The sequence below is a fragment of the Cottoperca gobio genome, chromosome 24 (genome assembly GCF_900634415.1).
Source record: "Cottoperca gobio chromosome 24, fCotGob3.1, whole genome shotgun sequence".
NCBI classification, from domain to species: domain Eukaryota; kingdom Metazoa; phylum Chordata; class Actinopteri; order Perciformes; family Bovichtidae; genus Cottoperca; species Cottoperca gobio.
The window spans coordinates 18,209,214-18,269,995 of record NC_041378.1 but is presented as its reverse complement, the minus strand read 5'-3'; the positions used below and the strand labels follow the sequence as shown (position 1 = coordinate 18,269,995).

The following is a 60,782-nucleotide window of genomic DNA, read 5'->3' as shown; positions in this document are numbered from 1 at the left end:
AGGTGGCACTGAAGACTGAATATTGAAGAACGGTATTTGTGTGGTAGAATTAAAAAGAATTGGATGATATTTGAAGTATTAGGATGAAATATACTAATTTACTGCATGGACAAAACACCAGCTCCAGGCCTGTAGATGGCAGTGTTGGTCTGCATCTTTTGCAATGTTCCCAATAAGACAGCCTTGACGTCTTGACGTCACTTCAAGGCTAGAGGCTGTTCCACTAGCTTTCGAAGCTCAATGAACTCTCTTGTTGAGGGTGTCTTTACTTGGCCTTTATGAAAAAGTGAAATACTTTCCTTGGGTTTACTGTCCATATTTTAAGATCGATTAGCGTCTTTATAGTGCCTGCTATTAGCATCTGCAGCCTTGATGATTATAAAAAAGTTGAATGATTGACTTTTTAACATTAAAACTGTAAAAACAATGACATCTTTCTAGCGTGGCCTTGCACATTTCTTTTTTTACATCACTGTAACTGTTTCTTCCTTAGCTAGTATCTGTCAAGCTGTTGATGTTCACCCACAATAGTCTTAGGCTTGTTAATGGTATTCATTAAAGCAGCATTTCTTTGGTCAGGTGGGGGCCTCTGAACATGCTGAAAAACACATCTTGACAAATTATCATCTCAAAAAGTTAGCATGTATTAGCAAGCGATTGCTTATTTACACATCCAGCAGATACGGAGCAACGTCAGCAATCGTTTTGATATTGTGTTTCTGATAGCCTGACAAATGCTAGTCCAATATTCACTCTTCTCCAAGCTCTGTTTTGGTGTCCACCGACTCCCGGCGGACATATGTGGCTCTTTCGGCGCTAAATACTCCACTATATCCACCAACTTTGTCTGTCTGCTTTTTGTTGCTGGGAAGAGAGTTTATTAAAGCTTTTTCACATGAAAAAGCTGCCTGCTGCTGGGAACAAGGTTGACAAGAGTAGTGAGAGTGAACCATACAGTGTGGTTGCGGGCTACAAAATATTGGGTAAAAGACGTTAAAACGCTCTGCGGAGCTGAGGTGAGATGCTGTGTTGGGTAATAATTCTCTGTGAACTTGTCACTATGAACGACTCCTTTGTATACACTTTGTCTTTTGATCCATTGGCAACATAAAAACATTGATTAGTGCAGCTTTAAATGCTGGTAAAAACACAAATATTTAATAAACAATGATTATGTATTTTTGTTTTTAAAACCTACTATCTGTGTCTAGACACATGGAGTGAACAGACATACGAGGATTATGTTGTAGGGCTGGATTTATATTAATTGCTTATTTTACAAATGTCAACTTTTGAATAAGGTTTTCTTACTTCTGGACCAAAACACCTGGAGGTTATGGTTTCACTTCAGCTATCCATCAGTGTTTCACACTATTCAGAGACAGTGTACTTAACAAAGTGCCTCACTGCTTAATTTAAAGCCTGCTTCATAATCTTCCTCACAAATCTGAACATTAAATAGTACATTAAATAGCAATCATTTAAATTAGCTTGAATAATTCATGATTCATGGTTGATCTATATGAACGTTTAAACTTACTGAGACTTTTTTGTTGTTATAGAACTCTGTCAAACTAGAAAATCTGTACACTATTTGGCACCACTGCTAGTTTTGAATAACATTCAGACCTTCCAATTACCAGTGACATGCCAGTAAGCTTTTGTAAGTTGATCACAGAGACATTCATACTCTCAAAGAAACTTTCCATTGTTATCAACCTGCTAGAAAGTTCAATATTTCATGCCTTGAAAATACTCTTCACTTTTGGTTTCACTGGTCTGGTGCAATAGCAGTTTAGGATTAACTTAAGTCATACTCAGGCTTACTGCCTTTTCAAATACTGCTGAACGACACTTATCACTTCCTCTTCATACGCTGCAGCCTTCACAGTTCTATTCAGACGATGCAGTGTGCAAAGTAATTCTTCACAATGTACACAGTGTATGCCATCTGCCCAGTTCAGCTGTTCAGCTATTTTTAATGACACAGAAACGCATGCGGTGTGCTTTCCACAGTTTCTCTCTTTCCACAGAATTTGGTATTGTTTCTTTTCGTTATCAATGTGTGAGGAGTTGGGTGCGTGCACAGTTGTCTCCTGCACGGTTTCATGTGTATGGTTTTGTATGATCACACAAACCACTTTCACCAACTTGTGTGTCCTTGGCTTAACAGACTGCTATGTTCCTCACTCACTTCTTTTGAGATAAGGGCAGCTAGAGATGAACATAGAATTTCTAATAATGAAATGGACTAACATACTGTTTGTTTCCAATTTACTTACCAATTTAGCAAGCATAAGTTCATGGAACCAACTTGTTTATATATACCAAATAGTTGGGAAAGTGCTCTAGAACTATGAGCATGTTGCAGTTTGTGCAAATGAGATACACTGTCCAGACTGAAGGACTGAATGACCAGTGGGGCTGCGCTCTACTCTGGCCAGCTTAGCTGCTATTGTTTGGGAGTGACCAGTTCCCACTCCTTAGGGGATATCTCGAACTACCCTGCACCTCAAGAGGCACCTCACCATTGGAGAACACCTCTAATCCACCAATAACTGACGGATAACCACTGATACTCATTGCTAAAATTACAAACTACTCAGACATTTGTCACATGATCAGGATTTTCCCTGACTTCAATGCACTCTATCTCCTCCCTTTCCCTGTCCCTCTCCCGCTCCCGCTCCCTCTCCCGCTCTTTACGCTTGGCCCTTTTCTTTTTCTTATGTCTCTTTTTGGACGGTGGGAAGAAGGTCAGGAAGACGGGCAGGATGATGAAGCAGTGCAGCACGGTGCAGCCCGCGGTGAGGAGGGAGCACTTGAACAGTGTGTAGGTCAGATTGGAAGGCACAAACACCAAGGGCATGATCCCGATCACAAAGCAGGATGTGTTCTGCAGGATGGCCGCCCCGTGCTCCTCCAGTGCCGACTTGATGCACTGCGTCCTAGTGTGCTCACTGGCTAGCACAAAAGTGTACAGGTGTGGTACACAGTGATCCATGGCGAAGTTAAGGGTATAAATAAGGCACAGGATTGAGATGCTGTCCATGCCAACGTTCCAGAGGGTCATCAAACCCAAAACGCCCAGCTCAACGGACGTTACTGTGAGGATGAGCCAGAAGTTCCCCAAGGGGTTGATGACCAGGAAGAAAGTGAGGATGAGGATTGTGAGTACGCTGAAGCCTGAGGTCAGGATGGGCGAGATGACAGAGGAGCTGTAGCGGTCCATGAACACAAACGTAGGATTGAAGGCAATGAACTTGATGCTATTGATCAGCATCAACGGACGAAGCTTTTCCAGAAGCTCAACCACCTCTTCTCGCTTCTTTTCTGTCGTCCGAGCCACCAAGTACATCCGTGAGGCGATAATGTCGTACTCATCAGTCTCACGGTTCTTGGTGAATATGATGTCCTCAGAGAAGTGCTGGTACTCTGGGCTGCGCAGAAAGGAGCCCTTGAGAATGGTGATGAAGTCGTTCTTGGTTGATGCACTCACGTTCACGACCCGCAGGTAGTGGAAAAAGTTGTCTATCCAAGAGATCTTGTTGAAGCCATGACTCAAGGTCTTCAGGTGCTCCTGCACCGTGGAGTTCCAGTACTCAATGGGCTCGTAAATGTAAAACCCAATCACAGGACTGTAGTTACTGAAGTATTTCTGCTGGGTCAGGGCATACGAAACACTCGGAGAGTTACTAGCCAGCAGGTTCACGATATTTGATCCATCACTGATTTGTAAACATCCCATGAATGAGAAAGAGGCGTATATGAGATATAGAATGACCACAAAGGGTTTGACATAGGTGTTGGTAATCCATTCTGTGTAGTGCTCACGTAGGAAGTGCTGGATGAAGTGATTCTGGTAGGGGACGCTGTCGTGGTGTGTGGACAAGTCATGGCCATCACTCATCATGGTTTTAAACCATGTCGGCTGGCGGTCCAGGTACTCCACTGAGGGGATTTTACAACAGAAAACACTGTGGTAGCGATTCTGCTCCAGCTGTCCAGCAAACACCAGGCAGGAGCCATAGAAAGAGAAAACATAGAAGTAGTTGACCAGGATGGCAACGCACATGCTTTGGCAGAAAATTTTCACTGACTCAATGTTAGTAAAAGGGCTAGCTCCCATGCCAAAGGTGATGATGTAGAGGGAGCTGGTCATGGTGTAGCACACCATTACATCAGCAAAAGCATCCGCCACACGCTCCTTGAAGGGGAGGTTTTCCCTTGTTCTCCTCCAGCCTGCCAGCAGCTCGAACACCCCTTTGGTTCCATGGCCTAAAAGAAAAGAGAGAGAACTCAGTAAGAATTATGTTTGGACTGATGTATTAGCACTGTGTACATAAAAAATGGCATGGTCTGGACAATTGATCTATTTGAATGATATAATAATTTCTAGGTACTGAAATGGTCCATTTCTCAGAAGGATTTAACAAGCAACTTTATTTTGCACCACTTAGTATATCGTTGTTAGAATACTGGATTCCTAAAACAACATATTCTGTGATTGAACTGAACTGCTACACCATATCTGAATTACAAAACATAATTGTATCAAGCAGCATCAACATGGGTTCAAATTAGCACTAAAGGGAAATCTGCATTTCTTTAAATTTGAACCTCATCTTTCCCTTTTGTGCTGCTTTAAAATGAATATCATGTGGCTTCTCCAGTGGCCTTATGGTTCAGGCACATGCCCCGTTTCGATTTTAGCTGGGGACCTTTTCTTGCATGTCATACCCCTTCTCTCTGCCCAAGTTCCCATTTCCCATTTGCCTCTCTACTATCATCTATTCTTCTCTATTCTTCTACAGCTTCTCTGACTCCTTAACTCTATGAGATATGTTATGTCATGAAAATTGTGGTATTAAAGGTTTTTGAAATGTTTTTTTATTTCTATGAAATGAAACCTAAGAAATGTGATCTTAAAGTCTTGTAATCTTTAAGAAACAGATCTTTAAGGTTTAAGATTAAGTGATTTTATAACACTGCGGTTAGTGAGTTGGGGACAGGATAAGGGTCTGTGGGACGAAGCTTTTCCAGAAGCTCCAGAATTAATATAATTAATATCAAATCAGCCAGTGTGTTCACATCAAATTCTTGGAAGTGATTACAAAAAAGGTTTGATTTGATATCATTATTTATAGGAATTTTTGAGGGCTCCATTATTTACTAGCTGATGTCACATTTTGCCTGAATATTCATAAAAGCAGCTGATGTTCAATGTGGCCCCTAGAGACTGCCATGTTCAGTACACCCTTTAATACAAATGTGACAAAGAGTATTAACAATGTACTGATGTTGTTGGCATTTTCACCAGTACCAATAAGGCTGCTAAACAGTTTGTGTAACACCACAATAAAAATGTGGTCCTCTAATAGAGACATGGGCTTTCCTTTTCTCTTCATATCTGAGATAGAGCTGTACACAGTCCAAGCACCAGTAAGCAGCATCCACATCTGTCTGCAGAAGGCCCATATTTATTTGAGTCAAATCTGTGGGATTTTCAACAGTAAGAAATATAGACATGAATACACAACGTTCAAAGGCATATGCTCAATAGTGCAAAATCTCCCACACAGGCACACCCGCCCACTCACGCACAGTGTTCATTTATTTGTAAAATGCCGCAGCTGCATTTCTGATGAGGGGGAAAGTGCTGTGAGGGGAATGTGCTATAAATTTCTTAACACTAGAATCAATTTTAATGTTCCTCCACCATGTAAATATTTCAGTACAAGTGAACACTGGGTTTGACCCGTGCATATCTTCCTCGGCCAACTTCAGCTTTTAAATATTCTATTCAAATCTAGCAGGTGGACAGGGAAGTGAGAGGATTGCTACAATCGACAGCATTGTACATTTCCCCTTGTCTGATGCACAGAAAAAACGTTAATTAACTATAAAGGATTAGGCCTTTGTAATGAGTTGGCTGGATGACATTTCCTGCTTTTAGTTTTATTAAGCTGTGCTGCAAGTCAATTAGTTAGTGTCAGTTGGTTTAAAGGGTGTGGAGAGAAAGGGAATTCATGTCCAGGGTTTTCCCAACATTACACAAGGGGCGTTTTCCATCACCAGCTACCAAATAAGATGTTAAGTAGCGTGTCATTTTCGAGACATGATTCGAAAAATCTCTGAGATTAATTACAGCGATTGATTGAAAATATTCTGTGTTACTACGTGTGCTCATATGAATTATATTGGAAACTGAAGCGTTCCATTGTTTTCAATGGCTTACATATCACATCTAGAATAATGATACACAGATGTTATATACAGTATATGTTGGACATCTGAAACTAGTTAAATTCACAAGCACTGTAATTGTATATTAGTAAAAAAAGGTTTCCCCTTTGTTTCCACTCTTTACGTTAAAGGTTCAATGTGTAAGATATGCCAGAATTTAAACTTAAAACATCATGTGAAGAGGTAACAGTGTTGTGTGTCAGAGAGATCTACTGAGATTAGCATGCTAACTGACAGTTCGGGCCCGTAATGTCTGGATGAATAGTGAGCCACTGTAGCGCCAGGTTCAGGGCTTGTCAACATCACATCACATCCATGATCCCTGCACATTTTGGTTGTTTTGTGGCCGAAATGAGAAAAGTACTCGCAGTATCGTCTCGTCCCCACCGCTGCCAGGGAGGCTGCTCCGAGTGCGAGAGAGACGGACAGATCTTCTGTTAGCAGTTAGCACTGATCCAGCTGACTCCCCGCCGGATCGTCAAACTTTCTGTTGCAGATTAGACCCAGCGCTCCATCAGCCCGCTGTAACTCCCGGTGCTCCAAACCAACATACAAAACTATCAAAAGGTAACGCCACACAGATCGTACAGCCCCCAGTTAGTGCCTCAGTAAACACACAGATATCTGAGCCCCCCATGAAGATTATAAGAAAGCAGTGATACAACTAATACTACTACAACTAAAATGTCAACAGGTTAACATTCTATAGTTGTTATTTAATAACTGATGTTTTGATGAATTTAGATTGTATGGCCCCAGTTTAGAGGTGAAATACTGCCCCCTATGTCTCTGGAGCAGGTGGCTAAGAATTTTTTTAAATGCAATCAATCATATTGATTATCATGTTATTTATAGGTATGTAAGGATATTAAACAGTGGGGTTAGCATAACAATGTTTCCATTATCAAGATATATATATAATATAAAAGTCAATATATCAATTTTAGTAAAAGATGCACACACATAGACACACACTGCTTACTCATGAGAGTAGCTTTACTCCACTCCCATACAACAATGATGTACCTTGTTATATCTTACAGACAGCTGTTGGTCACAGATGATTTCAGAACCGTATGACACTTCCAGAAATGCAAAATTAGCTTGACACAGGTATTCCTTCATTCAAACCCAGTGGTATGACCTGATTTAAGAAGCATTGATACTATGGTGTTGGCACTGTGTTTTGATCAAGTCTGCTTTTTGAGTAAGAACAGAATTATTTTATCACTGACTGACGCTTGGGAGATTTCACACCTGTCTTTCTGTGAAACTACCTTTTTCTTTGAAAGCTCCAAGCTCAAACGTGAGAAAAATCCCAATTAGAAGGGACGAGAGAGAACTGAAAGAGTGCAGGCAAAGATCAAATACAGCAACATGCCAGCTGGGGAGATATATATTCACACCCATGTCAAACTAAGACAGAGGCTCCAGTGGGCAACATGTTTGAACTCTGCAACAAGAACAGCATGCCCTGCATCTCTTGGTACATCCCTAAATCTACCAGGACATATGAAATGAGGACTTTATATAACTCGACAAAGGAGAATAAATAATAATGTTTTGGAAATCAATTGTTCATAAAAAAAACATGACAACACTTCAAATGTTGTCTTCACTTAAATAGTTTATAATTTGTCTGAATAAAATGAAAATGAAAATAAAAATGAGGCTATTGGGTCTAATAATTTAACTACAACAATCTTTGAAACATACAAATGTATGCATATAAACATTCTACAGCTTGTGATGCTACATTGACTTCCTGGCCAGCTTTTCATAAATTCAAACTTAGCTACATATGACTAAAATCTTAACTAAGTGGATATTGTTGCATCACTAAATACACAAACTAATAGCTAGATGAAATATGGAATATGGAATATGGTGGACATATCTGACCAGACACCTGAAATAAATGCAGTTAAATAATAAGATAAGATAAGCTATAAATGCCATAACTTGGAAGATTTTAAAAATATATCTCACAAAAATAACACAATATGCTAATAGCGTCGGACCAAACGACCAGTAGCAGTATCTCCTTAACTTTGCTCAAATACAAGTGAATCTGGAAGACATGTTTCTCACATAAATAAAAGTAAAAAAAACGTCACATTTACAAAGCATTAATAGTTACATTTCATATCTCTATTTGCCCCCAAAACAGTATTATTTTAGCTAATTATGTTATAGCTTTTGATGCTACAGTGATGTCCTGTCTGCATAGTTGACTGCTTTTGACTGGGCAGAGGTTTCATTAATGACCTAGCTAGTCGTTTCTGAAAACTTAGGAAGGACTTTACACACAAACTTAGTAATTTAGGAAACGTTAATGTTTAAGCTTCTATCCGGTGGGCATTTAAAGGGAAAACAAAAAAGCCTTTTCAGTGTGGATAATGCAGTGGCTCTAATCAATGGCAGAGTGAAAGAAGCAGGGGGGAGAGAAGCACATGGCTGGAAGCATGACTGCCACTCAATGTTAATCAGATTTGGAGGAAACCGACAATTCTCTCAATGTCTGAATGCTGATAGATGCAAAACGGAATGTCCAATTCTTTACTTGGGCTTGAATGGATGTTGAAAATGGAGTGGGGGTGAGGTAACACGGCAAAAGAGAGTGCATTTTCTGATTATTGCAGTGATAAAACATCACCAGTGTCACAGTGATGTCCCCTAAACAATGGCACACACCTACACACAGTATGACTACCCTCTTAGAACTTGATAGCCACAACTACGAGTCTGCAGGGAAGACTACGCTTTCATTTTCTGTTGCTCTCGCAATCTTCACCCACACACAGACGCTCTGGAACAAACACCCACATACAGACAGCCTCCTCTCGCCTCCCCTTTCCCTCGATATATGAGACTGCTGTCCGTGAAACACATTTTCTGGCCGCTGCAGTGAAGGCATACAGCACATGGTCCTCAACATCTGTGAACAACTGAGTGCATTGACTGGGGATTGTGTATAGATAATAACAACCTCTTATCAGCAATGTCAACCTGCAAAAACAATCAAAATGTGCTTTACAAGCTGCATGGTTTAGCTGTCTCTCAAGTGCAGCTTCTATTGAGGACAATGAGATTATGTTGCTCTAGATTGGATTGTTTCTTGTCCAACAGGTCCTCTGAAGTGGTTGGAGATGCCCTCTCCTCAAATATGTCTGTCTTTTGTGGGTCCCTCTGTGTCAATCCTGGGTCCCCTGTTATTCTCTATTTATGTCCCTCTGCGGCAGGGGTGGGGAATATTTTTCCTATCAAGGGCCATTACATTTTTTACAAAATCCTTCGAGGGCCGTACTAATTATTGAACTCATAACCTCTGCTAAAAAATGTAAGACACAGCCCATTCATTTCACCTTTATTTCCTGCTGTGCAAAATCCATGTATCTTTGTGTTTTATCTTTCCATGTTTTTATGTCACGCTCTGGAGAGAGCTGCTTGTTGGGCCAAACTCCACCGAAGAGCGTTAACTTTATCCAAACGCTCTCGTCCTTTCAGCTCGGGCTGTAATGACGCTCAAGATACTTTTTCATCACCGCAAGCGCGTCCGCACAAACTAGGCACACTGGTCTTTTACTTCCACAAATAAATAATCGTTCGTCCATTTCTCCTGGAAAGTGCCCATTCTACATCCACCTTTATCTTGTTTACACTCGCTATGCTGCGTTCGCTGATGTCAATGACCGTCTCGTTGAAGTTTTTTGACATGATGTGACCACGTGATGACACGTTCAGCTCGTGTTGTGTTCATGGACCCTGAACTTGGCCAGGAAAAACAGTCGCCCGTTTTATTTTATTGCTGACTAGATTTGGATTTATTTTTGTGGATTTTATTTTTTGCGTGTGTTTATGAATTACCTCGAGGGCCAGATCAAACGGTCTCGCAAGGCCGTACACAGCCCGGAGGCCGGAGGTTCCCCACCCCTGTTCTGCGGACACAATGTAGTCATTGTAATGTGGATGCTGCATACTTGCAGTACTCAATTAGAAAGCTTGATATACTTAACAGCATGGACAACAATAACTAAGATAAGTGGGGTTTACCGTGGGTCAATTGTCTTACCCAATAAAAAATGTTTTCTGTATGTAGCACTTCAATTTGTTGGCTTATTTGAAGCTATTGTTCTGCACTTAAAGGATTGTACCTATTTGAAGCTAATGCACTTGCAAGATTCTTGCTGTTCAGAGTTGTATCCTCATGATTGTTTGCACTTATTGTAAGTCGCTTGGACAAAAGCGTCAGCTAAATGAACTGTAATGTAATATGATGTGATGTAATTACCCAATGAAGCATCCCTGTGCTATGGATTTGTCGTTCATTAACTCTCACATTTCTGATATCAAGTGCAAAAATCTTTATAATTCCCCTGGTCCAAGTACCTGCATATTTAGTCTAATGGCTATTCCGGGTGCATCTACATGAGAAGCATGTAATTGGTGTCATTGTTTCACTCTGAGCTGTATTGTGATGCTCAGGTCACTAAAATACTGCAGTCTTGTTATATTTGATGATATAACCAACATCAGGTCATAATCCTCTCATTTGCACACCCGGAAAAGGTCCTGCATGCTCCTCCGGGCTTACGCACAGTATTCGAGTCTCAGCATGCACTTATACTCGTGACCTCAGAATTTCTAAAATTCCTCTGCGACCTTTGAGTCACTTCCCCCTCCCTCTAATGATACACAGCCTGTGCTGTCTGCCAGCCACGATATCAGTGTATCAGGAAGAAAGATGGGAAACTGTAGTTAAGAATGATAGGATGAAGAAGCAAGAGGCGTTGTATTTCAAGTCTCTCCCTGATGCAGGTACATCCCTGAATGCATTGTAAGAGGGCATTTTGTCACTGGCTGACCTGCAGAAGAGAGGTGGGGGAGGAAAACAAAGCTCACAGCCTGACCACGTCACTTCTATAATGGAGGCCCGTCCTGCATTTCCCTTCTCTCCTCTCCTCCCCTGTCCCACACCAAAAATCCAGAGTCATTAAACTACATTACTGTCTGTGGCATGCAGACCCTCTAAACACATCCATCACATGGCGAGAGATTGTGTCAGTTGCACCCACCCACTGTGGATTCTTCCAATCAGGATGACTGGTAACCATTCTGGCTTGACACACAGATGGACATGACAGAGGAGCCAATATCGCAAGGAGGAGGTCCCGCTGCAGAAGAGTGATCCGAACAATAAAAATAGACGAGGGGAGTGAAAGTGAGGACGAGCACAGGGGAGCCCAAAACAAACAAATTTAACTCTTATTTTTACATACACACTTCCACAGTGCTACCTACATTTGTTGGCCTGGCTAATTGCGGCTCATGGACTGTTTTAGCTGGAGGTGAGTTTGACCTGCTGCAGTGGGTTTCATACAGAAGTAATGACTGCTGAAAGTCATTACCCAGTCTGGGTAGGCAAAGCATCAGACTACAATTAACGGAAACTAACAAGTTCAGGGACTCATTCCTATGTGGCTCGAAATCTCACTTAAATCTCCTGAAAACCTATTATCTCGTTCAGATTCTTACTGTGAGCAAATTTTCTGCAAAGGTTTTCTCATGACAGATATCTCATCATACATGATTAAAAACCTTACCTTTGAATATTAAGTCATACATATTTCATATTATTAGAGAAATACTTGCGTAATCAAGTTTGCAGGGACCGAAGAATGTTTATCATGAAACATGTAAAAAATCCAGTATCTGTGTCATGATAAATATGTGAGGTAAAATGATTGGTTGTTCCAGAAGATTCACTTCACTGTCAACAGAATGATGCAAACCATATACAATGAATGTTCCACCAAAAATAAATAATTCTATACTACAATTTCTTTATTTTATTATTTTTCCCTTCTTCTATCTATATGATATGGGACACATTCACACACTTACACACACACTCAGCTCAGCAGAAGCGCCATCCTAGATTTTGAGCAGTCTTTGCCCCCGGCCAATTTGGTCATTTACATTTTAAAGTTCTCTCCTTCTGGAAGAAAAGTATGTTGCTATACTTTTTTTCTGGAGAATTGACATCCGTGTGTTTCTTTCTTTGTCTCTCTCCAGTATCAGGTTTTGTTGGAAAAATCATATAATGTGCACTAGATGTAACCATGTACAGTCAACAATAATATAGAAATGTATAGATTATCATCATTATTATCATCATCATTATCATTATCATTTTTCTCGTGAGTGAGCTCCTGCATTCGTGTATGCATGTCTACATGTATAGGCTTGTTTCTGCTTGTGTCTGTCTGCAAATACTGTACATAACTCACTGAAGTGGTCTCCATCAGGCATGTGACACCACACTAAAACTATTCAAATAACAACCTGTTTGTATCCTAACTGCTGATGCCACATTTTCAAACTCACAGACATTGAGTGCAGATCTCTGCCAGGTGTGTCTCCCTCTCCCCTCCTTAAAATTGTTCAATATCTCTCAATTTTTCCTTACAGTCAATATGGGGGTGAAGATAACATAAACGGGGATTTAATCATCTCATATTGTGGTTAACTTTAGTGGATCATAACATCTCGTGTATACCCCCTCATTGGTGGAAAATGGGGGAGAACTGTGTCCTTCCCCCTTTTCTTGCAAAACATTATTGTCAGCACTTCTATAAAAGGTATGACATGTGTGATGATCTCACCCCTTTGCCCAGGCTTTTTGCTGACACCAATTGTTCTGGGACTTTTGGGGATTTTCCACATTACGCTCATTTGAGCTCATCCAGGATTCGCTTATTTCTGAGGTACCTCCTTTTTAAACATCCTGGTTACACACACAATGTCTACTTTTAACATTATATATAGATACAATTAATATTCTGAATACATTTATTACCCTTTACTATGTTGTATTATATTATATTATGTCACAAGGTACAGCATTCACTAAAATAAATGTACTACAACTCAATGCAGAATCTGATGTATGCTTCCTCTTGACTCTGTCAGAAAAGTTCTATTTCATGAGATCCTGAGTTAAATCATTCACCGGAGATGCTGTTCTTTAATAATACAGTACGTGTCTGCTTTTGCTGTCTAGCTCTTTTTTTGAAGAAAATAAGGATGAAGAAAAGGGCTTTGGGATGAATAAATGAAAGCCTCAAGTTTCACTCTGTACGATGAGAACAGTGCTGGAAGCCCTTAAAGTCGCATCCAGCCATCCAACCCATCAAAAGTGTTTTTGGATGTTTCCCAAGCAATTAATATTTCACATACCTGTCAATTAAACCCACATCTATCAACATGACCAAAATACACAGTCAAATGAAGTGTGATGCACATAAGGTAGACCTTCTTTCTGTTGATCCATTAAATATACATGAGCTCACCACTCTTTGATGCTATATTTAGCATTGTTAAGAGGGGTCCTTTCGACACCCCACTTCCTGCTGAATGTTCCATTAAAAATAGATTAGCCCCCCAACACCTGCTCAACGACTCTTATCTGTAAAAGTGGTTCTCATCCCGGCCAATATTCACACACTCACACAAATGGCCAATCACTTTGCCAAATTGGGTTACTTCTTATTTGACAGGGTGGGAAAAAATGTTTTAGGTGGCTCGTGATAATTTTACCATTTGGGAAGTTTTGCCTAATGAATAATGAGATACATTCTCATGAATTGGAACCTCCTCTCTTCCAACTCTGAAGACTGATTACTGATGGCCAAATGACATTTCAGTTCATTACAACAGAGGTTAAAACTTTGTTTTCCTTTTAAAATAAAAATGCGGTCATAGCTCTCTGGCTTGTAAAGCTGTTACAACTGTTTGTATAGTGGAAAACTTTTTACGTTAATGTAATGTTAACCAAAATTCTTGTGGAGGTAATTTGCCAGATAAACAAAAAAAACAAGAACTCATTTTGGGAAGGTTTGAGGCTCTGATTAGTCGGAGAAATTAAGCTTCTATGTATATTAATTGTAGTTATTTTTAGATTCGAAAATATTCACATCTAACAACATCTTAAAGTCTGCGTAAAATTTGTAAAATGAAATGCAAAGTTGGCCATGCCAACTTGTCACACATGGTGACTGACGCGGCGGTATTGGGAGGGGGAGGGAGGGAGGGTCTTTTATTTTTTATGGTGTGTGAAATATAACATGTTCTTCATTTTGTGACTTATTTTTCAACAATTGAATTTACATTTTTGTTATTACAGAGAGTAAAGTACGGAAAAGAAGATACTGTTGGGTACGGATACCAAATTCCAGGTACCGGTACCCAGTGGCACTTTTTTTCAGTATGGATTAAAATGTGAACGGTACCCAACTCGGGTTTGTGCAATTAGGGTTAGGGTTACACTGTCAATTCTAATCCAAATTATGTCTCCTGCAACTTGCCTTTAATCTAAAGACCATTAATTGTTCAGCCATCTCAATGCCAAATTAAAAAGATGTCCTTAATCATTGTGCATCTTTATCTCGAACACGAGAGTGCTGTTCTAGCATGATAAAGAACTAAAGCCATTGGCCAAAGCAGTGGCCTCAAATCTCCATTAGTCCCGGACACATACATCAATGAAGAATTATACAGCTTCCCAACGGCATGTGATGTTACACTTGAAGGGATCTGTAATAAGAAACTCGGTAAGGATAGCTCTAGTGTTGATTAGAATTCTGCCACATGTTACTGCATACTTGTAAATCAGTAGAACTATATAATACTTAATGCTATGCTCTGAATCTACTGTATGTTAGCATTAGCAGCACTTTTACAACATAAGCATTTACCCATTTACACACACATTTACACAGAGGCTTCTATACAAGGTGCCACTTCATCGGGAGCAACATTCACATGCACACTCACACATCGTTGGCTATGCCATCGGGAGCAATTTGGGGTTCTTACCCAAGGACACTTTGACATTCTGACCAAATCACCGATCTCCCAACACTAGGGTTGGGAACTGAAGCTCCGTTCCAAATAAGAATCCAAAATGCCAGGTTCTGAGTACCCAAAAAAAAGAGATATTTGGCTCCGTCTATCGGTTCCTAAACACAAACATTGGCGCTCTCTCTGGACTGGATGCTGCTCCGCAAAGCCATACAGTTTGTTTTTGTTTCGCCTCGGCACTATTGGAAGATTAATAAGAGTTGCGAGCACAGGAGGCCGTGCCCCATGGTCCGCAGGTTTTCTTCTCTGCTCCGCAACAGCTGATTGGCGCAGTAGAGTCTCTTCCTCTCTCTGTCTCTTGCTCCACAGCAACTCATATAACTACTCGTAGGCTATAACACCAGACATTATTCTCAACCAAATCGTATGTTTTTCTCCAATGTTCTTAAGCGTTTCAACTCGTATGTTGTTTATATTGACCGCCATTTCCTCTATGACGCAAACAAGCCTGCCTGTCTGTCTTCATGCGGCGCGCTGTACTCACATCCCCGGGACTGTGAGAGAGACACGAACAGAGCAGATCAAAGTCAGTAAAGCAGCTGTGAAGCAAGGTCTGGAATTTGTTTTAAATTAAATTATTACTATTTTTTTTATCCAGTAGTGGAGACCGGGTGGAATTGTAACATCTCCAATTGCACCAATCAGAACTTGTGAATGAAAAAAACAATGAACAAATATTGATTTTAAGATATTATTTAATAACAGCAACAACATTAAACTGTATGCAATTCATTTACAGGTTCCTCATCAAGTGAACTGTGAATCTGAATATACATTTGTGTAAAGGTTTTTTATAAATATGTTTTTTTCTTCTTCTGTGAAATGAGCATGTGATATCTTTTGAGCCTCTCAAAGAATCAAAACCAAGAACCGATAATAACCAAAATCGATAAGAAGAACCAGAATCGTTAAAACCCAAACGATACCAACCCTAATCAACACTTTACCTCCTGAGCCACATCTGCACCTCTCGCCTTTGTGTATCTGAGAACATGCTGCATCCAAATGTACTCACTGCATCCATGCTACACGCATAATGTGGTCAGCTATCTCCTGACCAGGGAACTCTGACAGTATTGTGAAGATCAATACTTTCTGACAAATGAGGAGGAGCCGCTGCCATACTGGACAACATCTCTCCATATGACACGTGTATAAATCACGTTCATACACATTAACATTCACAGGATCACACACTTCGGCCGCTACACATGAACAAAGCCTTTTCATTCAATCCAGCCATTCAGTCACCTCCAAAATTTGAGCAACCAATTTATCACACCACAAAGGAACTAGTCCTTAGAATTATGACTGTATGAAGGTGTGTGCATGAAGGTAAACTAGCACACACACCACCATGGCTGGGTCAGCTGAGTGAAGGTTGGCGGCAGCATGGTAATACGGAATACAAATGACGCTCTTGTAATGCAAAAGGGCTGACAAATGAGGCTGTAAAGCAAGTATTATTGTGTGTCTTCCTGGTTGTGTATAGCTGCTTCCTGAGCACTGCGTCTGCATCCACTGGGAAATCATGTTCATTTTGAGGCTTTTTTAAGAAGCAGAAGTTAGGAATAAAGTGCTGTCAAAGAAAACTCTTGGGAGAGAGAACAGCATTACCTGAGTTCTGTTTCGATTGTAAAAACCTACATCACAATGATGTTATTGTGTGTTACTTAAACCAGACAGGACCCAAATGGATTTGATGATTTTATTGTCATTAAAACTAATGCTGCAAAATAAAATAAGTAGCATTTCGAGGATGAATTCATGCAATTGCTGGGCTCACATAAAAAAGCAAAGAAGTTGTGTTCAGACCGTTTGGACAGTAGTTTGGGGAAGTTGCAGGTTTATGTCAAGAATAATAATGCAAAAATATTTACACTCCCCAAAGGGGTTATGTTGTTGGAAAAATCACATTTTTTACAAGAGCAGAGAATGCTGATTAGATTAGATTTTCTTTTTACTTTACTTATCTCTTCAATACGTAAACTCTGTTTTGGAATAATTCTAAGTGATAACCCATTTTGGAACAGTTCATTTGGTCAGTGCAAAGGAGGAAAACAAGTATTTTAGTTCCGTCTGTTTTGTGTTCACTACAATATTAGTTTAGCTTTTAATTTCCTACTAAAATCACATATCCACAGCTTTCACAACATCACTGAAACCAAAGTGAAGCCATAAAGACACCACGGTGGTGTTCCAGGACAGGAGAGTACTTCCTCTTTTCAGGAAGCATTAAGTGTCCTCCCGGGTTTACCTTGGAGGACAATAGGTCCATGCACCGTGGGGATATGGAGAGATGGTGCAGTCACAAACTGTGTTATACTTGTTGTCTACTTTGATTAAACTGTGACTCTTCCTTACTACCGCTGCAATCAGTTGTACCTGCAAGAACCACGGAGGCTTCTGATGCTAGGAATACAGACACAGCCTTCAATTAAAGATGCTGTGAGGCAGAACACGGATTTTATAATTGTGAGCTGAGATGGGAAGAAATAAGAGAAAAAAAAAAATAGAAGTCCGAGAACATGAAACTGGGATTGGGACCAAGAACAAATCTAGTTCCAGGCATAACATTTTTTCTTCCTGTTGCCAACGGCGACATACAATTATTGTGAAAGCGTTCGGAGGAGTATATTATATAGACTCCAGAAATTGCGTATTTTTCCATCTGGGACCATTTCATCAAAGACCTATATTAATTGATGTATAGACCTGGTTTATAATTCGTCCCTGCAGTCCTTAATAACGACCCTGGAGCTGTCATTCTTCCATCATCCCAGAGCAATAACATTCATAGATCGATCATCAATCATCCAGCCCTACTTATAGAAACAGGCAGAAATTCCCAGAGGGCTTTCCACCAGTGCAGAGATGGCCACGGTGCATGACTAGCTGCGAATGTTGAATGTCACTATTTATCTTGACCTCACAGGATGAAAAAAATAATATATCAGTCTGTAAAAACATCAAGGGCCAGAAAGAGAACACTCCAAGCAGCGTGTAAATCATGCAGCAACACTGACAGGAACATCACAGGCTCAGATAGATCACGCATGAGGGAGAGAACTTTCTATAGAAATATCTATAAGGACTCTGCCTTTGGCAAAGCTTAACTGCTCTAGTTATAAGAGCAGGTCACCACTTAACAGCTATACTGTACTTTTATTTGGGCAACCTGGTACATTACCAAGTACCAAGTAGTATAAAAACTTCTCCAGTCAAACGATACCTTCTTTTCGATCCTTTTTGTACCCAGATCTATAAAAAGGACTATTTTGTAAGGTTTTGCTCGCCACCGATCAGAGCAAAGTGTTCTACGATTTAATGCGAATGTGTTAATGTGATTGAGCCTGCTGTGGAGTGGGGAAGTCGAGCACTGGGCTCTAGTCCAACTGGATGCTTCCATTCATGATGGGTATGGAATGAAGCAGAAACCAAAAAGTTAGCAATGGCAGCGGTATCACTTTAAGGGTACTGGTATTGTAATTTTTTTTAAAGATACCCAGCCCTATAACCTATAGATCCTCTTCACAGCAGACATTTTGACTTGACGTGTTAAAGCGCTCTTGTTTAGTGTCCCAGTAAAAGATGTCAGTGAGGGAACATGTTCAATACCAGAGCCCTGGAACTGAACTGTAAATGGAATGCAGCCATAATCAAAGTTTCTACAGTTTATTTTACAATTTCTAATTCACGATTCTCTATACTGAGTTCACTTTTTCAAAAACCGACCAGAGACTTCTCTTTAACGACATTGGTTCACAGCTCAGCCCAACAGGTAATCTCAAAGCCAAAAATGCACTGACACACACCTCAGGTTCAACCTTGTCTTTTGCCCTTGGCCACAAGAGCTCATCCACATCACACCTTATGTCCTTTCTTGTAAAACACGGGGAATAATTGTTTGCACGCCTGATACAATCCTGGCAATATTCTGCAGATATGTCCAGACATTGAGCATTAATTACACCCACGAGGAACATGTGATCATGTGTTAGAGCACAAAGAGACTTATCGGAGCGCCGCACCCACACACACACTCTCTCACAATTGTGAACATATTCCCTGTTTTGATTGCTTAGTATTAGATATTGTGAGTTTTGACATTTATTATCTTATTAATAAATGTTTTTTGGAATATTCACGAGAGAGTACTGCCAGCCTCTGCTATCAAATAATTACAAAATCCTTCAACCTTTACTAGCTATTGAGGTGGTCATTTTGTTTATAGTTATTAATGTAAATATTGATCAGATTTCCTCATTCATGGTCTAATACATTTTATGAGACTACATTAACTGGCTATTGCTTTCCTTAGGCGGTGCCCCTAGAGGGATGTAAATTAAATATAATAATTATTTGAATGAGTATTAATTCCTTCCCCTATTAACCCTTATTAATGATTTTATGAATATTAATAGTTGTATTAATACTAATTATCATTAATATTGGTTAATAACCAGCAGCCAGTTAGCTTAACTGAGCAGCTATTAGCTATCCTGGCAAGACTGTTCCTTTAACGTTCAAAACTATAACTTTGAAACATTTTCAATATGGTGGATCACATGTGTTGCTTGACTCTCCACCCAGAATGAAACTAAAACTCCTGCACACAGTTCAGCCAAGGCAGCCATTTGAAACAAGTTATGCTCTCGCTGTGAGTCCAATGTGGCTGAGTTTGAAAGAGATTGGATTACGACTCAGAGCCTTGGAGCACTATAATGTCCCAGTGGGATGTACAGTGACTGCATGTTGTGGTAAGTAAATAAAGTACAGTTTGGGGAGATCAATATACTGAGCTAGTTTAGGCCAGTCACTGCCTGCGAGAGAAAGTCGGAGCTGTCACTTCCTCTCTCGCCGCATGTATGTTTCATGAGTGCTGCTCTGCTCTCTTTCCTTCCCTGCTCTCTCTTCCTAGTTTTACACTTCTAACAGCCCTCACATATCCAGAGAGAGAAAGAAGTGACAAGCTCAGCTCAGAAGTAATTGGCCAGCTCGCAGATGACACGGCAGATAGACACACGGGAGAAAAACGGGAGGAGGAGCTGCTCCATATTAAAGAAAAGGTCCACCCGTATGTGTTGGTACCTGCCCTGTGTAGAGTGTCTTCCTCTACATGATTCAAAGGCCTGAGATTGTATTAGCTGGATCGTTCAGAGAGAATAATGGATTAGTTTTACTACGACGTTAAAGGAGGCTTTGATGAAACGATAAAGGGAAACCAAGACACAGCTTTACATTTAAATGTTTAGCTTCTGAGACTTTCTACACAGTGTGTTTGTTCTTTCAGCATCTGTGCAATTCTATGTTTGTGAGCCTGGTGCATAGAAGCTGCAGTATTGGAGTGCAGAGGTTGGCATCAAATGTATGGTCAGATTTTTAATCTTTAGTTTGATTTGGCTTATTATTATTTTCTGATCAGATAGTTCCTGGTTTCACAATGTTGCTAATTTTAAACTTGATTTAATTAAATTAGTATTTTGTTACCGAAACTCTGGTATCGTATTGACAAAGTATAAAAACTTGTGGTACAATCCTCAGCCCTTGTGTTTCTCCTGATCTTGTGCGAAAGAATCTTGTGGGTGCCACGTTTGAGTTTGTGTGTAGGTTTTTTTTTTTCAAGTAACATGGTACTGCCAAAAAACCCACATGGCAGTGATGAGCAGCACCCCACCACACACAGCATTTTGCATTTAGGTCAGAGTTAAAAAAAAATCTTTGCCTCCCCTCATGCTCTCAGAGTTTGTTAAGTGTCTACACATATCCATCAGTTGTGCAGTCATCCTGCCCTAACTCTTCAACCGGCTCCTCTAGCACACCTGATGGAGAGGTATGAGGGGGAAGGACCCCCTCCCCTTCGCAGTGATGGAGCCCCGCGTGGAAAAAAAAATTCAGTGCTAATGCCTTTTCCCAAAAACTCCTTTACATGCCTGTACTTTGTTGGAGGTCTATGCATGAGTTATTTAGACTTGATAGCTGACAGTTTTTCCGAGTGATGCGTACATGTTTGTCTTTCTAAAATACAGCCAGCAATCAAATTTACCTCAGATAAGTTTAAAGGATGAAGAAGGAAGAATGCAAATTTAATACAGAAAGTATTACAAATTACAAAAGTTATCAGAGCATCCAACATAACGTTCACATTTTACAAGACTGTATCTGTAAAATCGCATTCATTTGAGGGCGGCAACTATGAATTATTTTCATGGATTATTCTTTACAAAATGTCAGAAACAAGGGAGAAATGTCCATTCCAAAGTCCAAATGTGATGTTGTCTTGTTTTGTAAGTCCATAACCCAAAAATAATCATGTTTGATACCATTAAAAAAAGCAGAAAATCTCCATGTTTGAGAGGCTGAAAACCATTTCTGGATGAAAATGGCATCAACGATTCATCGATCATCAAATAGGTTGGCACTTATTTGTCTGTACTGACTAATCTGTTAGTCGGCAAAATGTTGACAAATGATCACCATATCTAGGTTATGGTGAACATGTTGCTTTAGTTACACATTAAATATACACAGAACAACATTAGCATTCATTGTGAGTCCCAAAATGCAATATTTGCTTTTATTTTAGCTCTGTTTTGGTCTCCACCATCCTGGGAGAAATATCCATCTCTTCAACCTCTAAATACTGCAGTATGTTGACCTTGTGCTGGGCAGTAAAGTGGTAGTATACACATAGTACCACAATACATGGCTAACTTTAATATTTGAAGGTGATTCAGTTAACATTTAAGTGCCAATATGTAGCATGTGTGTTTAAAAAGACACTGTTGCAGTTATTTTCTTCTGGAAACATTGGCCACTCCAACCACAAGCATTTGAAAGATTCTGTGATAACATAACAATTCTACACATAGGGGCTTTAAATAACCCTCTATCATCCCACGTGTCATTGTAGTCTCCACAGAGGAGATGAAGGGAGCCAGAACAAGCTAAAAAGCCAGGGGGACTATATTCAGATAAGATAATTAGGTCTATAGTGTATATCACCAGCAATAAATAAAAATACATGGGACTATGCAGGATGTCTGTGTACCTCTGTTTCAGCAAAGACATCTTTTAGCATTGTAGCCAACAGATATCAGTAGCTGCAGGCTCACTCATTAGTGCAAGGATAACATAGCAACTGTGAAAAATGAATGTAAAGTCAATGTTCCATCACATACTTTGCTGTATTAATGTTCTACTGTTCCACAAGACAACCAATATAAACTGTGAAAAGTAGAGAGCAACTTTTAGGTCCGTCTACATCGTGAATTAATATCAACACTATACTAAATATCTGCATTTTACAGTGAAATCTGATTTCATGACACATTTTTGATAGGCAGTTTTGATTTCCACCTCGAAAAAACCTTGAGCGGTCAAGCTAAAGGTAAACGTTAGTAACTATGTATCCCTAGTTCTGACACTGAGTTACATCCTATGGACCACTCTAAGGATAAAAATAACGGCAAGCGTAGTTGTGTAATTAAGATGCTTCACAATGTTGCAGTATCAAAACAGTTGGTGATTTCCTTATACTGGCAAGAGTGTTGATACTTACAAGAGAAACTAATGCCCAAGGATCAGTTTGCTATATGTGTCTCACATTGCTAGACATAATGCTACCTCCTCAATGCATTTATGGTGTTCTACCCAAATGTCATCCTCCGGGGCTGAGCAGTGGAGCCTATATGGAAGTGCAAAAAACTGCAGTTCATCGAATGGCCACTTGAAGCTGACTCCAAAAGGGAACAATCTCCATAGACTCCCATGTTAAAATGCAGAGAAATAAACATGTTTACAAACGGTTTTGGTCTCTTTAGCTAATTTCCGTATTCACAACAACTGTACGGAGGTGTGAATTTTTATATAACTCACTAGTTTATTCATATAAAGGCTTAATGTTACACGTTATTGGGGCCATGGACACTGTGAGTGACAGGTGGATGCTGTCTCAGATCAGACAGCCAGTGGTGAGCTACCTGATGCCTCACTAAATCTCAACGTGGATGCCCATTTCTAGATTAGTCGGGATTTAGACGGTGGCATCCCTGCCAAGATGGTGAGCCCACTTGGAGCTTCACAACGGCTCTTCAGAAACCTATGGGTCATGTAATGAAGACTACGTCCATATCACGAGAGAGGAGAGACACGTTTCAGATGTGGCACTCAAGTTCAATCACTTTACATAGCGTAAAACGCACCCAGGGAAAAAAAGCTCCTCCTTTTCTTGTGAGGAAAACCATAAAGTCAACGGGCTTCATGCAGCAACAAAAATACGTGAAGTGAACTCCAGATGCACCAAACGTCTTAACCATCCAAATATGCTGAATGATCCAACTTGATCATGAATTAAGGGGGCGTGGCATATAGTTTATTATTAGCATTGCTTACGCCCCCTAACACTATATAAGGGCAGTAAGTAGAAGAACATCAGCAGATATTTTAGGTAGGCTACTGATAAACAGTGGCAGAAAGTAACTAAGTATATTTACTCAAATACTGTACTTGAGTACAATTTTTAAGTACTTTACTTTAGTAATTCCATGTTATATTACCTTCTGCAGATCAAAAGCAAGTGACTTTTTACTGTACTGTATTTATTTGATACCTTTAGGTACTAGTAGTTACTACAGATGCAGATTATTAATACAAAATATTATCAAGAAATATAATATGATGTATAATTATAGATTAAGCTGCACAGCAGTATATAAAGTTATTCAAATGATCTCCACCTTCTATCTATCTATCTATCTATCTATCTATCTGGATAATGAGTACTTTTACTGTACTTTAACATTGTTTTAATGCTAATAATTGTACAGAGTATTTCTAAACTGTAAGAGTTCTCTCGACCACTTGTAAAATATTCTCTTACCTAAAAGTGGCGTAAAAATAAGAAAATTAATTGTGAATCCATAAACTAATTGGTCCTAACAAAAAAAGAAAGAATCGTGAATGCAATCAAAAATAAGAGGATTTGTTCGTATATCACTTCCTGCATGAGGCCCAATGTCTTGACATGATTAGCCAAGGAAACAGATTATCCACAACATTACAATGCAAACAAAATGTAGAGGAAATAGATCAAGTGACTATATGACACCTAGGGATGTAGATGCTCATGTTTTCCAGCGGTGATGTCACATACTCAATTTCGAGATTGAGTAATCACATCGTCTTTTTCAGATCCTCATCATGTGTGAAATTGGTAATTCCAATCCGGTCTCATTCCTAATTTGTCAAATACTGACACTTGGCCAGTGGCTGCTTGACAGATGATTCAGTCCCTGATGTGTTTCTGCAGTAAAGAATGTATTTCCTACATGGCAGCACAACACATTACATAAGCCTTCAGACACTTCTGTAGGTTAAACTGGGCTAATGAAACACTTTTAGGGCTGATTAAATCTATTAAACACAGTACTTAAAGACTAGCCTAGCAACAGCGTAAACATCCCATAATGCAACACTAGTATTAAAAAAAGAATATCTGATGTTGTGAATAGACGTAATTGTCCACACCTCAAACATAATATAACCTAGACTTGTCATGCAAACATATTTTATTAAGTATGCTTAAATACAATCCATAGATATTAAGAAAAACATGTTAGAATTATTTATTTATTTAACTAAAAAAGCTTTAGTTAGTGATTAAACTAATACTTGTAATCATTTCTACTGAAAGCTTCCCAGAATCACTACCACCTACCACCCCAAAGTGTGCCGTGGGTATCAGTTTCTCTTTCGGTTGTCAGTGTCTGCCCTGATGTGGCGTTGATACAGTGATAGGGGGGTGTCTCAGTCAAGACCTCCCAAGAGGAGGGTGGACATCTGCTGCCTCTGAGGTCCTGTCACATGAAATTACAGACTTAATCAAGCCCTCTCCATCTCTTTTGCCCTTCTCCACCTCCTCCCTCTCGGTGTGACTCTCTCTCTCTCTCTTCCCCCTCTCCTCTGCCTCTTCCCTCTGTCTCTGTCTGTTCCCTCTTCCTCTACAGTACACCCTCCTCTTGTTCATTCCTATACATCACCTACGTTTTTCTCCTCGCTCTTTTCTCCTTGACTTTTCTTTTCGAGCCTCCCCCCCCCCCCCCACACCTCCCCCTCTCCTCTCCTCCTCTGCCTCTAGGTCACAAGGACCTGATCCAGCCTCCTGTTCCCGAGTCTTACTTAAACTTCAGTTATGTCAGACAGGCCTGCAGTCGAGCTGTACCAAAGCCCCAGGGATCCAGTGACCTTAGAAGCGCATGAGGAGGAAATGCACGATACAGTGTAGTGTACAGGTATATGTGAAGAAGCAAAGACACGATGGAAAAGGAGAAAGTGATAAGGCAGAGAAACAGCGTAAGAGATATTCACAGTATGTTATGCTGCATATACATTTGTAATTGTGTAAATGGTGTCATTTGCATGACAATGGACTTGTTGTAGGTTTTTGTTTTGACTAGAACAAATAATTACAAATAACACCGTCCGACTAATGCAGATAGTCATCTTTATTAAGCAAAACGCATTGTAACATTGTTCCTAAAGGGGCATTCGGATACAATACAATATATTTTATTCTGCTAATTTATATCACTTTTTGCAGTTGTAAGTAAAGACTCGCATTAGAAAAGCATTACAAGAAGCAGAGATTTATCAGAATGAAAACCACAGATCTGAACCCAAATATTCCATTTAATTCTGGAAAAGAATCTTGTTGGTGTGTGCCCACCGTCCCTCTCCTGCTCGTGGACTATGGTCCCCAAAATAAATATAAATAATTCATAGTGTACATTTGTACCTCTGTTTGCATTCACTCATGTCTTTGTATTCCATCCATCCATCCATCATCTACCGCTTATCTGGGGTCGGGTCGCGGGGGCAGCAGCTCCAGTAAGGAACCCCAATCTTCCCTTCTCCGGGCCACATCCGCCAGCTCCGACTGGGGGATCCCTTTCAACGTATTGACTTTGATTATTGGATCCCTTGATGTTCAGGTGGCCTAGTAGTTATCATACAACCGCCACGTCCCCAGTATGGTTTTAGCTGGAGAGACCTGCCATATAGAGCAGGGGTCTTCAATGTTTTTCAGGCCAACGACCCCCAAACTGGTGTAGCGTGGAGCAGGGACCCCCTACTGTATATATTGTATAGAAGAGGCTTGAAGAGGTCCGTGCGACGGGGGGGTGCGTGGCGCAAATTTATTTTAATTCACCCCTCTCCTTTCCTCCCCTCTGTCTCTGACTGTAGGTATGTGTGTCGGGAGCGAAGTCCTGCCCTTCACGATACAGCGGAGGAAAAAAAAAACGGACCCCCTGTTGAAGACCTCTGATATAGACCATATGTCATATAGATGCAGCTGTCTAGGATTTCCCCCAAAAGCCAAAGGCTATAGCTTATTTATTTATTCATATTTTGTATCAACGTATAGGCTATATGATATCTTATTCATATTGCTATATGAATGACAGTAAACATTTCTGCCGTGCACACAGAGTGTCTATCTTTTATTTCCAACCTATATTTATTTTATTTTCATGCAGTCCTGTTGAATAACACAGTGTTAGAGCTTTCAATGACAGAATAGAAGTATAAGTGAGTTACTAGAGGTGGGTGTCCTTCAGCCGTCTCACTTAGTTTACACTGTTTATAAAAGACAACACTCTCCGTGTTTCACTAAATACTTCAGCATGATATTGTCATGACCTGATCATTTAGATAGTATCATGATATAGGATATACTAACCAGTAAATGTTGCCTTTACTCTGTGTGAGAACCACAATCACTCACATCAAATATGATGATGATGATTTCAGCTTCAGTAATATTTTTAGTTTGGCATTAAAATGCAAAATGAGAATGTATTGTTGCTATGGTTATTGACGCTGCTATCGCTGTAACACATAAGGTGCACATTGTTTAAATCGTGTTTATAAGGAGTATCCCGGTTATGAACGAATTAACATTATTTATCGAGCACCTGTCATTCATAGAATGCAGCACAAAGTGTTTTACACTTTAGCAACACAAGTGTAGAAACCTCACATCCACAAGGAGGAGGGGAGTAAACTGCGTCAGATTCCATTACTGCTCCACCTGATGGATAGATAAACCATTGCTACTGATTTCCACATAATGCGCCATAGGAGCGTTACTAATCGACCACGCGTTCACTACGTCATCCGCGGGGGATTTCTTTTCAGCCTGACGATGCCCCAGCAGGGATCCCTCATGGACCTGCCAAGGCACCATCAGGCACCATCAGGGAGGGCGGGGACATTCTAGGCACGTGTATCTGTACCACTTCCTCCCTCCCCTGTCTGTACACTGTCACTATGGAATGTCATCACAAACATGATTAGTGCTTCCAAAGGCCAATCTTATAACCAATAAGAAACAGTCACGATGATATAGTTTTTGGTTCCCATTTAATAATTTATGAATATTATACATGACTTAATCTATATCTTAATTCCTTAATTCTGTTGAAAGGAAAGTGAAATTTTTGTATTATTTGTATATTTGTAATTTCTTTTAAAATATCCAACGTGTAATGCCATCAGAAGGTTTAGAACATTCCCTACCTCGTCCCTGTCCCATCCTGTAACCTTCAGCCTCATGCTCATCACTGAAGTCCCTAAACACAAGAGCTGTGCTACAGTGTGTTGCCTTCATGAATTTTGAAGATTACAGAAGTTTTATCAGTTCAAGTTTACACACAAAGCACTGAATCACTTCCTTTGCTTACTCGAGTCCATTCTGCAATATTTATAGCACTGGGTCCTCACATTACTTCTTTGCAAAACAACCAATTTGTGTGTGAGAGACCAGTGATGCAAATGTTAAACATGAAATAAATATTTTTGTACATATGTGGCTTCATAATGAATTCCACCTTTTCTGTTATTCTGATGTGTTAGCCTTGTGTTGCTCCTCTTGTGGTAGATAATCATTAAAATAGGGTTTATTATAAATCCACTACACTGAGGATAACACCACATGAAGCTCAGTGAAATATGGAAAATCTTGAACAACAATTGAAAAATCACAGAATTGCCTGACCAAAGAATGTGCAGCAAGGTCCACACTAACATACACACATGGACACACACGCCACACTCCCTATTTTGCAGCAACTACAATCGACTTCCCACATCCCCTCTGAGGAAAAGCCCATCGCAATTCTGCTAATCCCTTCCCCAATCAACTCCATGTGAGTGTCTACCCCTGATAAGCGCCTTAACCAACTACACACACACACACACACACACACACACACACACACACACACACTTACACACAATCAGTCTCATACAATAGCCGTGCTCCCACTCACCCATAGCGAAGAATGGGATCCCCAGCAGCGTAGAGTTGAACTTCCCGTCCGATATAAAGAAGATTCCTGCGGCCGTCACGTTGGCGATGCAGATGGTCAGCACTCCCAGCAGGCCAAGGAACGGCTTCCCCCTTAGGCAGTCCCGCATAGAGCTGGAGATGGTGGCGGCCAGGAGCACCAGCACCAGGCTGACCAGCACCTCCCCCTTGGCCAGCACGCCCGTCTGGTGGAAGTCCCTCCACAGGCTGAAGGAGGTGAGCGACTGAATGTGGAGCTGGTCGGGCGCGTGGGGCGCCTCGGCCGTGGACAGCCGGCTAGCCAGGGCGCAGAACTCGTTCTCCCAGCGTTCGGCGATGGCATCCTGCACCACGGGTCCATGGTTGCGGAGGTAGTAGGTGATCTGGACGGCGCGTGCAAACTTGACTTGCTGGTCGCGACTGTTGGCCGAAAAGGACACACCGCCCAGCTGGTGGCCGATGAAGGACACACGGCCATCCTGTAAGGGATTTACAGATATCTGACATCAGCTACGATAAAAGTTTTAATAACAAATACATGTTGTGTTGTCCTTAAGAGCAGACAGCACAAAAACAGTCATTGGAGAGCAGCCACCTGTACAATTTACTGGAAAGTTCCAGGCCACACAGAGCACTGCAGCAGCAGCACCAGAAATGCTTCATTGTTGTTTTTACCGTTTAACTTGAACTCATCTTACAGCTGTGGACACAGCTGGTTGTGAAGGTCGTGCCGCTATATTTTTTAATGAATTTTTATCATACAGCACATGCAAGACATCACAGTTTGGAGATAATGTGATTGTGCAATAAGAATTGTGCAGACAAGTGAAGAGCTCAGTGAGGCGTCTGTCAGGAAGAAATACAGAACTGAGGTTACTGCAGGCACAACCTTTCTCATATTCAAGCTGAACATGTTGCCAAGTAGGATAAGCATATGTAACCTGCTTGCAAAAAAAAAAGTGTACAGTTGAGGAAGTCCAATGGATGTCTTAAGTAAGGTCTGACACCAACTGAAATAATAAAAAATGTATAAGAATTAGTTGTGTACATTAAGCTACTACACGTAGTGCTGGGCAACATGGAGGAAGTCAAATATCGCAATATTTTTGACCGACGTTGAGCAAATGTTCCTGGTATTTCCGAATGTTCCTAGCCATTTTTTGGCAGCTTTGGTCCACAGCCAATACCAAAACAGCAAAACCTGTTAGCTGTGCCTTTACAGTAGCTCGCTTAGGCTCCCACATTAATACTCCAGCTCCCAAACTCTCTGCCAATCTCAGCTAAGCTATCACAGTAATCAGTCATAGGTAGCTGAAATGGCTGACAAGCCTCACAGTGTCCAGGCCTACAAAATATTTACCGACATATCTGAACACAGTTACACACAACAGTTACTCTTTGCCTCTCCCCCGGTCTGTTACAACAGTTCAGCCTCGACACTCCTTTGGCAGGTTAGTTGGATGATCTGTTTACTGAGCAATGAGCAGGAGTCGGTGTGTTAGCTAGTTTTGAGTAAATGGTTAAATAGCTAACATAAACAAACGTTCAACCAGTGCAGTAAGTGATGACGCTACTGTACATCACAGCTAAGCAGAAATAATGTCCCTTTTTCATGGGCGGCAATGCAAAAGATGATACAGTTCAGCTTGAGTCAGTCACAACTAACTAAAAAAGGAACAGTATTAGGGTTATATTCACTTCCACACTGGCTTTAATTTTCACCTTGGCCACCTTAGTGTATGGTTCCATTTAGAAATGCAGTGCATTTCCTGAATTTTATAATGATCAATGCAATGCACATATTCACCTTTTTTATGCTTACCTGATTATATGGACTGGGGACATATTAATATGTCACACACCCACTCTCAACACTACTTTATTGTTGCAACAACGTCAACGTTAATTTGCAGCTTATTGTAGATATGATTTATCTTGTTATGAACACAATAATCCAGCACAATCAAACAGAGGCAGTTTGCTGTTTCACAGCAGGGAGCTTGATATAAATCTCACGCTTCCAGATAAATAAATCCCAGTGATTGTTTGCTTCAATTTCTGTAAACAATTAACTGCAGTAAGAAAAACATGGACGACTTATTCTGCTATGGCATTATGCGGACAGTACGATACATCAGTGGTGGCGGACAATGCACCTTAAAGTCACATAATTGATAACATGCATAAGTCAACAGCCAGGATTCCTGTTAGAGCCAGACATGCTATGACTGACTACCTCTAATATAACAATTTATCAGGCAGGATCTGCACATTATTTCTGTGCCACATTATTACTCTCAAAACACTCCTGCTCAGTGCTTCAAATTTGTAATTTCATGACAGTGTACAAGTGTGTGTATGTCATGTAATCACTCAGTAAATGCTAAGGGAACTAAAAGAAAATTTTAGCTGTAATTTCAGTAATTACAAAACTCAAATCAATCTACCACACTGACAAAATTCACTAAATCCTTTTAGATTAATCTCAATAGTTACAACCCACTTCTGCAAAACTATACTTTGCCAATACTTGTGTAGACTATGTGCACTGCTGAAACACATGCGTAGTCACATAGTGACTAATGAGGCATAATCAGTGTGTTAGAGCTTTTGAAAAAGTGCAAGCTTTGTTTTCTATTCTTGTACTTGCCAACCTTTAGCAAAGAGAAAATATAGTTGTGTGTGTGTGTGTGTGTGTGTGTGTGTGTGTGTGTGTGTGTGTGTGTGTGTGTGTGTGTTAGAAAGAGAAAGAGAAAGAGAAGGATGAGAGTAGGTGGGGGATGGGGCAGTAGGTGTGATGTCTGTGAGAAGTTGAGTGATGTGTGAAAAGGGAGGAAGTGACACCTCTTGGAAAAGATGGCGGTGACGGGCGGGAGAGGTGGAGAGAGAAGCTTCCAGGTTTCATGAACACATTTAAACAGAAAAATACATTTTCGTGTATGAACAGCCTTTGGTTAAAGAGGCACTCCACTAGTGTTACATGTCAGTAAGTGTAATGTTTAGTATAAATTAAAGGAGTATGAGAAAGAAATCTGATACAATTTGTATGTGGATGTTGACCAGGCAGGGAAGATCTAATGAAAGATGCTATTGAGTTGCATTAAGGGAATCGGAGGATCTAGTGTTGTTGACTAAGCGCAAACCTTCGGGTCAGAAAAGTGAAGCCAATGTGGAAGAAACATGCATTATTTAATTATTTCAATATTTAATTTTGCAAAAGGTCTATGAGAAAATTAGCCTATTTCTCACTTGATTTATTACCTCAGTTAACATTTTCCTAATGAGTTTATTATCTCAATCACCAGTTCCTTTTGTAAATGATTGTCCCATTTAGGGTAAAATAGACAATAAACATGGTATGGTTTAGGGCGGGTCTATCTTCTTCCCTTTCACTTTGTTTTCAGCTCAGGAAAATTAATCGTAACATTTTGGTCACCTAATAATGGCCTTCGGTTGTACTTCACCCTCTCGAGTAACTTCTGATTAAAAAAAAACAAGATGGTGACAGCCAACATGCCACTTCAAGACAGTAGTCCACAAACCAATGGCTGATATCACAGTGACTATGTGCACTTAATGTATACAGTCTATGAGCTTGATCCATACCAGGAACTAAAGAGGGGTCTATATTTATGTTATGTCTATTGTAAAACAATTACTTATTGGTTGCTGTAATTATTCCTCCTATTCATAATGGCCAGAAAGCGATCGCTTCCAAACGCAATTTCAATGTAAGATATAAAATCCATATGAAACACAGCACAGGTGAAGTTTCTTATTCCGTAATGAATCAAGGGGGACATAGACGTTACCTGCATGGGTATATAATTAAAGCAAGACATGACCCTATAGAGAATGACGTGGAAGGCATGACCCGCCCTACCTTGCCTCTGATTGGATTACCCTGATATTCTTACCCTCAACCTAATCAATCTCACTCCTCAGGCCTAAACCTAATCAACCCAATCAACGAAGGCAACGAGTACGAGCCACACAGAGGCGGGGTAGAGGCAGGCATGCCTTCGCCATAGTAGGAAGAAAATGATTGCCGTCGTTCTGAATAATAATTAGACGTGTGCTTCGAGATTCTCACATAAAAACTGCAACATTTCACCTCTTGATGACATCATCGAATCAAAACATTATTGGTTTCTCTTTTTTATTTAGAAATAACCCTAAATGATGCTACCTACAAAGTAGTGCACCATTTCTTTATTATTATTTATTATAATTCCATTCATTGTCATCCATCGAACCAATGTATCTAGTTAATACAATATTATATTAAATTATATCTGTGGCATTGTACTATAATGATAGGAGGGTTTAATTTGATAAAACGCTATTGACCAACTTAATGACTCCAAGCAAATACGTTAAATATATAAATTATGCTGAAGATACTTGAGGGTTTTATGCAGTTTCGGGAGACATCTCAGGATTATATTGACCGTTTTTTATTGCCATGTACTCAAACCCACCCTAGGGCGAGCCAATTATTGACACACATAACCCTAACCCTGTCAGCCAATTCCTGTGCCTCGTCTGTTCTGCCATCGTCCAATCACATCTCCACTCCTGCAGCATTTAAACTGTCACTTCTTCTGCATATCAGCTATTTTCCTGATGCTTTGCTATTGCCGCTCTCACCTCTAATTTTATGATTTATTAAAGAGAATGGGGGTTGTAAAACAGTGACCTTAGCTTGACATTGCCAGGCAGCATACAACTCAAACTACCCTATACATTAATTCAATCCAGCACTCAATACTCCTCTCATGAATGTAACAAGAAGTGTGATCTTGACAACAGCAATAATATTAGGGTTAGAATATGTAGGTTCTGCAGGGATAGCACACCTCTACCTTTTTATATAAAGCCATTTGGACCATCAGAGCTTTTATCTATGGAAACTAAGAGAAACCAGACCTGCTCTTTTACTATATAGTCCCTTATTATCACAATATTAAGTTTCATTATTTTGAGACATTAAACTGGTATGGGGGATAATTAGCTAAAAACAATAAGCACTACAATATCCAATCAAATCAACAATATATATCACAACCATGTGATCACAAAATACAAATTTGTGGTTTTCTTTTATTATTTATAAAACAACCAAGCCATTTAAAGTTTTCTAGGCGAGATTAAAAATTGTAACGTCATCTTCCCGTGCCGGAGCCAGAAAAATGGCGACACAAAAATGGTGACAAACATGAATGAGATTGATCCAGTGATACAAGTTGTTGTGAGTTGACCTACATAATTAATAACTCTTGAATCAGGATATTTTCAAGATTTGGCATGAAAACCACCTCGATGTTGAATGAAAATAATTAGGTTAGGGCAAAAAAACAATCCCAAAGATAACAGCTAACACAAACACAATCAAACTGAATCATGAAGTGAAACACAACAGACCATATCAGAAGGGAGCAGGAGATTAGGTTAAGCACACTGCAATCTAGCTCTGACAAAGGCAGAAATTACATTGTGCTTCTCAGTTATAAACAATAACAGAACTCACCATTTGCTCTCCACTTGACAAAATAATAGACAAACTTTAAACCTCCGTATTCAACTATAACACATGTACATCTATAACATTTGGGCAACTCGAAAACAGAAGTCCATATTTGCATGACCTGAAACAACCTGTGCAACGACTGTCAGTAAGGGATATCTGGGTCCTTATTGGCTATCAGTAGATAATCACATACGAGCGTTGCCATATGTTCAATCTGCTGCTGTAACAACTTTGGCACTTCACCTAGCAATCTACATGCTCTAATTAACCATCAGACATTAGCACGGTGATGTGATTGCTGCTTGTATGAATGCAGGACTGTACCACACATATTTAAGTCACATTTCATTAGAAGGCAGCTTATTTGTACTTTGATCGATATCGCTTTCTGATATGTTGGAATTGTCCAATTGCAATTGTTCTTGAAGCCCCATATGCTGATCTTTTTTTATCACATTGTATGTGTTTTATTTCCGTAATACCTGACAGTTTAAAAAGATTACACTGCTGAAAATACAGCAGACAGAGCAAAACAAAGAAAATATATTTTAAGCATTTTCTCCTGGGAACAGAGCTGAAGTTCAGCTCAGCAAAAAGTAGGTCTTTTTTTTTTACGAAGACTATGTCTGTATAACAAGCACAGAAATAAACCCCGGTCGTGACATCAAAGAGGAGGATGAGGCATAAGAAATCAGGCAAATGAATTAGCTCAGACAGCTCGTCAAACAGGCAGAAGGAGAGAAGAAGGATTAAGGAACATGGAGAGTGCAGAGTGCCTGATACAGAGTGAGGAGAGCTGGAGAGGAAGGAGGTCAAATCAACCTTCAAGAACAGAAACATTGGAATTCCTGTTGGAGAGGAGATAATGATAATGCAAGTGAGCCCGAGTGTATGCGGCATACTGACTGACTAGACTTTAGATAATTGATTGATTGATTGCCAAATATTAATTAGTTCTAGCTTTTCAATTGTAAGGACTTCATACTTTTTTGTGTTATATATATATTATCAATGTGTGTGTGGGGGGGGGGTTTTAATTCCGAGTTCTCTTAATAAAAAATACTCATCACTTCTTTCGAATAATTTTATGGACCTTGCTTCACAAGTTGCTCTACTGACTTGGCTCTGCCCGATTCTCTCTCAAAGTCCCGGGATGTGAAGACAGACAGGCAGGCTTGTTTACTTCATAGAGGAAATGGCAGTGAATATAAGCAACATACGAGTTGAAATGCTAAATAACATTTATTGCATATTGGAGAAAAACGTACAACTGGGTTGAGAATGATGAATTATGTTATCAGAGTAGCAGGGGCTGCAGTGTGTGGAGAGAGAGAGAGAGAGAGAGAGAGAGAGAGAGAGAGAGAGAGAGAGAGAGAGAGAGAGAGAGAGACAGACACAGACACAGACACAGACACAGACACAGACACAGACAGACAGACAGACAGAGCAGAGAAGAAAACCTACGGACCATGGGGCACGGCCTCCTGTGCTCGCAACTCTTTAATCTTCCCATAGTGACCAAACAAAAACAAACTGTATCGCTTTGCGGAGCTCCATCCTGGCCAGAGAGAGCGCCAATGTTTAGGAACCGATAAGCAGAACCCAAATTATCTTTTCTTCTGGGTACCCGGTACCTTGCATTTTGGATTTGGTTGTTACTTGGAACAGTTTTGTTTCCCAACCCTACGTTTGAGCCTCAAACATGATTTACTCTTTGTCAGGCCCAGATTCAGATCAGGGGGTCTGCTGGTATATGGTATAAATGTAGTCAGCATCTTTGTTCATGTTGTTCATTAGCTTGTTAGCTTGTAACTAGCAGTGGCTGACACTGGTTGTAAAACATACAATAACATCTCATGAGATTTTTTGGAAGATAGTGGGAAGAAGCTCCAGGGTCTGGTTTACATCCAAAAACTGCAAACTCCACCATGTTTACTGTCAAAACGTTCAATATGCTAACTCTCGCTCTCTGTGCAGTCCGCTCTGCGCCGGATGTTTCAGGTTTCTTTGCGGGCATTCGAATATTAGACAACGGTTGGCTTTCAAATTTGTTAAGTACCTATATCTATACCTATACCTGTATCTATTTAACCCGGGGTACGTTTGAATCTCAGATTTATAAAAAAATAATAAAAACAAATTTGAGATTAATGACCATTTTTAAGAAATTGTCATACATTTCTTTCCTTATTTTCTGGATCAAATGATTAATCAATTGGTCGAAAATAATCATCAGTAAATCAATTGATATTGAAAATATTGATTAATTGCACCCCTTATGATTATTTTCATTGCTCATTACTCGATAAGCTGATTGTTTTCTCAATGAATCATTTGAACCTTTATAACGGCCATCACAAATTCGTATAGCCCAGGGTGACGTCTTCAAACAGCATTTTCAGATATGCATCTGAGACGCCATTAAAATAATTGAATGGAATTTAGTTTGTGGCGTCAAACCATTGCTGTGGTGCAATCTGAATCTGAAAACAGCTACTTGTCTTTCCAATAACAATGTCCTTTTACTCTGGATAATTCCCAGAGCTCACTATAAACTGTTGGCTTGGATCTACTTCCTATAAAACCTCAAAAACACCACAAACAAAACTCTACTCTACTTTAATGGTGACAAAATACATCTATCTGATTTATTAGATGAATAACCCTTTAACGATCAGAAGGTCGGATGTCAATGTGAGAAATACAGAGGAATTCAAAATAGTAATCTGAGTCTCTTAAGTGGTTGTTTATGCTCCCTGTGATAAGAAGGTGAAGTGACACTCTAATTGTGTGGTTCTCCAGGACTAAAAATACTCATTCCTATTTTCTCTCCATAATAAACGTCATGCTGATCATTTATATAACAGGATACATTGTGTAGCTTACTGTGTGTCATTAAACAGTATAGTAATATACCTTTTTCCTGACAGAAAAGAAAAGCAAAGGTGTATCAAGGCATTAATGATGGCTCCGTTCCGCTTAGGGGAAATCCTGGCTCAGTGGGACACTTAATGGATCTGAGCCCTCGTTAATGTTATTAATTGCACCTGTAATATTATTCCCGTTGATTGTCGTCAATGCCTTGTGAAAACCATGTATCTCCTAAGTTGAGAAACACATCCTTCTGATTTTTAAATGGTGTATTTATTTTCAGAGCTCGAGTTTTCTCAACCCATTAAAGAACACTTAATGGTTTAGTCCAAATGTTCCAAAACTGGAAGATGCTGGTTTTCAGTGGACAGCAAGGAGGTAACATGTTTTATATTTTTCATTCTTTTGGGAGAACACTATAGTGTTTCTAAATGGAATAAACAGGTGTATTGGGACTAGAGTTGCAAAGATGAATGATTATTTGTCAACTATCAAATTAATCTGCAACTATTTGGATAATCAATTAATCAGTTTGAGTCGTTTTCAAGAAAAGCAAATTCCCTGATTAAAGTTTTTTTTTTTTATTCCTCTGTGACATTAAACTGAACATCTTTTCTTTATTAATATAATTAAAAAAATTCAGGATGTCATCTTGGGCTTTGGGAAACACCACTAGACATTTTCTGACATTTTGGCTCCCACTTGTCATCCAAAAACAAGAATACAATATGTATCCCGTCACCTGAACATTAGGAGGCAAACAGTCTGCAGCAGGACAATGAATGGCCTCACTGCTCCACTGCTTGGATAGTTCACACTGCTGTGGCAGCTCTCAATGGAAGTAACAACCCGCCATGCTGAAGACCAGGCTTGTGTTACATGAAATGTGTGCTTCTGTCAGTATGTGTGTTGCAGATGTACAGCACCTCACGATCTTGTCCCCTCGTGTTGAATAAGCTGGTTGTGAGTGTGTGTGCTTATGTCCATCTTCTATTAAATCTGTACTTTGAATGTGTCTCAAGGCAACACAAAAGAGACTCACTTCACAAAAACACACACATCATGCAGCAAATACCAAAAAAATACACACACATTGTATTTGTCTCGTGGTGTGACAAGGATGTAAATTGTTTTAATCTGTATTAACACAAAAACCTTGGCAAATATTGCAAATCATGCATGTGTTCTACAGATTTTAAGTCTACACCTCACACCTGATTAGACAAATAGCACCAGGCTCCATCTGCAGAGCACATCCTCACTTGATGCATTTGTGGGCCTTCTGAGTGTGCACCTGTGTGTCTACATGCAGCATCTTGATATGCTTTAATGCGTGTTACTGCTGCTTTAAGTGGGTTGGAGATTGATACAGCTGCATGTATGCAGTCAGATCTCACTGAGGAAAGAATCCAGGAAATAAGCATACCGGGGATTCTATTAGCTACTGTAGCCATGTCATGCTGCATGCCAGGAGAAGGCAAGAGGGAGACACTGCATAAAAAAAGAGGCAGGATATCCCTCTCTGTGTGTGTGCGTGTGTGTGTGTGTGTGTGTGTGTGTGTGTGTGTAGGTGTGTGTGTGTGTGTGTGTGTGTGTGTGTGTGTGTGTGTGTGTGTGTGTGTGTGTGTGTGTGCGTGCGTGTGTGCGTGTGTGTAAGAACAGAGAAAAGGCAGTGAGGGGCTACATACAGCCAATCAATTCAGCTGCACCAACAAGGGAGGGTGAAAACTGCAAAGAAGGCTGTCTGTGTTATGGAGAGGGTTCCCTCGCTTTCTGATTATTGTGGCAATCTGCAGCCCCACATCACACTCTGAGCGAATACAAGCCCAATGCGTTCATTCAGAAATTATGGCAAGGTCCAAGAGCCAGCCTGCTACAGCTATTCACATGCTGCTGCACTGTCACTACGGCTCTGATGGAGAGATTTGTTTTTAAGGGAGGGGGGGTAGTGTGTACCAGGCATGCATGTAAGAGGAGCTGCAGTGTGCATTGGAATCTCACCTTTAATGTTGTGTTTGGATAGCTCACGGGCACCTTATGGAAAGTGCTGTTGGAAAGCACAGCCTGCCTGATATCTTCGAAGATGGTGATGATATCATCCAAGACGCAGCGCTTGTCCCTGTGGCTCAGCACGCAGAGGTGCGCGAACGTGTAATTGAATCCCTTGTAATTGACGCGCAAATCCAACACCTGCTTGTGGACCTGCAGGACCTGGTCGGCCAGCTCCAGGATGTTCCCCCCGGACTTAGCCAGCAGGATCAGCCTGCCATATCTGCCCGGGGTGTGCAAATCCGAGTACAGCTTGTGCTTCGACTGGTCGATGGGAAACAGGCTGTTGGCGAGACTCCGCTCGATCTTGGCCAGGCTGTGAGTAGGGGCGACCAGCACCTCCAGGTCCGTCTCCGGCTTGAATCGGCTCAGCACGGTAGATCCGAAAATGATGGTGAGGACCGCGGGGACAGTGAGGAAGAAAACGGGGTGCCTGCTAACGAATAAGCCCAGCCAGTAGAACGAAGCCTTGAGCCCTCTGTGTATCACTTGCCGCAGCATCCTCCACAAAATCCAGCTTGCAGATGCCCCGTCTCCTCCGATGAAGCACATGTGACATCAGACTCCGTTCCCCGGCTTAGTCCAATTCGTAAGAGAATTACACCAGGCTACACCACCATGCACACACGTTCACTCACTCACTCACTCACACACTCACACACACACACCACAACACCTGGAAAAACAGCACTGCAGCAATTCGCTGCAAGACGGTCGGATACACACAGACAGGCAGACTGGCAGAAAACCATCGCGCATCAGCCGATCGAGACGAGTCCTTGTGTTCTGATCTCAAGCCATTCCGCCTCCGTGTGATGGAGAAAAGCCGCGAGTCTCATTCGCTGCACCGGCTGCAGTAGCAGCGACGAGCCGCGGCGGTGTGAAGTGCATGTGTGCCTCCTGTCTTCCTCTACTGCTCTCACACCAGCGGTGGCGCCTGATTTATGTACTTAACTGTAACCATGTGGCGGGGTTGAGGGATGGGGATGGGTAGGGGGAGGGGGGTGATCTGATGTTGCCTGGTTATTTTAGGAACAGCGGAGGCATCACGCAACATGAGAGTTGTAAAATGTGGCCGAATGACCAAAAGCACTTTCAGGGATGAGTCAGTGTTGGCTTCATGAATGGGGAAAACCCGCGTTGTGTTGTGCTTCATGCTGAGCGGTTTACATGCAGGGTGGTGTGACAGCACCAGTCCATAGGCCTTCACACCTCCCTCATTATTTATTTCAATATTATCCAGCCTGTTTAAGTGGCTTGTGATTATCAAAGGCTACTATAATGACAGACCTCTGTGTGTGTGTGTGTGTGTGTGTGTGTGTGTGTGTGTGTTTCGATTTTCTCTCTACCGATCTACTTCACGCTTGGCATGTGTGTTTCTAAGGACCCGGGGGAGTTCAGTGCGATGCTTGAAGTTATTTGTTTCTGTAGCAAACTGCAAAAACTAGGCCCCCCCCTGGCCGGGCTTTGGTTAACGCATGCGCAAATAGATGTGCATCAACATCCACACAACAGCGCGGCCATGTCCGCTAACGACCACTATGGGACGTCTCTGTAAGTTTTCTTTCACAAAATAGCGCGCCTGTCCGGGCCGTGATAAAAAAATACGAGTGTGTGTTTGTGTGTGCACGTTTTTACGTGTCATTATGGTGGTGATGGCCTAGTGGTCTAGTGGTACACCTTCCAAACAGAACACTAGAAGGTCGGGAGTTCAATGCTGCCACCATTGTACCCCTGAGCAAGGTACTTAACCCTGAGTTGCTCCAGGAAGACTGTCCCTGTTCAATGTAAGTCGCTGTAATAATGTAATGTAATGTACAGTGGCCTGGAGAGGCCAAAAAGGTGCACCACCCATTAAATGTATTTCTCTATTTCAGGACTTCAACTTTCTTCCAAAGCATTCATCAAACTTGGGGTAATTTACTGGCTTCACTTTATTGAGGCCATTTTCATGGGAACTTTTGTACTCATGATGCGTGGACTGTAGCATTGCTACTGTAAACGTGTGCATAGACTCACTTTGAAACCCAAGACGCAGCGGCACGAGTATATACTGAATGGGCACTGCACACACATACATTCAAACACGAAAACACACACACCCCAGTTATTACCACATCTGTTAATCAAGTAACTTTTAAATGGATGCTGCCATTCATTGTGCTTTTGTTACTAAATGAATAGAGAAGGTGCATGAATATGGCCGCCTCCGAGCATATTTTGGACACAATTCCCTGATTAACAATACTTATTGCCAGTGTGAAAATGTTGTGTGGTAGGTCATGATAATTGAATGAAGTCCATCTGGCTGCCATTGTGATGGGCAAGGTCTTATGGCAGTTATGACCTTGAGTCATTAGTACTGTTATAGAAGTATCAAAGCTTAAGCACCACTAGCAACTTCATTTGGAGAACAATGCATTTCAGCCTGACTTCACCAGACACCAGTGCTGCCACTGAGGATCCTGCACCATCTTCACATTTACATGGTTAGCATTAACTTTAATGTAAGACACCTCACTCTGTTGGAATGAATCATGCTTTGTTACTTTACACCAAGCACCCAGCACTGGGCTTTGAAGCCAATTTGACAGTGGCTAAACTGTGGAATCACAACTTCTGGCTCCTTCACGCCATTGGGCCCAAAAATGCTTTTACCTATAGACTTACATTTGGAAAGCATCATTTTGTTGAGGTAAATCTACTTCCCAGTATGACCCCTTAAATATCCTTCATTTAAATCATAAGGTAGGCCTACAAAAAGTTGTAAAATTCACTATTTTTTTCTTGTAGCTGCCCTCGCTCTATGAGGCTGAGGAAGATTACAGGAAGATCTTATACCCAACAGTCTACTTTTTTTTCAGCTTCATGTATGAATAGCCATGTATAATATAATATTCAAATATGCACCATGTAGCATAATATCAACTGATATATTCAGGGTAATAAATCTAGGAATTTTGTATTGTACTGCATAAAATTAACGAAGGGACTTTTAAAACGAATGGTCAAATTCAAAGAAGCAGAGGAAGAGATGTCCTAACTTTTAGTCCCTTGAACAGGTTCAGTTCCAAAAATAATACATGCTACATTACCCATAATGCAACTTAATATCATCTATAGGAAGACCCTCCCTCCCTGGTAAACTCCCATGTCCGCAGACAATTTGTTCCCCTCTAGAACCACAGGATACGTTGGACGTTGATGTGTAAAATTGGTGGAGTGCACGTTTGAAACTAGATTTTGACAAAGGGCCCCATTACAAGACGGAGCCATGAAACATTTAGGAGCCCCTTCAGTGTCTTAGGCTTTGGGACAATTGCCTACTTTTAAGTAATCCAGTATCCATGTTAGGAACCCAGCCTCCTAGCAAATTTCCGTTTTAATTTATGCTAATAACATTAGGCACTACAGTATGTGGCTCACTCACATAGCTGCCTGCTTGTTGACCAGTTTCACAGACGAGGATTAAACCTTGTCCTAGTCTGATGTCTTCCAGTTAACATCTCATCACTGAAAAATCAATTACAGCTCAGGATTAGGATTAACTCATGCTTGTTACACTGTAAATACCATTTGTATACTCTTGGGTTTACAGTGACAATCATCATCAAAGCCCCTTCCCAGTGTGTACACAAAGGAAGCCACAGAAGAAGAATCCCCCACAACCAAGATCTCATTGCATAAGAGTTGGAGCCTGGTTTTCCAAGTAACACCTCTTATAGTTGGAGCAACAGCAGTGGAGAAGGAACATAAAAAGTAGGGCATTTATACAGTCACTACCTCTGCTTCTGAATAATTTCTTGGCATGAGTAAAACCTCATTCACCAGTCTGCCAAACAGGCCTCCCGAGCAAAAGATGCAGCAGCGTTATTTGTTTCCTTTGATTTGTCAGGAGCTGTTTGGATGCATTTGCCGATTTAAATGACAAAGCTACAGCCCTGCTCACTAGACCTCCAAGAACACTGCGGAATTCACGTCTGTGCATAAATAATTATTTAGAACATCAAGCTGTTCAGCATTCCAAAAACCCGTTCTTCAGAACGGCCTCCCCTGCTGTGGACTTGAGATAAACAACCATTCATTGTGGCACACTATCAGCTGGGCTGGAGTAGCCTTAACAAAGGTTCTTTATATAGAAACAATACATTGGTATCAAAGGGCTCATGGTTGGCACAGCCTCCAAGTCTGTCCTGAGTAGCCCATGCAGTGCCATGAAAAGTCATAAAACTATTATTATATCAAATTGTAATATACAACCCTCTGAAAGAAGGACTTTTCAATTGTTCCTCTTGAATTTACATGCCATTGCAATTAAACTATGTTATGATATAGCTGTCGTATGCATCCACTAATACAGTCCTCATCTGTACGCACAGTTTGCGTGGACTTAAATGCTTTATGGATTACTGCTCTAAGTGGGTGAGAAAATACTATGTACTCATTCTTTTCTCCTTCCACAACAATAAATCCTCCCCTCTGGATGGACTTAATTAAAGGTCGCACAGTGACCACATTCCATTTAGCCTCTGATTGGATGCCAAGTGCTCCTTTAGAAACCGTAGTCTCCGGTCAGAGCGGAGAGGGTCGCTACTGGTAATCTGATAGTATGATGACATTGTTCTGCAGTAACCAGTGTGTACATTACAGCTTTACTGTCGTTAATGGTGGATGTTGTCAAACCCATGTTTAAACCCGACAAGCCAATCACAGAAACCAGACAATACACACCCACTTGAAGTCTTAATGCAGCTATAATTGATATTTCTATAATAACAAAAGCAAATTACAAAATGAAAGCAATGTTACAGTGTGAAATGGGTCACTTGTAGTGATGAGCCTGCAGAGAATCATCACCTTAATCTGCAGCTCCCCAAAGCTTGACAGAGCTTGATTAGAGAGTTTCAGTTCATTGTTTAGCCGCAAATCGATTTTGGCCGCAGCAGGCAGCTGTTTTCAGTGTGCACTACCTTCCCAGCACCAACGATAGACAGACAACAGTCAGTGACTAGTTGGTGAACAAAGTGGAGCATTTAGAATACTGATATTTTAGACCAAAAACAGAACAAAACAGGAGTGTGTATTGGGGCATTAATTGAATTGAATGCAGCCCCAAATTGGCAAATTACAAATCAAATAGCCGATTGCAGGTTTAACTCTTTCAACCACAGAACTACAGACTTGTCACAAAGTGTGAAAACAAATGAAAAGTTATGATGTTTGGAGATCTGAGACCAACAAAAACACAAGTGCAGATTAAATCAGTGGAACCAACCTCTGTTGTGTAGTGCTAACTTGCGTATTTTTGTATTTGCATTGTATTTGTATTGGCTTCAGCCATTCAAATGATGTACGCTTCTGTATGTGTGTTGGCATCTTTGAGTATTTGTGTGTGTGTGTGTGTGTGTGTGTGTGTGTGTGTGTGTGTGTGTGTGTGTGTGTGTGTGTGTGTGGGTCTGTGTCACTTTATGAAAGTGATTTTCTGCCTGAGTGGTTGTCTCCCAAATGCTGGCGATGTCCTGTAATCCTGCAGGGCGCTCCAAGGGCTCCAGTGTCGTCCTCACCGCTAATCAAAGCCATTCATCAGCATCTCCACAAAGACTCTCACACACACATACTGTAGCTACACAAGACAAAGCGTAGACTATGATGCTTAAAAGCAATTATATGCATAGAAACACACTGACAGATACACATGCAAGCACAAAATAAAGACATTCCTACATCACGCCCACACATGTCCTCTGGGAGGCTAAAATAATTTTACTGGTTGCTGTGTTAAAACTCAATGTTCCCCTTTGGAACACAGTGTAGCTAGCTGGCAAACTGAGGTGGCAACAAAATAACTTGTGTCATAATATAAATCAGCAAATACAACTATAGTAATTAGCTAGCTAGCTAAATAGATGGAGGCTAGCTAGAGCTTGATGGTGTGGAAGGTTACAATATAGCAACTGAGCAAAGCTAGGAAAGTAGAGTTTTTTGGGCTTTTCTTCTGACTCTGATTTACTGATAGAATAGCGTAAGCGTTTGATGTCTTGCCTCAAGGAGAACCCCAGTTATTTTTAAGCTGGGCCTTTTAAGCTGGGCCTCTATAATTTCTTCACTGTGCGTCATTTTCCATGGAAAAAGCATAGTCTACTTTTGTTTTCTTTTTCTTTTTTTACAGCAATATATATATTATTGGAAATATATTGTGTTCAAGGTTTGAAAATTACAACATTACACTCATTAGACGGACACATGTTGAGAATACTGGCTGACTATTCCTACAAGGGCATACATATTGTTTCCATTCTAAAATACTGTACTTTATGATCACTTGATTACAAAGAGAAGTTTGAACGTTTCCTTGTGCTCATTAAATCAATCTAATGGGTCAAGGGGCAACGCTTCATCATTTGTAATGCCCAAATAGAAATGAGCTTCAGGCTGCACAGTAGAAAAATAGTAAAAAGATCATAACATGGGTATAAATCAAATTGTTCTGTATAACTCACTTGAATATGCAGTGATATAATTGGTGGAATGATATTTTAGAATTTATTAAAAGAGTTACTCAATACTTTGTAATAAGTTAATTATATGTGTGCCACTTTATCTTATCATCAACTGACCTGCTTCCTGTGTGGTGTTCATTGCAACAGCAGTTATTCGCCCTTTTCTAAAGATAATAGACATGTCCTCCTGGTAAAATAATAAATAAATATGTGACCTTACCTTGTACTACAAGGCAACATCACATTCACTCTATTCAGGGCAATGCCCCCCTCATCAAGCTGTATATAAAACAGAAAACAACTCTCAGAGGTGTGAAGAGTTTCTGTTACATACCGCAGAGGTTATTTAAATTATTAAGTTAGTTACTAGAAAAGTACACCATAGTATGTTATCCTATGTTTTATATTTAGTTGTAGTAATTTGGCATATTTATTGCATTCTAAATTTAAGAGTAATATAAACTATTTTTTATATTGTGTATTGTATTCTTTAGCTATATATCTCTCCCATCTAGTGTTGATAGTTTTACTGTGTGTATTTGCTACTCCTGTGTCATGCCTTTCTGTCAGTCAGTGGGCAAGAATACGCAACATTCGACCAAACTGCTGAGACTCTGAGAGACGGTCAAAATAACGCTGTTATCTTATAATCTTCACATATGGATATCTGTGTAACGTTATGTTTTGATAGTTTGTAAGCGTGGGTCCGGGCGGCAGAGACGAGGGAATGACTCGTGCTTTTGTTTCGTCCTCTGAGCCGACATTCGTGTAGCGGCTCCGGCACATACCTGTCAACATTGGAATTTCAAAATAAGGGACATTTTCTGGCGGACTCCGCCCATACCTTAACAGCTCTCAGCCACCCAGCCCCTACCCATATAATGTAAATGTAAACACATAAGGGACGGGTATATACATTCAGGAAATACATGTTTATTTAAAGTATGTATTACTTGTACAGACATGTTTATAAGATGTATGTATTTTTATTACATATATACATTTTATTCAGTGTGGGAGTCCCTAGCATCTGCAAGGGACTTGTTGTAAACATAGGTTGCAGACTTTGCCTGCCTCAAGGCTAGCTGAAGGCTACATTATTTTTGGCGCAAAGCATTGACATCTTTATAGAGAACATTGTACTATACGGATCGCATGAGCGACGGTCCCTTGTATCAGCGCATGCGCGACCGGAACCGGAACCAGATTTAATTGTGAACACGCCTGTGTTAACCTGTATAATACTTGTTTAGTTATTGTTATTTCACACTGATATTATTTATAATAAAAGTGATCGAACAAATGTAACTCTGTTCTTATTTATAACTAAACAACTTGCCGCAGTCAAGCGGAGATTGTCAGGTCTGAGGAAGATACGACTAGGTGCAGACGGACCACAAGAACGTTGACAGGTACCGTACCCGATCGATGCACCCAGAACACTGTACACCGTATGGCACCGGAGAAAGAACAGGTCATGCAGGGTCACTTGTAGTTCCTAGAGTCTCTAAGAGCACAATGGGAGCCAGAGCCTTCAGCTATCAAGCTCCTCTCCAGTGGAACCAGCTTCCAGTTTGTGTTCGGAAGGCAGACACACTCTCCACATTTAAGAGCAGGCTAAAGACTTTCCTTTTTGATAAAGCTTATAGTTAGGGCTGGCTCAGGCTTGCCTTGGATCAGCCCCTAGTTATGCTGCTATAGGCATAGACTGCTTGCAGACACCTCCCTGCTCTCCTCCTTCTCTTCTTCTCTCCTCCGCTCCCTCTCCCCTCTTCTCCCTCTCTATCTGTATGCATTTATGTAAATGTATGTTACTAACTCAGCATCCAGGGCACCATCCCCGGAGTTTCTGTGTCTCTCATGTGGCAGGTTGCCACTGATAAAGTTTACGTCAGGATCAGGAATCGTAGCTTCGCCCTGGTCCTGCTGGACACCGGGAAGACTTTTTGACATTATCCTGGATTCATCCATACTTTCTCTTTTTTGATCACAACATAATTTCTGTCAAATGTTGTATTTGTTCTATGTTGTTTATCCTGTACACACGACATCTATTGCACGTCTGTCCGTCCTAGGAGAGGGATCCCTCCTCAGTTGCTCTCCCTGAGGTTTCTTCCATTTTTCCCCCTTTAATTGTGGGGTTTCTTTTAGGAGGTTTTACCTTGTGCGATGCGAGGGTCTAAGGACAGAGGGTGTCATATCCTGTACAGTCTGTAAAGCACACTGAGACAAATGTATAATTTGTGATATTGGGCTATATACATACATTTGATTTGATTTGATTTGCTACAGTATTACGTTTAATATAATTAGTCCTAATGGCGCCGGTGGATGCGGAGTGTCCGATTGAGGGTTGTGGCTACGCACGCAGCGGTGGCAGTGGTGGCAGTGGTGGCAGCCATGCTGGGTATACACGCCACTGTACACGTCGCTGTCCCCAGGGCGCCGGGCACGAATGCCAAGATGGAGAAACTCAAGCGTCCCTCCATAGCACTGGCCGGAACACCCGTTGGGGTGAGTACAAGACAGGTACTAGACTTGTCAGACCCAACATAGTCGCACAGCTATTGGAGGACCAGCTGAGAAAAGACCTCACTCACATGTTATCGCCGCCATGAAGGTGCTTGCCGTCCGAGCGGAGAACACCATGGTAGCTCGTATGGCTCTATCTAACATGCGGCAGGGGCACGAGGAGCCAATGTAATAACAATTTAAATGTCTACTGTTTAAATAATGTTCTAATAATGTTACAAGTGATGATCTGCCTATTTCTCTTTTCATGCATTTGCACAACTTTACAAGTTCCCTTAGCAAGCCAGGGTCAACTGCCTTTTCTTGTCGTAATGGGGGAGGCATTGTAAAACAGGACACAGATGGTCCTCTCTTTAGATTTACATACTGATTAACTCTCTGAGAAAGAATCTTGGGTGTGCCATTTCTTTTAGTGTTTACAAAACTGTTATCAAGGAGACGGTCAGGATACTATGTTGCTCCAAGAAACAAATGTCTATGTATGTATACCCAAAGATAAAAGGATGGAGTTTCCCAGAACTGGGTTCATCAGATTGGAGGGAACGACCTTACAAACATCAAAAGGAACTAATCTAACAGAGATCATCTTTGGTTTATTGCTTGTTTACAGTGAATAACAGATGTGCTGATCAATCACCTATTGACTGATGTTTTATTGTTCTATAGGTCATCAGCAGTTTGTCCCCTGTCCCCTGCTGTGTTTATGACTCAGTCACTAAAAAGTCAAGGAACAAGTGTGTGTATAAATTGTCTATGTATCTTCATTCAAACTGTGCCCTCCTACAGACTACGTTGTATTCTGTATAACTGGTGCCATTTGAGATCTCAAATAAATGCACAAAGACAACTCTGTCTCTATCACCATTTATTTGACTTTATATACATCTCTCGAGAGTAAAGCAGGAAAACTTCCACAACACCCATCCGGTCGTTCCATGGCCGCATCAAGGTGCAGACGGACACGTGCAAGTATGAGATGAAGATTTCATGTCACGTAGGCCGGTCGGCATTACGCGACCATCACTCATGAACCTTCCGGACGACAATACCTGCCGTAGTGAACCACATCCCACCCAGCACGCACACCGACGTCCTATCTCTCCTACGCCGAGCCGAGCTGGAGGACGACGTTGAGGAGGACAACATGGCATGGTGCGCTGAAGGCCTTGAATCATTACGGTCTGTGACATGGGACCGCGTCAGGGAGGCCACCAGCAGCGACGGTGATATACACATGTTGGAGGAAATGGCAGTGGACGGCAGCCCCGACTCAAATATCGAGATGACTTTCACCGGTACCGCGAAAAGATCACATCGACAAACGAAGTGATCCTATACAAGGAAAGAGTAGTCATACCACCCTCACTCCGTGGCGATGGTGCTGAGCGCCCTACATGTTGCCCACTAGGGCATATCGATGATGACCGCCAGCGCAGAATCCTCTGTGTTCTGGCCAGGTATGTCGGCCGACATCAGCGCCACTAGCAAAAACTGCGAACACTGCCACCGGATGGCACCATCTCAGCCTGGAGTGCCACCTACCCCACCTATCTCTGATCTCTGGGACGATGTGAGCTGGCCTGTTTGTGCGACATAACGAAGCATCTCACTGTTAAACCTGCAGCTTCAGGGCCGTGTGATCACAGACATGTATGATGCCAAGCTGCCTGTGGGAGACTCGGATGCAGAAGGAAACTTTGGTCACTACGTGTTTCCAAACACTGACAAACATCTCCACCTCTGTGTTCCCGACAGCATTCTGCTGATCAACTGAGACCATTTGCCGACTTTGCAGCTCAGATATTTTAATTGAACTGCTCAGCAATCCGTTTGCAGTTGACTTAAATATGTTCCATATCTTTTTGCACTTTATGTGTACCCTGTTCAATAAATGTGGACCGTGTTTGGCCCTCGACGTAGTCCCAGTTTTTAATGTTGGCCCTCTGTGAATGAGTTTGACCCCCCCCCCCGGTCTACTGCTTGCTTTGCGCAGTCTCGCGACGGGTGGGGCTCCGCCCCCTACACACACACACACACACACAGCGGAGGAAAGGAGAGGGGAGAACTAAAAACAAATCCGCTGCTAAATGTTTTACTTTAAAATGGTACAGTATAATTATTTATTACTTGTTAAGTTAAAAAATGTCAGCTCAAAATTGTCTGCGAGCCATATCGCGTTATCGAAAGAGCCATATATGGCTCGCAAGCCATAGGTTCCCGACCCCTGTTCTATGTGTTTACTGACGAATAACTATTTTCAGCTAAAGTTAAACTGCCACCTGCTCTACCGGAGGCCACTTTACCACTGTACATTTTTTTAAATTAGGCCTATTGTTTTTTTTGAAGGGTTATAATAAGGGATAATTACGAGAAAATATTTAAACGGGAGGACAGCGGGATAGAAGAAAAGTAAGGGATAATTCCGGGAAAAACGGGAGGGTTGACAGGTATTCTCCGGCGGCTCGGAATCCCGCTGAAAATCCCAGCACCGGGAGTCACAGCAGGCTGATACAGGGCTGGGTCTACCTTGTATAAGGGCAGAAAACAGAAAGTTTGAAAATGCAGCGAGGAGCCGGCCTAATTTGGTGAGGACGAGGCGAGGGTGCGAGTGGTTTCTCATTTCTCTCACTTTCGATTTAATGAAAACGAACTATCAAACTTCCATGGATCATGGATGTCAGGCAGCTGTTCTTCTTCTCCATCTGTACTGAGGTCAGACTGCAGCTACAGTGACTCACTATCACCTCTAGAGGAACAAGTGGTATTACAAGACTGGACGAGCCGAGGCTAATTTCAGTAGATATTGTATATCTGCAACACATACACTTATTTCACTTGATGTCAGCTGTAACCTTTTCACATTTTGTTGATATGTTAGTTAGCAAAAAAAAGAAAAAAGGTTTTGTTGGCAAATCTTTCACATTGCACCTTCAATAGTCGATGTATTGCATTTGATGAACAAAATCTGTCTCTGATACTGAAATCAAATGGATACACATCTACCTTCCTGAAAATAGCTCACAGACAGCACAAGAAACATCAACAAAGTGTCATTCGTATACCAGAAATACCTGCGCTCAATGTTGTCTTATGATTCTATTTGTGTCTTTACTCTATCAATATCTTTGAGGAATAGTTACAGTTAAGGAATGCCTTCTCCTCCTGCATGACAGCACATCTAATCCTTCTAAATCCATCCGATGGAGCCCTGCATGATGTGCAAGTTGTGCCGCTTTATTGGTTGATTGAAACAGTTTATACTGCTTAAAATGCACACAGACACAAACTCCACCTAATTATGTCAAGAACAAACACACAGACCTTTGTCCCAGGATTCTTCTTTTTATTCACTTCAGCTTTGCCTCTAATGACCGATAATCTTTAGAGACATCCACTTTTAGTTAAATTTAGCAGCCTCTTGGGCTATTCATTCTCCAGAAATCTTAATAAGATGAAACTTTCTCATCTGCATATTAAAGTGACTTGGCAAAAAAATCTACAGGCTTTGCTTAATGAGGGTTTGGTAGTGGATGTCACAGACTGATTCTGCTTGTACTCCACTGTTCCCGCATACTAGACCCTAATGAGTCCTCTACTGTTAATAGTAAGCCCACTTATGCCAAATTGGGTTTAAATCCATTGAATTAACTGATCTTCACATCCTGCTTTGATAGACTAAAGTAATCATTTATAATCTACCGTTTACAATCAAAAAGCTCTAAAAAGCATATTTTTCAATATCTTTCTCATCTATTTTTGACTTATTCTTCACTAGAACACTTATTACGTTTTACTTCGAAACTGAGATGAGAAATCCCTCGCCATTTCACGTCTCACGTAAGAGGCTGGAGTGTGGAGGTTTAGCCATGAAGACGGGAGTCAGCTTGTGTCTGTCAAATACAATTAAATGCACACGAAGCAAGAACTGTAAAGCTGAGTAGCAAAATGTATCATGTTTGTTTAACCTGAACAAAGAGAGAATTGTTAAAAAAAAAAAAAAAGACTGTAACTCAGTCCCCAACGTCTCAGTGATGGTGCCAGGTTGTGTACTTTGAACATCTGTACTGAGATCTAAACCTTGGTGAACTTGTTGCATTTTCCACCTGTTCATAATGCTACTCTATTACAAAATGCTTGGAGCAGATATTTAGTTTTAGTTTTATTGTTGGGATCCATGTTCAGAGCATGTTGACATAATCTCAGCTGGTTGTTCGATGCGCATTGAACTAATACATCGCCACGGACTGAAATAATCTTTTAATAAAAATACATTATATTGAATAGTTGCATCATTTTTGCATCATGTGCGTGTATGTACCTTAACAAAATACCAACAAAATGGGGAACATAAAAACAGATAATGTTATTCGAGGTTAAAGAGTGTGTTTGATATAAATATCCTGGGGAAAAAGCCAATAAGGGTATTTCTTAATGGTTTAACTTTGACTCTAGGTCTGGCTGACATTGCCAAACACGCACATATCTGATTCAGTGTTGTTTTGTTCCAGTTTTCTGATTAAAATGTACAATATGTTTCCTTTCCTTGCGTTGGTATTTAGAAATCCCTGTGAAAACACAAATGCACGGTGTTAATAATTGATGTAGGAAGCAAGTGAACAGGCAGCAGTGCTTACACTTCAGGACTATAGCAATCTGCAGATGCAGTACATAACAATTCCCTGAAGGATTGGATTTAAAGTTGTGCAGGAGAGAGAGAGTGAGAGAGCGAGAGAGAGAGAGAGAGAGAGAGAGAGAGAGAGAGAGAGAGAGAGAGAGAGAGAGAGAGAGATACCCTTCTTGCTTTCTTCCACCACTTACCCACATGAGAAGAGCTTCTATTCCACAGAGACAGAGTGCAGAGTTTGCATCTTTCTGGGCTCTGAGCTCCACTGACGCTCTAACATTACATCACTCCACCTGCAGGGAGAATAGCGAGCACTGAGCAATGTCCTCATGAGAAGTGGGATTTGCAAATAGCAAACATGTGCAGGGAGCATTTTCAACGTGGTAACAACACATCTCTGTGTCGTTCTCCTCGAGCACCAATTGTCCTCTGCGTCCTCCAGTCCCTGAATGGAAGGCTTGTCACCTCTCCTCCTTGAACTTGCGCTGACACACACGCACACACGCACACACGCACACACGCACCATGAATCACCTCCAGAGCAGCCATCCATCAGCGTGTCCACCCATTTCACGCCACACTTCAATCTGTCAGCCGGCCCTTTTTAATTGGCAGTGGGCCTGCTCAATGGATGTTGCATCCAGAGGAGTGACAGAGGGTGGGGTGGGGGGTGGGGGTTTTTTTACACAATCTACATTTTTTACATCTTAATGTGTTATTTTACATCAGTGATGACAGTGGGAATCCTGGTATTCCCTTTGAATCACTCACACATGGAAACTCCCCAGTAGCTTTATTATTAGCGGCTGCATGACTGCATGATGGAGCACCATCAGTGGCTTTGTCAAATACTCATAAGTAGTATAGAAGGAGTAATACTCATATACATAACCAACCCGCAGTCAGTGCAAGGTGCAGCAATAATTCTTCACTTAGTTCTTAATCATCCAGGTTGTATCATTAGCCATTATTACTATTATTAAAAACTTCTTGTCAGCAGTATTGATGATGCATTTATTTCAGGAATCAGATTGGCGGACGGCTTAAACTCCTGAAAAATAAAATAAAATATTAAAGCACAAATAAAACAATGAAAGTCAAGGACAATTGTGAGGATGGAAAGCAGAACAGAAGTAACACAGGTAACACAGATCAAATAAATATATAAATAAGACCTAAGCGTGAAACAAATAAAATAATAAGAACAATAGTAATAACAATGATGATAATACAAAATAAAAACATAATAAATGATTGGCTTATTACAAGGTGTTATGGCAGTAACCGGAAGAACCGGAATTTAGGATGCAGTTGTCTCCGATTTTCAAGTGCATTGAGAGGTGGCTTAAGAGTGAGTGCTATTTAAGGTAGTGGTCTATTTATCAAGGAGGGGTTTCCATATTTTTTAAAGACTGTATTATCTCTTTTAGCCAGATTGTAACACAATCTCTCCAAAAGTAGTACATTCCCCAGCTCTCTGAGATGTTCTTGTTTATATATGAAGACTTATGGAAGAATCTTCCACGACTGAGAAGAAAGATTCCACTTCCTTGTTTTGATGGCACATATTGTTGTCTTAGAGAAGCTTGCTTCAAGTCACACAACACAACAAGTCACACACATACAGTACATACTAAAACACAAAGAGATAAAGATGCAAATCTTTTCATTTGTGTCTGAGGCAGTAAGATTATTTGCTAATTTAAGTAAATATATATTTTGTATGCATTGCAGTTTTAAAATCACTTTTTGTCGACTTTCTGTACAACAATGGCACACTACTGAGAAATGTTGTTACACCACACACAGCATAGTTTTGTAGACCAAGCCATTGTGTGTAATGTAAAAATGTGTTGTTATGTTTGTTCAAATACTCTTTCCATCCCGACAGCAATCAATAAATCAAATGCTCTGACAAAAACAGACAGGATGTTAGATAGACAGGGTGGTAGGTAGACATGATGTTAGATAGACAGGATGTTAGATAGACAGGGTGGTAGGTAGACAGGGTGGTAGGTAGACATGATGTTAGATAGACAGGATGTTAGATAGACAGGGTGGTAGGTAGACAGGGTGGTAGGTAGACATGATGTTAGATAGACAGGATGTTAGATAGACAGGGTGGTAGGTAGACAGGCTGGTAGATAGACAGGATGTTAGATAGACAGGATGTTAGATAGACAGGGTGGTAGGTAGACAGGATGTTAGATAGACAGGCTGGTAGATAGACAGGATGTTAGATAGACAGGGTGGTAGGTAGACAGGCTGGTAGATAGACAGGATGTTAGATAGACAGGGTGGTAGGTAGACAGGCTGGTAGGTAGACAGGCTGGTAGGTAGACAGGCTGGTAGATAGACAGGATGTTAAATAGACAGGGTGGTAGGTAGACAGGATGTTAGATAGACAGGCTGGTAGATAGACAGGATGTTAGATAGACAGGGTGGTAGGTAGACAGGCTGGTAGATAGACAGGATGTTAGATAGACAGGGTGGTAGGTAGACAGGCTGGTAGGTAGACAGGCTGGTAGGTAGACAGGGTGGTAGGTAGACAGGCTGGTAGATAGACAGGATGTTAGATAGACAGGGTGGTAGGTAGACAGGCTGGTAGGTAGACAGGCTGGTAGGTAGACAGGCTGGTAGTAGACAGGCTGGGCTGGTAGATAGACAGGATGTTAGATAGACAGGGTGGTAGGTAGACAGGATGTTAGATAGACAGGCTGGTAGATAGACAGGATGTTAGATAGACAGGGTGGTAGGTAGACAGGCTGGTAGATAGACAGGATGTTAGATAGACAGGGTGGTAGGTAGACAGGCTGGTAGGTAGACAGGCTGGTAGGTAGACAGGCTGGTAGATAGACAGGATGTTAGATAGACAGGGTGGTAGGTAGACAGGCTGGTAGGTAGACAGGGTGGTAGGTAGACAGGCTGGTAGATAGACAGGATGTTAGATAGACAGGGTGGTAGGTAGACAGGCTGGTAGGTAGACAGGATGTTAGGTAGACAGGTTGGTAGGTAGACCGGCAATCATTTCTTTCAAGCTGAATCAAATGATCTACCTACCAGCCTGTCTATCTACCTGCCTGTCTACCTACCACCCTGTCTATCTAACATCCTGTCTATCTACCAGCCTGTCTACCTACCTGCCTCGTGCACTCATTGCGAGTCACCAGAGTCTTCCAAAAGCTGCTAGCTTCACAGGTTCGAGTAATAACAATAGCCGTGTTTGTTGTTTAGGTTCATTCTGATAATCTTGGGGGAGTGGCTTTAGAGGCAGGCCTGAAGGGACGAGCTGTCAGCGTCGACTTTTTCGAAATTTAGAAACTTTTCGTATCTGAGGCTGTGCACTGGCTCATAAAGAGTCAAAGCAGCTGTGATTAAGCTTAACACTTGTGCCCAGTGTAACTTGAACAATGGTTGTATGTATAGTAAGTAACTCTATGGTAAATGTGCCTCAGTCATGTTGACATGCGCTATGGAATTCTAAACAGTTTAATTGTACAATATGGAAAAGCACATTTCTGGTGAGTGTATATAACTTGCCTCCAGAGTTGCAGGTCTATTGTTGGTCCATTATCTTCTCTTCTATTTTCCCACTCTGCAGTCAAATGGAAACAGTTGCTGTTTTTTGTGCTGAAGTGGATGCTTGTTGCTCTCCATGGTGCTGATTGCTCCCACAACCCTAAACATTAGTGACACCTCACTATCTGTCACCTCAACATCTCTTTGTTCAGTTTAAATGTGTAAGGCCAATAATATTACACTGCACATACAGTTAATAAGCCACCTGTTGCACTGTTGTTCTGACTTCCATCAACCATGCTTTGTGAACCATCTGTCTCCTGATTGTTGTTTTTAGAATGTCAAAGTTCCACTTGTGTTTTCCTAAAGACGAACATTCAGAAACCCACTATAGCCATAATAAAGGCAGGCATAAGAAGCTCAAAATATAAGTTTCGCTGGCTGGCAAAAAGGGTAAAGAAGAGACATGAAGAAACAAAATGTGAAGATTGTCATCAAAAAACACATCAGAATGCAAAAATAAAATAAAATCATTTTTATTTGTCTTTCTTTTATTGTTCAGTGAAACCTTTTTCAGTGCCAATATCTGTTTCAGTGCCAATACAAGTTTTTCAATGTCAATATTTATTTTTTCAGTTCAGAGCAAATTACATTTTCGATACCAAAGGCTCCATAGGTAAACATCTTATATTACCCCCAACACTACGCAACATCATGTAGAAAAGTCATAACAATTCATTCAAATTTGGATTATTTTCATATGTGGTGGAGATGTGGTCATCTTTATGGGAGATGCAAAATAAATAAATAATGCTGATAATGCTTAAATTAAAAGCCAAATTGTCTAAAATTAACCAGAATTCATTCACTGAACTAATCTTGTGAATGAATGATGTTGAAGTGAAAATGTTTAACATTTACGTCTCAAAACACAACACGCTTTTGAGAGATGGTGGCTTTTAAAGTCAAAATCCTTGTTTGATTCATCCGTGGTTAGCATGGTGACAGCAGGTGTGCTTTATCGTTCACTCCTTGAGCAACAGAAATACAACAGAAGAGCAGCGACTGGTGTTTCTGCTGACAACACACTCATGTTTTGATTAAGAACTCATTAATCATCCTTTTCCCACCACTCCATGAGTCGCCTTTATCTACGTGGTCACTGCTCCCTCTTGCTGCAGTACCGTCATTGAGTAACACATTATGGATTACATAAGAGCCTTGTTACCTCTGAATCCTTTGTGCATTAGGAGGCAGTTTGAATGCGAGTGGGAAAGGCTGACTCCACCACTAACAATGAAAACAAGACCTAAATACATTGAGTGGCTATCGTAGACAAAAAAGCAACAATAAAAAGATTTAAGGATTAATTTCAAGAATTTTTTTAAGGGTTATTACTTCAAAGGACTTGTTGTGTCAGACCAAAATGTGAAACATTTTAAATTGACGCCGCACGAGTGGCAGTTTGTCACTGGTGTTAAAATAAAGATAGAAATGTGCTAAACCTAGATGGTAGAAAATGCTTCCACTGTCCGCTTGCCTTTTTTCATTCGGTATATTGAGAAGCACTTTTAGATTTATTGTATATGTGGAGCATGAACACGAGGCCAGAAGGATTTGAGCCTTCTATCTGACGCTCCATGCCTGTATCCACAACCCTTGATCTACGACACAGATTGTCATGAAATATTTCTCCACCGTGAAGTACATAAATAACAGTGATGGTAGGAGTGACTGTGTAAGCAGGAGATACAAGCTGCCTATGCCTCTGGAATGCACTGCAAAGCGGTCTTCGTCAAAAAATATTGCTACTCGTTAAATGACGTCCGAGCAGTCATTCCCAATCTCATTAATCACTGGCACTTGTTGCAGCCCATACGCCACCATGCTGACATAGCATTTCTGGAAATATATAGCCCTCCAAGCTAAAGGGGATTATTTTGTTCAACCCCTCTTCCATCTTCCATCCATGATTTCACCGCCCTTCACCTGCGCTGTTTTTTTGCTTAGAATCCTCTCCCACCTTTTTTGTTGTTGCAAGTTTCACTCCCTTCCTAAAAGGGGAAACACATTTATTTAAAACTGGGACGTCGATCCTGTCGTTTACAACAACAAATTACTACATTTCTAGAATATCTCTGGAACGCAGCAGGTTAGATGTTTACTTCCAACTGCATCTTATATGTCAGAGTCGTGGCTTTATTATATAAGGTGTGGTACTGACCGCTCAAAGCATTTCTTAATGATGGAGGTCAGCACAACTGGGCGGTAGTCATTGAGGCAGATGTCTTTTGTCTGACTGGAGCAGTGACCTATTGAAACATTTAAAAAGACTTTCTATATGTTGGCGGTGTTAAAATCCCCGAGCACAAGATGGCAGCTCCTGGATCCGGGATATTTTGTCTTCACTTTTGTACAGTGGGAGGAAGTGCAGATGTGCGTCCTTCCACATATACTTGCAGTCTATGGTTCAGGTTAAGATGCAATAAGTTAATAGTGAGTGTTAGATGTGCTGAAAAGCAAATCTTTCTCAGTCAGGCTTGTTACACTGGTTTCCTTCCTTGCTCCCAAAGGCCTTACTGACCTTCCCCGTACACCTCTGCAAGTGTCCCTCTCCTGCTTCCTTACACTACCATCTTCCACATGTAGGAAGTTGCTAATTATTTGACTGGGGGTCTTACTGGGGAATATTTTTTCCCCCTCACTGATAGCATAGCATAGCATATTTACCACTCCTTCCCTCCCATATACTTCCCTCACACTTGCCTTTCCCCTCTGCTTTTGCAGTCCCTTCCTCCCAGTGTCATTAAACAACCCTCCGCCCCTTTCCCTTCCTTCGTCACTCTGGTGAGAATGACTCATTGTGGCTGGTGTTGATCATGTAGCTGAAGAAATCTGTCTGGGTGAAGGTCATTTGATTGTCTTGGAGGGGGGGTGTCCACTGAAGGGCTATGGAGAAGGAGAAGGAGGAGGACTGAGCGATCGCAGAGTGGATAACCTTTGATGGGTTCACAGCAGCATAAATCCATAGCTTAGTCAGTAGCAAGACACTTAATAAAGGATAGATTGTCTCTCATCTAGAGGGGTTTCCTGAACAGGAGATGATAGGAAAGTACACAAATACGCAGTGTAAAGATCTGCTTGACAAAAGCTGTTTTATCCCTTTCACTCCTTTAGCATATTTGCAAAAATCTACTTAATTTCACAGACCGGGCTAGCATACTGTAATGGTCACTTCCTAGATTTATGATAGCTCCAAATTAAGATGAATTCTCCAGAATTATTATTGCAACTAACCTCTTACAGTGTGGGGGAATTTACCCGAAAATACCTACAAACGACATACACAAAGTAAATTGAAAGCTGATCTTCAACCATTTGCACCAGATGCATGATTTTGGTCTCATTCAAAAGATAACTCTCTTATTGTTGTTGTAATCACTCCAAGTGCTTCTGGCACTGAGTAATAGTGGTCTGAATATACTGAATTTGAACAAAATACACTTCGCCGGAAGTTTGTTGTTGAAAAAGATGCCTGAAGATGGGTATAGCTGGTAGGTAAGAGCTGAAAAACACAATAAGAACATAGCACCAAGTATTACCAAGTTCAGCGTTTTTGAGTTTCTAGAAAAGCGCGATACAAATCTAATGTATTATTATTATTATTAAAACAAAGGCACAAAAACATCACTTATTAGACAGGTTTTTCTAAGAGTAACACCAGGCGTTCACAAGCTGTGCATTTGGAGATATTATAATATTTATTGATAAAAAGGACATAAATAACTATTATATACCCAATATTCCCTGTCAGTAGTAATGACACAAAGTAAGTGAAGTATAAACACATTTGTTCGTACAACTGATCCAGATCAGCTAATGGCCAATTCATACTTTCTGCGTCTATGTGTCCAAGAGGGTCCGCTGTGGTCCTTATGACGCAAATTTCCATCAACCGCCATGTCCACGAGAGACCAAGCGAACCGTCTGCGTGCAGCCCAAAATCAGTTTTCAGTGCTGACTGTACGCTTAGCAAGTGCGCTGACTGCACATGCTCATGTTTCCTTCCACACCCCAGTCCAGTCGGTGTCATATGCAGAAAAGAAGAAGATAAGAAACTGAATGATTGTTTTGAAAAGAGGTTGTGTGAGGGGATTCGCCGTTACAACACAACCGCAGACATGCAACGCGGAAAGTATCTACAAGCCAATCACGACTTTAGTGCTCTGCCTGAGCTAATGCTATGTTCCACAAAAATCAAGAAAACTGAAAGTTGCAATTTTTCTTCCTGTTGGCTGCTTGTTTTGACATAAAAGCTCTACCAAGACATTATTTATTTTGTCTATTTTCGTCTGATATGGTGTGCGGTTGGGTGAATTGGGGTGCTACATACAAGTTCCGTTTCGAAACACGATCCAGTCATGGTGTGCTTATTAACTGTATGTATGTGCAGCTATTCTCTCTGAAACATGCCTATAGTTGTATGAATACGTGTGTGTGTGTGTGTGTGTGTGTGTGTGTGTGTGTGTGTGTGTGTGTGTAGCTGTGTCCTACGTGCAAACAATTTAATGCATTTTTAGTTGCATATGTATATCTGTACAGTAGTGACTAAACGGGTGTGTGAATAGAATATGTGAGTGT

The 60,782-nt window shown here is 40.9% G+C and overlaps 1 protein-coding gene across 1 annotated transcript; it reads right to left on the bottom strand.

Annotated features, from left to right (window-relative positions):
* Positions 1 to 2,602: 2,602 nt before the first annotated feature.
* Positions 2,603 to 40,807, bottom strand: ptchd4 (patched domain containing 4). The gene is made up of 3 exons (XM_029425509.1): positions 39,093 to 40,807; positions 28,500 to 28,995; positions 2,603 to 4,278 (listed from the first exon to the last, which is right to left on the bottom strand). The coding sequence occupies exons 1-3, from the start codon at positions 39,516 to 39,518 to the stop codon at positions 2,603 to 2,605; spliced, it is 2,598 nt and encodes an 865-aa protein (XP_029281369.1). The 5' UTR covers positions 39,519 to 40,807.
* Positions 40,808 to 60,782: the final 19,975 nt, after the last annotated feature.

Coding starts and splice junctions, on each gene's coding strand:
- ptchd4 (XM_029425509.1), bottom strand. CDS start 39,518: ATGTGCTTCATCGGAGGAGACGGGGCATCTGCAAGCTGGATTTTGTGG. Junction 28,996..39,092: donor AGCAGGTGTTGGATTTGCGC/GTCAATTACAAG, acceptor AATCCCTTACAG/GATGGCCGTGTGTCCTTCAT. Junction 4,279..28,499: donor GATCCCATTCTTCGCTATGG/GTGAGTGGGAGC, acceptor CTTTTCTTTTAG/GCCATGGAACCAAAGGGGTG.